The sequence below is a fragment of the Oncorhynchus gorbuscha genome, unplaced genomic scaffold, assembly GCF_021184085.1.
Source record: "Oncorhynchus gorbuscha isolate QuinsamMale2020 ecotype Even-year unplaced genomic scaffold, OgorEven_v1.0 Un_scaffold_3309, whole genome shotgun sequence".
In the NCBI taxonomy this organism is placed as follows: domain Eukaryota; kingdom Metazoa; phylum Chordata; class Actinopteri; order Salmoniformes; family Salmonidae; genus Oncorhynchus; species Oncorhynchus gorbuscha.
In genome coordinates this window covers 1-51,696 of record NW_025747584.1, presented here as the reverse complement: position 1 = coordinate 51,696, position 51,696 = coordinate 1, and the positions used below count along the sequence as shown (strand labels likewise).

Sequence of the window (51,696 nt, the reverse complement as noted above, 5' to 3'; positions counted from 1 at the left end):
ATCACTCACCTCGGATTAGACTAAGAGCTTCTAGATATCAGGACAGCGATCACTCACCTCGGATTAGACTAAGAGCTTCTAGATGTCAGGACAGCAATCACTCACCTTGGATTAGACTAATATCTTCTGGATGTCAGAACAGCGATCACTCACCTCAGATTAGACTAAGATCTTCTAGATATCAGGACAGTGATCACTCACCTCGGATTAGACAAAGAGCTTCTAGATATCAGGACAGCGATCACTCACCTCGGATTAGACTAAGAGCTTCTGGATATCAGAACAGCGATCACTCATCTCGGATTAGACTAAGAGCTTCTAGATGTCAGGACAGCGATCACTCACCTCGGATTAGACTAAGAGCTTCCTAGATGTCAGGACAGCGATCAATCACCTCGGATTAGACTAAGAGCTTCTAGATATCAGGACAGCGATCAATCACCTCGGATTCAGACTAAGAGCTTCTAGATATCAGGACAGCGATCACTCACCTCGGATTAGACTAAGAGCTTCTAGATATCAGGACAGCGATCACTCACCTCGGAATAGACTAAGAGCTTCTAGATATCAGGACAGCGATCACTCACCTCGGATTAGACTAAGAGCTTCTAGATATCAGGACAGCGATCACTCACCTCGGATTAGACAAAGAGCTTCTAGATATCAGGACAGCGATCACTCACCTCGGATTAGACTAAGAGCTTCTAGATATCAGGACAACGATCACTCACCTCGGATTAGACTAAGAGCTTCTAGATATCAGGACAGCGATCACTCACCTGGATTAGACTAAGAGCTTCTGGATATCCAGGACAGCGATCACTCACCTCGGATTAGACTAAGATCTTCTGGATATCAGGACAGCAATCACTCACCTCGGATTAGACAAATATCTTCTGGATGTCAGAACAGCGATCATTCACCTCGGATTAGACTAAGAGCTTCTAGATATCAGGACAGCGATCACTCACCTCGGATTAGACTAAGAGCTTCTAGATATCAGGACAGCGATCACTCCTTCGGATTAGACTAAGATCTTTTGGATGTCAGAACAGCGATCACTCACCTCGGATTAGACTAAGAGCTTCTCTAGATATCAGGAGAGCGATCACTCTGGACTAAGAGCTTCTAGATATCAGGACAGCGATCACTCACCTCAGATTAGACTAAGATCTTCTGGATATCAGGACAGCGATCACTCACCTCGGATTAGACAAATAGCTTCTGGATATCAGGACAGCGATCACTCACCTCGGATTAGACTAAAATTTCTGGATATCAGAAGCGATCACTCAATTAGACAAAGAGCTTCTGGATGTCAGGACAGCGATCACTCACCTCGGATTAGACTAAGAGCTTCTAGATATCAGGACAGCGATCACTCACCTCGGGATTAGACTAAGAGCTTCTAGATATCAGGACAGCGATCACTCCACCTCGGATTAGACTAAGATCTTCTGGATGTCAGGACAGCAATCACTCACCTCGGATTAGACAAATATCTTCTGGATGTCAGAACAGCGATCACTCACCTCAGATTAGACTAAGATCTTCTGGATATCAGGACAGCGATCACTCACTTCGGATTAGACAAAGAGCTTCTGGATATCAGGACAGCGATCACTCACCTCGGATTAGACTAAGAGCTTCTGGATGTCAGAACAGCGATCACTCATCTCGGATTAGACTAAGAGCTTCTAGATGTCAGGACAGCGATCACTCACCTCGGATTAGACTAAGAGCTTCTAGATATCAGGACAGCGTCACTCACCCTCGGATCACTCACCTCGGATTAGACTAAGAGCTTCTAGATATCAGGACAGCGATCACTCACCTCGGATTAGACTAAGAGCTTCTAGATATCAGGACAGCGATCACTCACCTCGGATTAGACTAAGAGCTTGGATGTCAGGACAGCGATCACTCACCTCAGTTAGACTAAGAGCTTCTAGATATCAGGACAGCGATCACTCACCTCGGATTAGACAAAGAGCTTCTGGATGTCAGAACAGTGATCACTCACCTCGGATTAGACTAAGAGCTTCTAGATATCAGATATCAGGACGATCACTCACCTCGGATTAGACTAAGATCTTTTTTTCTGGATGTCAGAGCAATCACTCACCTCGGATTAGACAATTCTTCTGGATGTCAGGACAAGCGATCACTCACCTCGGATTAGACTAAGAGCTTCTAGATATCAGGACAACGATCAAGACTCACTCACTTCGGATTAGACAAAGAGATGTGAACAACGATTCTGGATGACTAGAGCATATCAGGACAGCGATCACTCACCTCGGATTAGACTAAGAGTTTCTAGATATCAGGGATCACTCACCTCGGAGCAAATATCTTCTGGATCAGAACAGCACCTCACCTCGATTAGACTAAGAGCTTCTGGATGTCAGGACAGCGATCACTCACCTCGGATTAGACTAAGAGCTTCTATCAGATGATCAGGATTAGACTAGAGCTTCTAGATATCAGAACAGCGATCACTCACCTCGGATTAGACTAAGAGCTTCTAGATATCAGGACTCACTCTCGGATTAGACTAAGAGCTTCTAGATATCAGGACAGCGATCACTCACCTCGGATTAGACAAAGAGCTTCTAGATATCTTTGGAGCTTCTAGATCAGGACAGCGATCACTCACCTCGGATTAGACTAAGAGCTTCTGATATCAGGACAGCGATCACTCTGATTAGACTAAGAGCTTCTAGATGTCAGACAGCGATCACTCACCTCGGATTAGACTTTCTGGATTCAGACAAACTCACCTCGGATTAGACTAAGATCTTCTGGATATCAGGACAGCAATCACTCACCTCGGATTAGACAAAGATCTTCTGGATGTCAGAACAGCGATCACTCACCTCGATTCTTTTGGATGACTAAGAGCTTCTAGATGTCAGAAGCGATCACTCACTTCGGATTAGACAAAGAGCTTCTGGATATCAGGACAGCGATCACTCACCTCGGATTAGACAAAGAGCTTCTGGATATCAGGACAGCGATCACTCACCTCGGATTAGACAAAGAGCTTCTGGATATCAGGACAGAGATCAATCACCTCGGATTAGACAAAGATTTATTCTACAACTAGGAGGACGCACAAGACATTCTCCAAACACCCCTCAGGGCCGACATCCCCCTTATTTGCAAGAGGAAGCGATGTAGGTACAGAGGACAAAGAGCCGGATGCCTGGTGCATATTTGTAAACAACAGCTGGTGCACGAAATCTAGGGAAGTCTCTAGATTTTGCTCGCCCTGAAGTAGAGTATCCTGTAATAAATTTCAGGCCACACTACTTGCCTAGAGAGTTTTCAGGTATACTTTTCATGGCTGTTTATTTACCACCACAGAACTGATTTAAGTTTCCCTGTATTAAAGTCTCCGGCCACTAAGACCGCACTCAGTCAGCTGTATAAGGAAATAAGCAAACAGGAAACCGCTCACCCAGAGGTGGCGCTCCTAGTGGCCGGAGGCTTTAATGCAGGGAAACTTAAATCAGTTCTACCAAGTCTCTATCAACATGTTAAATGTGTCTAACCAGAGGAAAGAAATTCTAGATCACCTGTACTCCACACACAGAGACGCGTACAAAGCTCTTCCTCGCCCTCCACATCTCTATCCTCCTGATTCCTGCTTACAAGCAAAAATTAAAGCAGGAAGCACCAGTGACTCGGTCTATAAAAAAGTAATCAGATGAAGCAGATCCTAAGCTACAGGATTGTTTTGCTCCACAGTATGGAACATGTTCCGGGATTCTTACGATGGCATTGAGGAGTACACCACATCAGTCACTGGCTTTAACACTAAGTGCATTGAGGACGTCGTGCCCACAGTGAGTGTACGTACATACCCAAACCAGAAGCAGTCGTGGTTGAACAGAGTACAGGAGGGGACTGAGCACTCACCCTTGGGGAGCTCCAGTGTTGACGATCAGTGTGGCAGATGTTGCTATATACCCTCACCGCCTGAGGGGCGGCCCCGTCAGGAAGTCCAGGATCCTGGTGTTGAACGATGAGCTGTAGTCAATGAATAGCATTCTCACATAAGGGTTCCTTTTGTCCAGGTAGGAAAGGGCAGTGTGGAGTGCAATAGAGATGGCATCATCTGTGGATCTGTTTGGGCGGTATGCAAATTGGAGTGGGTCTTGGGTTTCTGGGATAATGGTGTTGATGTGAGCCATTACCAACCTTTCAAAGCACTTCATGGCTATGGACGTTAGTGATACGGGTCTGTAGTCATTTAGGCAGGTTGCCTTTGTGTAGGCCTGATCACCGACAACGATGAGACAGCCTATAGGGAGGAGGTCAGAGACTTGGCTGGCTGGTGCCAGAATAACAACCTATCCCTCATCCAAGACTAAGGAGATGATTGTGGACTAAGGAAAAGGAAGACCGAGCACACCTCCATTCTCATCGACGGGGCTGTAAGGAGTTCAAGTTCTATCAACATGGTGTCCACATCAAGAACAAACTAGAATGGTCCAAATCACACCAAGACAGTAGTGAAGGGGGTACGACAAATTCTATTCCCCCTCAGGAAACTAAAAGATTTGGCATGGGTCCGGAGACCTCAAAAGGTTCTACAGCTGCAACATCGAGAGCATCAGGTTGCATCACTGCCTGGTACGGCAATTTCTCGGCCTCTGACCGCAAGGCACTACTGCGTCACGGCCCAGTACATCACTGGGGCTAAGCTGCCGGCCATCCAGGACCTCTACACCAGGCGGTGTCAGAGGAAGGACCTAAAAATTGTTAAAGCCCCCAGTCATAAACTGTTCTCTCTACTACCGCATGGCGAGCGGTACCGGAGTGCCAAGTCTAGAACCAAAAGGCTTCTCAACAGTTTTTACCCCAAGCCATAAGACTCCTGAACAGGTAATCAAATGGCTACCCGGACTATTTGCATTGTGTGACACCCCCCCAACCCCTCTTTTACACTGCTGCTACTCTGTTTATCATATATGCATAGTCACTTTAACTATACATTCATGTACATACTACCTCAATTGGGCCGACCAACCAGCGCCTCCGAACATTTGCTAACCGGACTATCTGCATTGTGTCCCACCACCCGCCAACCCCAGAGCAGCATAGGGCTCTGAACAAAGGTCAAGGGTCAATAGATAAAAAAATCAGGAGATGGGCCGACAAATGGTTTGACACACCTGAGTTTCAGAATTACAACTGCACTCTCACTAGACTCTACCCACACACTCACTAGACTCTACAACCCACACACTCACTATACTCTACCCACACACTCTTCCACACACACTAGGCCTCTACCCACACTCACTAGACTCTACCCACACACTCACTAGGCTCACTACTAAACTCTTAAAGCCCCCACACACTCACTAGACTCTACCCACACACTCACACACTCACTAGACTCTACCCACACACTCATAAGACTCCTGAGACTCTACCCACACACTCATTAGACTCTACCCACACTCTTTTAGACTCTCTACCCACACACTCACTAGACTCTACCCACACACTCACTAGACTCTACCCACACACTCACTAGACTCTACCCACACACTCACTAGACTCTACCCACACACTCACTAGACTCTACCCACACTCTACCCACACACTCACTAGACTCTACCCACACACTCACTAGACTCTACTCAGACTCTACCCACACACTCACTAGACTCTACCCACACACTCACTAGACTCTACCCACACACTCACTAGACTCTACCCACACACTCACTAGACTCTACCCACACACTCACTAGACTCTACCCACACACTCACTAGACTCTACCCACACACTCACTAGACTCTACCCACACACTCACTAGACTCTACCACCACACTCACTAGACTCTACCCACACACTCACTAGACTCTACCCACACACGCACACACACTACATACACTCCAACACACACACACACATTACATACGCTCCCACACACACAAACACTGCTGCAACTCTGTTTATTATCTATCCTGATAGCCTAGTCACTTTTACCCCTACCTACATGTACATATTACCTCAACCAGCTACCTCGTAGCCCTGCACATTGACTCCGTTCTGGTCCTTGGATATCGCCTCACTATTGTTTTTATTGTTACTATTTCCTTTTATTTAGCAAATATTTGGTTGACTTTTTTAACTCTGCATTGTTGGGAACGAGTTCGTAAGTAAAACATTTCACTGTAAAGCCTTCACTTGTTGTATTCGGCGCGTGTGACCAATAAAATCAGATTTGAATTGATTTGACAAAAGAGACAGACAGATACAGGTCTCTACATAGCGTGTTTATCATTTGAACAGGTACTGCCACCTAGTGGATAGAATAGGTTGTAACAGCTAAACCGACTTGAATAGGCCTCGTACTCTAACCTCAAATCAAATCAAATTCTATTTTTAACATGTGCCGTATACAACTAGTGTAAACTTTACCGTGAAATACTTGCTTACAAGCGTTTCCCAACTATGCATATTAAAAACATAAAAAAATATATAGAACAAGACAAATAAAATACACATGAATGGAGGCTATACATGGAGCACCAATACCTCCCTCCCTGGCTCCTCCCTTCTCTCACGTGGTGGACCAATGAAAACACCTGATGTGTTTCATCTAAGCGGGTAAGGAAGTCAAAGTTTTATTTGATTTATTAAACTTGTATTAAAGAAGAGAGACACACTGAGGCTTAGGTCTCATTCACAAGCCCTGGGAACAACAGTCACATCAGCACACAAAATACACAATATACACAGTTACACAAAATATATACACATTATACACATACACATTATACACAATTATACACATACAATATACACAAAATACACATATACAATATACATACAATATACACATTATACACATACAATATACACATTTCACAATATACACATATATACAATTATACACATACAATATACATTATACACAATATACAATACAATATACACATTATACACATACAATATACATTATATTCACAATATACACATTATACAATATATACAATATACATTATACACATACAATATACACAAAATACAGATTATACACAATATACAATATATACAACATACACATTATACACATACAATATACACAAAATACACATTATACACAATATACACATACAATATACACATTATACAATATATACAATATACACATTATACAATATATACAATATACACATTATACAATATATACAATATACACATTATACAATATATACAATATACACATTAGCCATTATCAGATAAAACAAACACATTCATCACTGTTAAAATCCTTAACCAATTTCCTAAATTGCCCCAGAGACACCAAATGATCCAGACAATGTCCTGAAACCAACATATCAACAGAGATGTCAGGTATGTGGGCAGCTTGTGGAGTAGAGCTTAATAAACAACAAGACAGTAATGAGGTGATCTACGTGTCTTTAAAAGAGGTCCCAGACAACTTGGTAAAGGATGCAGTGATGAGTATTAAAGCTGTCAGATGTAATAAATGAAGGGCTCTGTGATAAACACAATCAAATCAGGGATTTTAGAGAAGAGTCAGTTGTACTTCAGGAGATGGTATCACCATAGTCAAGAACAGGTAGAAAAGTTGATTCTACAATTGGCTTCCTACTAGACAGAGAAAAACAAGCTCTGTGTCCATACAGGAAACCCACTTTACTGTTAAAATCACATCATGTTTAATCATGTAGTTTGCTAATAAAATAAAACTGTCCATAGCCTGCATGTGCTTTCTCACATGTTCACCAATTCCACTTGTTTTATTTGTTGTTGTTGTTTACATAGCACAGTCCCAGCCCACCTCAAACCAGATAGAGTGCATTCAAGATAAGTCTTACTTCAACAGAGTGCATTCAAGATAAGTCTGACTTCAACAGAGTGCATTCAAGATAAGTCTGACTTCAACAGAGTGCATTTAAGATAAGTCTGACTTCAACAGAGTGCATTCAAGATAAGTCTGACTTCAACAGAGTGCATTCAAGATAAGTCTGACTTCAACAGAGTGCATTTATAAGTCTGACTTCAGATTCAAGATAAGTCTGACAAGATATTTCAAGATCTGACTTCAACAGAGTGCATTCAAGATAAGTCTTACTTCAACAGAGTGCATTTAAGATAAGTCTGACTTCAACAGAGTGCATTTAAGATAAAGATCTGACTTCAACAGAGTGCATTTAAGATAAGTCTGACTTCAACAGAGTGCATTTAAGATAAGTCTGACTTCAACAGAGTGCATTTAAGATAAGTCTTACTTCAACAGATTGCATTCAAAATATCAACTGAAAAGTAGAATTCCTGTGACTAGAAGTCAAGTCGTAGAATGTGTCTGAGTCTGACCAGCTCCTTCATCAGTAATACCATCGATGCTTCCTCCGCTCTCAATACTTTCCAATCGGCTTCAACTCCTAGAGCCTCCCATCCTGGCGGTTTAATTGTCCTTGTTTACTTGTACAGGAGGTGTACTGTAATTCAGCTTTTTTAGCTGCCAAGTAGAGCCTACATGTACCAATAATAATGAACCAGGACTGTTACTACTAACTTGACCCACCTCATCCACTAGTTGGTGGTTTTGACTGAGCCAATAGCACAGAGGTAACGCTGAAGATACATTTAACTGTTTCCCCTTTTATCTGTGGTAATAGTGACTCGCTGTTATTGTAATGTTAATGAAGTCAGACTTATCTGTGGTAATAGTGACTCGCTGTTATTGTAATGTTAATGAAGTCAGACTTATCTGTGGTAATAGTGACTCGCTGTTATTGTAATGTTAATGAAGTCAGGCTTATCTGTGGTAATAGTGACTCGCTGTTATTGTAATGTTAATGAAGTCAGACTTATCTGTGGTAATAGTGACTCGTTGTTATTGTAATGTTAATACATCCACTCTCAAATCCCCATATATTACATGGTCATTGTGCTTCTAATGGTTTTCTAATTATTGCTAAATATTGTCAGATAAAAATGCATGTGAAGATTTTGGTTCCTTTTAGTCAGGTCAAGTCATTGAGAAAGTGAGGCCAGTTTCAAAACTTCATTTTTTAAAGCTTTTATTCGTAAACCCAGCACTCCCAAGTATTACAAAAAGTTATATGTATAAGCAGTGGTGGAAAAAGTACTTAATTGTCATATTTGAGTAAAAGTATCTTTATAGAAAATGATTCAAGTAAAAGTGAAAGTCACCCAGTAAATACTACTTGAGTAATAGTCTAAATGTGTTTGGTTTTATATATTCTTCAGTAAAAAAAAGTCAATGCAATTGATAAAATATACTTAAGTATCAAAAGTTAAAGTATAAATCAATTCAAATTCCTTCTATTAATCAAACCAGGCGACACCATTTTCTGGTAAACTCAGTCATTGTTTACAAACAAATCATGTGTGTTTAGTGAGTCTTCAGATCAGAAGGAGTAGGACGACCAGGGATGTTCTCTGTTTAGTGAGTCTTCAGATCAGAAGGAGTAGGACGACCAGGATGTTCTCTGTTTAGTGAGTCTTCAGATCAGAAGGAGTAGGACGACCAGGGATGTTCTCTGTTTAGTGAGTCTGATCAGAAGCAGTAGGGAGGACCAGGGATGTTCTCTGTTTAGGGAGTCAGATCAGAAGCTGTAGGACGACCAGGGATGTTCTCTGTTTAGTGAGTCAGATCAGAAGCAGTAGGACGACCAGGGATGTTCTCTGTTTAGTGAGTCTCCCAGATCAGAAGGATGACCAGGGATGTTCTCTGTTTAGTGAGTCTTCAGATCAGAAGCAGTAGGGAGGACCAGGGATGTTCTCTGTTTAGTGAGTCTTCAGATCAGAAGGACGACCAGGGATGTTCTCTGTTTAGTGAGTCAGATCAGAAGCAGTAGGGAGGACCAGGGATGTTCTCTGTTTAGTGAGTCTGATCAGAAGCAGTAGGACGACCAGGGATGTTCTCTGTTTAGTGAGTCAGATCAGAAGCAGTAGGACGACCAGGGATGTTCTCTGTTTAGTGAGTCCGCCAAATCAGAAGCAGTAGGACGACCAGGCATGTTCTCTGTTTAGTGAGTCCGCCAGATCAGAAGCAGTAGGGCGACCAGGGATGTTCTCTGTTTAGTGAGTCTTCAGATCAGAAGCAGTAGGACGACAAGGGATGTTCTGTTTAGTGAGTCTGCCAGATCAGAAGCAGTAGGGAGGACCAGGGATGTTCTCTGTTTAGTGAGTCTTCAGATCAGAAGGACGACCAGGGACGTTCTGTTTAGTGAGTCTTCAGATCAGAAGGACGACCATGGATGTTCTGTTTAGTGAGTCCTCAGATCAGAAGCAGTAGGACGACCAGGGATGTTCTGTTTAGTGAGTCCGATCAGAAGCAGTAGGACGACCAGGGATGTTCTCTGTTTAGTGAGTCTGATCAGAAGCAGTAGGGAGGACCAGGGATGTTCTCTGTTTAGGGAGTCAGATCAGAAGCTGTAGGACGACCAGGGATGTTCTCTGTTTAGTGAGTCTTCAGATCAGAAGCAGTAGGACGACCAGGGATGTTCTCTGTTTAGTGAGTCTCCCAGATCAGAAGCAGTAGGGCGACCAGGGATGTTCTCTGTTTAGTGAGTCCGATCAGATCAGAAGCAGTAGGACGACCAGGGATGTTCTCTGTTTAGTGAGTCCGCCAGATCAGAAGCAGTAGGACGACCAGGGATGTTCTCTGTTTAGTGAGTCCGCCAGATCAGAAGCAGTAGGACGACCAGGGATGTTCTCTGTTTAGTGAGTCAGATCAGAAGCAGTAGGACGTGGTACCGAGGTGGGAACCACAATCAGCGGAAATGTTAAAGAGCGCCACCTATAGAGGTTGATAAACCTCAAACTTTCATTAAAATTGACATACAATATACTGAATTAAAGCTACACTCGTTGTGAATCTATCCACCAAGTCAGATTTGTAAAATGCTTTTCGGCGAAAGCATGAGAAGCTATTATCTGATACCAGGCACCCTCAAAATACTGCAACGTCACCTAACACGACAGATTTCGCGTTAGCCGGCGCAAACCAAAAACGCTGAAATAAAATATAAAACATTCATTACCTTTGACGAGCTTCTTTCTTGGCACTCCTAGATGTCCCATAAACATCATTTAGGATCTTTTTTTCCATTTTCAGTGATCATATTTTCATGCACTTTTCGATGAAACGCACGTTCTGTTATAGTCACAGCCGTGATTTAACCAGTTTTAGAAACGTCTGAGTGTTTTCTATCCACACATACTAATCATATGCATATACTATATTCCTGGCATGAATAGCAGGGCGCTGAAATGTTGCGCGATTTTTAACGAAAAGCTGCGAAAAGCTGCTTAAATTCGCGACTTCCTTAACAGGTTAATTACCTAACTTATCAGAGCTCTTTGCTCCCGTATTTCAATCTTTCCTTATTTCCTTGTTTCCTTATTCCCTTCCCTAAACCATTCCAGTAACACTCAGTTTGTTCCCTGACTTCCTTGTCCCCTTACTTCCTTACCACAGTGGAGGATCTTTGGTTCAGTGAAGCTGGCATGCTCCACCATGCAGGAGATCTTCTCTCCAGGCGTGGGAGTGTACTCCAGGTAGGAGTGGATCTGATAGTGCCAGTCGCCATTGGCTAGCACCTCAGAGGAAGTCATGTTTGAGGGCACTTCCTGTCCATTCCTCAACCAGGTCACCCTGATCTGTTTTGGGTAGTACTTGTAGGCGCTGCACGTCAACATGGAGGGGTGTCTGTCACCGTGGGGCGTCATGGACAGATGAACGGAGGGCTCAACTGAGAGGGGAAAATAATATAATAAAACACTATTATTTTGTTTTCTACTGCTTGGTGTTTTTCAATGGACAGGTATGGACATGTCCACTATGGTCGTATATCTATATACGGATCAGTTCCCTTTCTAGCTTGGGTGTCAATGTGTTCCACCTATAAGCTTTAGTAAGTGTCATTTTAGATGGAGTCAATTGAGGTGGCTTGTGTTGTGTCAAGACTGATACCCGAGCTAGTTCTCTTTTATTCCCTCAAAACAAACTCTGCAAGATTCCACCCTGGGATGGTGCGAGTTAGATAAGAACTGCACAGACAGGTTTATTTCTGGAAATTCCATGACTTGTCAAACCCAAACATAACTCATGTAATAATCAACAAAATGGTGCTTAAAAAAAATATTGTAAAATTATGATGTGAAATCAATTTCTGAAATCTCTTTTTTTCCCACCACTGCTCTCCATAGAACTGCTCTCCGTAGAACTGCTCTCCGTTGTTGTTTACTCCAGCCTCGTAGGCGACGGCACCATAATGTTTGCAGAAGAAATGAAGTGGAGTTTGAAACGATGCTAGGACCACGGGATCGGCGTTTAATTGCTCAGCCTTATGTATCCCAATGGGTGTGTAACCAGTCAATCTATTGAGACTGCTGTTGTATTCCATGACCTTCACCAGGTCTGAAATAGCTCTCCAGATGTACTCCACATCGTGGGGATCTTCCCCTCTGGAATAACAAAGGTCGAGGATGGTGATAAAGTGTCCATCTGGTGAGAAAAAAACATGAATGAACCATAAAGGTTTTTGTGTTTTAAAAGTTTTAAAAAATAATTAAAACTGAGCACATATGACTTTATGAAATGAATGTAAAAAAAAACATTTCCAAATATATTGCAGAATTTCACAACAGCTACTGCAAAATCGAGCATTTTTGGCTGCAGAAATCACACACAAAAATTGTGCGAAACCCTGGAGGGACTGAATAATAGTGAAGACATCAAAACTATGAAATAACGCATATGGAGTCATGTAGTAACCCCCCAAAAAGTGTGAAATGAATCAAAATATATTTTATATTTGTGATTTTCAAAGTAGCCACCCTTTGGCCTCATGACAGCTTTGCACACTCTTGGCATTCTCTCAACCAGCTTCGTGAAGAATGCTTTTCCAACAGTCTTGAAGGAGTTCCCACATATGGAAACAAGCAGGCAAGTGTGACTCAAAATGGCTAGGGTAAGGGAATAAGGAAGTAAGGAAGCAAACTGAGTGACTGACTGGAATTTCTGTGGTAAGGGAGCAAGGAACTAAAGAAATAGTGAAGTAGGGAGTCAAAGAGCTCATATTAATGTGGTTCACCATTTCAGAGATACTTTTATTTCATCCCAGACACAACTCTGCATGATTTAAGTGTGGTTATATGTATGTTAGAGATGTGTGTTTGTTTTGTGACTGTAACTTGAGCCATTCTAACTCAGAGTCTGAGAGGAGAAAGATAGCCATCTGGGCTGGTGCTGGGGGTGATCTTTGGTGCAGTTGGTCTCATCTATTACAACAGGAGGAAGACCACTTGTGGTGAGACATACAAGAATTTATCAAAAATATTATAGTTCACTGGTGGAGAGACATACAATCCTCTATCTGAGATATTACATTCAGAGGCCTACCTTTTGACCCACAATTGCCTCACAATGACCATGGCACTAAGTTAACCTGTGATAAGTGTGTAACTTTTTACAATGCCTTCGTTAAGCCAAGCCCAGACCAAGTGGATAGGTTGACGCATGAAACACAGACGCAGAGCGCCTCCCAGCTGTGGCACAATGCAAGGACTCTGCGCATCACTGCCAGCACAGCACAAACAGTTCCCAGGCGCAGCACAACAAACCCAGGGAAATTCTTAAATGAACACTTGCTCCTAGCTTTTAGAGGGAATTCTGCCACTTGGTACCGCAACAAGGACAAAGGCACACAACTGATGGAAGGCAGAGGATTTGCTGTGGAGAGAAAAGGCATGGTGGTGCATCCTGGCCATCCCTGGTCGGCAGCTGGGATTCTGGATCCTGGAGGTCAAATGTGACCTGAGGCTCCAAATCTAATTTTATTGGTCACATACACGTGTTTAGCAGATGTTATTGCAGGTGTATCGAAATGCTTGTGCTTCTAGTTACGACAGTGCAGCAATATCTAACAAGTAATATCTAACAATTCTGTTAAATATACTACCAAGTAGTACATCATTTGTTCAGTCACTGTATTTCATGTTTTCAAATAAAAATGAATAAGTTACATTGAACAATACATTGCAGTTAATGAGGTTACTAGTACACCACCCCATTTGCTGGAAATAAGCTCCCTCTCAGATTCACAAGGCCAGCACAGATATGTAGTTTTTGATTGATTATGGAGATCAGTGTGATTGGCACATTCTTTCAAATGCCGTATTGCCTTTTCGACATGGATGCGGACGTTTGCAATACGCCGAGTGTTGGTCACCTCCTCACAGGTGAGCTGCCCTCCTTGGCACATAAACGCTGGAAAGACCAAGGTCACCCTACGTTCATCCGGTACGTCCCGGATGTAAAATCCACGACCCCCAGTCGCCTCATCCCCAGAGCGAAGGTAATTCACAAAAGGCTGAGTGCTGTATTGTGGCCACACAAAATATTGACACTTTGGGCCAAATTTGGACATTTTCAATTAGGGGTGTACTCGCTTTTGTTGTCAGCGGTTTAGACATTAATGGTTGATGTGTTGAGTTCTTTTGAGGGGACAGCAAATGTACACTGTTATACAAGCTGTACACTCACTCCTTTACATTGTAGCAAAGTGGTCATTTCTTCAGTGTTGTCACATGAAAAGATAAACTCAAATATTTACAAAAATGTGAGGGTGTACTCACTTTTGTGATATACTGTATAGTATCTGCAGGTTTGGCAACCAGACTGTCGGCAAAAGTTCTCGATCCCTCATTGGATACCTGGGTCATCTCCATGGCACTGCTGATCTGTATAGTTAGACTGCAATAGTTGTGGTCCTCCAGGATAGGATCCATCCATTGTGACTGAGCATCAGAGAAGCCCTGGGGTGCAGGAGGTGACTAACTCGCTCATGCTTGACAGTCACCTTCAAGGTTAAGCATCAAGTAATAGCTGTCATTGTAAACTTGGACAGGCAATGGCACTGGAACATCTGATCAATAACACTGACATTTTGGGAGTCAAGCTTGAACCAAGCAAAAAAACAACGTTAACAACGAAGGTAAAATGTACTATTCAACTAGCGATTAAGTTAGCTAGCTACTCCGGGAGAAAACATCTGCAATAAGAAGTCTACTTCAAACTGGAAACTTCAGAATATTGTGGATTGAGTTTCCTGCACATTCTGGCGCCTACATTATTTTTGACTGTGCATCCTCATGCCGCTAGATGGCACTTTTGTAATACTGAAGAATAACAATCGATGGGTTAGTTTACAACTGGCAGAAAGTCGTGTGTTGTGATTCTAGATGGCCAGATAGTTAGCAACAATGACAAGAAGCTGCCTTGTGGGGAATCGTATGTGGCTCTTTTCAGCTAGTTATCTAACTAGCAAGTGTAATGATGTATTTGAGAGACAGCAAGTGCTCATTGTGCAAATGTATTTATCTGTTCAATAAACATTGGAGATGAAATCTAGTTTCCATGTTGTTAACAATCTAAGCCAACCCTGTGTGTGTTTTGCCCCATAGTTGCGCAAGCATCAGTTTTGTTTGCTAAACAACCAACCTTATAATTTGAGGCGTAAAACAGAGAGGTATACTGGACCCCCTAAAACATACCACTTCGATACAGCTACGACTAGAAATGACTTTTCGTAACAGGTGCAGACATAGTTGGGGAAGTAGTTTGGGGCGTCATATTTCCGTCAGGGGACAGCTACTCTGTGAAGTGCACTTGTGCAATAACTCAGTTCGTCTTTGCACTCCTTCTAAACAAAGCTATTTTTGGAAACTTTGACACGGGTAAAGTCTTCAAAACTTAGTCGACTCTGTTCGTAACAGTTTATAGTATTGAGAATAGAAAACTGTATTGAGATCAAATGTTTAATCGATGATAAGATTTGCAGAATGTCTGCCAAAATCCATCTCGTTCAATCTCCTCCCATTGCCGGCCACTGGGCTTCCTCTCACTACCATATTTGGTAGTGAGTGGAAACACCAAGCGGATGCTTCACATTTATACATCCGGTGAAATATCTGTTCTATCTGTGCCTTAATGCTCAAATGTCAGATGTGTTCAGACTGACATGGCTACTCTAGTTGTCATGGTAATGGCGCGGGTGTACAGGGGCATAGAAGTTGTTTTGTAGCTTGCAAAGTCTACCCCAGTTGCTTTTAATGTTTGATATGAAAGTCTCCCACAGTTGCTTTGAATGTTTGAAATCTTAGTGTAAGAACACTTTTAAAGCCTCAAAGGATAAGATGTTCCAACTTTCAAAATGAGTCATTTTTGGCTAGCCACGGCATTTAACTAGCTAGCTAGGTAGTTGTTTAGCTTGCTAGCACATTCAAGCATTCAAACAATAAACAAACGTGTGAGCTACCAGATTGTTGTTGTCAAACTGTCGACATAGAGGCTAGCAAGCAACAATATATGCTAAATCACAGTCTGGAAACCACTTAAGGGCATTTCACCCTTTCAGACAAGTCACATGGCCAGGAATCAGATTTATGTGATTTCAAAATGTGGCTTGAAATATCTGATTCCATGTGCTTTTTGTCTGTGCAGACTCCAGGGGAAATATCAGATTTGACTCAGCTATATACACTTTTTGTATTTGAGTCAAACTTCATAAAACTAGAAAACAATTATTTGACAGGTATAAAATCCGTTCTTCGTTTCGGGCAATATGACATGCGTTGCCTTTGACATGATTAAGGTAACTACTGTGCAGGTGCATGACAGCAATAGCATTTGACATGTCAAAGATATTTAATTTGGGGCTTTCTGCAGAGACCAAAGCGAATCGGATGACGATCTGATTTCAGGTCAGTTTTGTTACTTGCAAAACAGTACTGGGTTATGATTTGAGTAAGACACATTGATCCCAGATCTGCGTTTACCGGCAACATCCGTGTGCTGGCGACCACGTGTCTGTGCGCTGACCAATGGCAACGCTCCTAGCTATAGCTGAACGAAGCCATGTGAGGATCTGTAAAATGGCGGCGCAGTGGCGTGGAAAAGATGCGCTTATAATCACCGGCAACACGGACTTTCTGACCGCAAACACATTCAATGAGGTACGGCTTTGATACATAAGCTTACTGCATACATGCGGCCAAATAAAAATTACTTGTACCACTTGTCTTTGGCCTTTTTCATACACGAAAAATGGCAAACCAGCACGCGGTGCCTACACGTGGATGTGAACGGCTAGTAGTAGCTATCATTAGCTGCGAATCGCATGGCGGCATGGGAAAATAACTGCTGGTGACACAAGTAACTAACTGTCTCCCTTATTGCACGATTTAGTTCGGCATAAAATAATCTTATTGGCTTTCTGCAAAGTAATACCTGTCTAAGTTGCCGTGATAGTAAGTTGAATGTGCTATAATTCAATAGGGAGTCAGCAAAGTTTCTTCTCTACTCGGAAAAAGCGATGTTCTGTCTGCTGCTGGACTCGCACACCTTCTAAAGACTGGTCGTGTTGGGTATCCGGAAGCTGGCAACAATGAATTGTCGGTTGGCGTCAATCAAAAGCAAATGATCAGATTAAATTGTTGAGTTTATTCTTCCGAATATTCTGCATTCACGTGGCTGCCGATATGGATATTTAGCAAAGTACTGGAACACACTCACTGTCCCATACATAGCAGACAGGGGGACACATTACTTTTGTAATGTTGGAACGGGTACGGTCCAAGTGTTGGCATGCTACCTATGTCAATCATGGGCTCATACAAAAGTACATCCAATTCCGCTGAAATGCACCGGTATTTTACTCATTGTTTTTATATCATTGCATTTCGATTGCCTTTGCGTACCACCCATTTCAGTTAACATCCTCCATATATCATTCACACCTGTCAACACTGGTCTCACACCCAGGGTCTTGTTTTGTTGAACTAATTATAGCCGCTTTACTCTTGTGGCAAACATGAATGATGAACAGCGTTGTAGCTAGTGTGATTGTATAGGCCTACCATTGACGTTAATAGGAGTGTCAGGCACCTAGTAGCCAACAATGGCCTATTATTTCAACGCTGTCCACCTCTTTGTACTACTGTACTATCCTGCTTAAATTAAAATAGATGATGTTTCCTGAGAGGTAATGAGGGATTAGTACAGAGGCCCTATGGGTTCTGGTCCAAAGTAGTGTACTATATAAGGAATAGGGTGCCATTTGGAATGGGCTCAATAATAATAAATAACAAATAACGTTAAGCCACGTTTTCTGTTTTCCACTTTCTGCACATTTTACAATGCTCCCATTGTTACTGTTCACTGTCTGCTCTCATCTCCCACACACACGTATTGGTTGGGTGACTCTGAGAAGAGAACACTGACTGGGAACTCTCCCAAATGGCACCCTACTCCCTATAGTGCACTACTTTTCACCAGAGACCTATGGGCCTTGGTCAAAAGTAGTGCACTGCACTTCATATGTAATAGGATGCCATATGGGATTCAGCTTGTGACTCACGTTTCTCAAGAAAGCTCCATTTGGATCTATAAGCCCTGGTCCTAAGTAGTGCACTGCATTTGGGAATAGGGTGTCTTTTGGGACGTTGCCCCATAATCATATTATAGACAGACAGTGTCCCAGCAACAACCACCACCACACCCAGGGAGGGGCCTGTTGTTGTCAAGGAGTGAGAGTGCAGAATAGTGTGCTATGGACTAACTGTCACTTTCTATGACAAGACAACGCATGGCCTTATGATGCGAGACACTTTGTGCTGCTGTTTTTACACCTCGTTGGATAAATCAAACTGAAGTGTGGGAAAGACTGTCTGAACATTTCCCTCCTCCGCCCCCGCGTCAGGGCTCTGCTCTTGAACAGTCTGAAAACATGGCATGCAGACACACTCATTCTGATGGGAGGAGGAAGCATACAAACGCAGCCTCAACAAACACTATTGACTAGCTGCTTGTTTTATTGTATTCAGACTGCCCTTTGAGTTATGTTCCTCAATTGTCTTTTAGGAGAAATGTGTTCACTTTCTCAATCTTTCCTTAATTCCCCCGTCCTTCCTCTTTGCCACTTTCTGTAAATACATTAAAGAAGAACGTCTGAAGGGACTTTGGACCTTCTCCTCCAATACGGTTGGGAAAGAGATGAGGAGATGGGATGCAGGGAATCACAAAAATACTTATGATCGAGCAACTGTTTCTGTAGGCTGGGTTTACACAGGAGGCCCAATTCAGATATTTTTGCTTTGCTCTTTTGACCAATCAAATCAGATCTTTTTCCCAAAAATTGGGCAGCCTATTTGCCTGACTCGTGATTGAACTTGTTCTCCCTTTCTGATCTTGTTGCTTGTTACAGGCTGTCCTGGGTAAAGGGGAAGTCAGTGATCTGGAAATGGACACTCACTCCTGCCTGGACCCTTCCATCCTGGCTATGTTTGAAGATTCCGCCGTAGCTGCAGAGGTCAGCATCAGGACACAATGTTGGCCAACATTCAGATATACTGGGGCGTATTCATTACGCTGATTCTGTTGTAAAACGTTTCTTAAAAGATGGCAAATGAAACAGGGAGGGAACTACCTGAATTTGTCCAATAGAAACTCTAATTTTGTTGTTTGCTACAGTTTGGGTCTTAAACGGTTTCTGTAATGAATACACTCCTGATGTAGACCCTGTTCCCATCTGAGACCGGTTCTACATCAGTGGTTCCCAAACTTCAGGTCGGGACCCAATCTGGGGTCCCCTGAGAAAATGTGTGATCTTATCAAACAAATTAAGATTTTTTAAAATCTTGAAATGGGCATAGAGTACAACCTTTTAGTGTCGACTAAGGGCCTTTTACACTATTAGAATGCTCTTTCATGTCATTATTATGGGTTGGGACAGCCTGCGGGACATAAAGTGGAGGAAATATCGACACACAGCGTTAACTAGGGAATATCATGTTTCCAAGTGGGGTCCCCTGCATTTTCTACTGTCAGTTTGGAGTCGTGTGCAGAAAAACTCCTGGTTTACATGAACTTGTACAATTAGAAACACTCTGCCTGTTCCTGTCCAATTAGAAACACTCTGCCTGTTCCTGTCCAATTAGAAACACTCTGCCTGTTCCTCTGCAACTATTGTTTCCCGTCACAGAAATGAGAGATGCCATTTGTGCTATTTTTAATTCATTCAATTTATTTCATTTGTTTTTTTTTAGACTAGGAGCAGACTAGATGAGGAGAGTGAGTCCACGTTGTTGACTGCTCTAACGGAGATCCTGGACAGTGTTGACGATGAGACCCTGTCTCCCTTTGACACCCTGCCTGACACTGGGCTCTTCTCTGACCAGAGGCTACGGGACAACTCCCCGGTGGGTAAAAACCAAGTGTGGGTCTGTGTGTGTGATTCAGAATTAATTGAGATTTAAGAGTAACCAGTGGTCCTGCTCTGAGACGCTGTGTGAAAACAGTCCCAGGTGTTCTTCATTTGATGAGAATCAGGGGTACCACTTTTATTTTGGTTTTATCTGTAAGTCATGCTGAAAATGGTGTGTCTGTGGGAGAACAATGTGATTGTTGTTTTGTAATTACTGTATTTCTCCTGTTTGGTGTGTTTCTCCAGTTGAGGCGGCTGCTGAGTTTAACAGGGTCTCCACCTGAAAAAGAAGCACTCTTTCGTTCCATAAAGACCCCCTCTTCATCTTCATCCCCCTCTTCCTCTGTTGGAAAGGTAGAAACCTCATCCCTTTCTGTTTTATGGAAGTGTGTGTGTCAGATTAAGATTAGCCGTACTACTACTGGTAATCCCACCTGTTAATCTAGGTTTACAGACGTAATTTCAATGATAAAAGAACCACTAGAAGAGTGCTCTCCAACCCTGTTCCTGGAGAGCTACCCTCCTGTAGGTTTTCACTCCATCCCTGTTCCTGGAGAGACACCCTCCTGTAGGTTTTCACTCCAACCCTATTCCTGGAGAGCTACCCTCCTGTAGGTTTTCACTCCAACCCTGTTCCTGGAGAGACACCCTCCTGTAGGTTTTCACTCCAACCCTATTCCTGGAGAGACACCCTCCTGTAGGTTTTCACTCCTACCCTATTTGTAACTATCCTGGGGTGTATTTATTACGTATTGCAACGGAAACCGTTTACTGTTTAAGAAGCAAACATAATGAAATGGGGAGGGTCCTACTTGAATTTGTCCAATAGAAACTCGATTTGATCCCAAAACGTTTTTCCGTTTGCAGTAAACTGTTTCTGTTGCAGAACAGTCATTTAGCTGTGGCGCTTCGCTTTTTTCCGTTGCAGGTCTGCTGACCGCAAACTGGAACATTCTGTGCAACTTCCGACGCGCGTTTATTGTGACCACTGAGGCTGTACCAGCTTTAAGTTAGTGAGTAGGCTACTGTGGCTATTTGATCATAATGTAGGCCTACCAGAGTAGCCTACCAGAGTAGCCTACCATTTAAAAACAAGGGAGACAAATGCATCCCATAACATTTTAACATGGAAATAGCTGTTCAATCATTCAGCCTACAGTAGCAGCCAATGTGTGGTGTTCAATATAGGCTACATTCTATGAGACTTGTAGGTCTTGACATGAACCTGTTTATCCACTTGTCCTTCATATAAGGAGGTGACTGAAAAATGTTGTTTGATGCAAGAAACCACTTTAAAAAATAAAATGCATAATTATTCCCATACCGTTATTACAGAGAATCAAGACATTATGCTTCCCTCTGTCTATTGGATAATTAGCTCATTCAAGGCCATCTCAAAATACAACACTGCCCCTTTAAGACATGCAAATGCTCTTTACTTGACTGGCTTTTCAAAGATGTTTAGAAATGCAAACATTTTGTGCTCTTGTAGGAAGCAACCACTGCCCCCATTGTTAACTACAACTGATCTATAACTGGGCTAATAACTCACTAACTAGCAAAGGATATGAACAAATGTGCACAGGTGGCTACATGCATCTCTCACTTTGATCTCAAAACAAGCGCATGCTGTCCAGTGGCCATATATGATCCTTATATGGCAATGGCTATTTGCATATAGGCCTTACTGCGGTTCTGATTGGTTATGGTGCACTGGTCTGTGTAAGGGTGCATGTCAATGCAATAGAATCCTATCCGATGTGTTCTGCCTACAACAACATCACTGGTCTGTGTAAGGGTGCATGTCATCCTACTCCGATGTGTTCTGCCTACAACAACATCACTGGTCTGTGTAAGGGTGCATGTCAATGCAATAGAATCCTACTGTGATGCGTTCTGCCTACAACAACATCTCTGGTCTGTGTGATGCGTTCTGCCTACAACAACATCACTGGGTGCATGTCAATGCAATAGAATCCTACTGTGATGCGTTCTGCCTACAACAACATCACTGGTCTGTGTAAGGGTGCATGTCAATGCAATAGAATCCTACTGTGATGCGTTCTGCCTACAACAACATCTCTGGTCTGTGTAAGGGTGCATGTCAATGCAATAGAATCCTACTGTGATGTGTTCTGCCTACAACAACATCACTGGTCTGTGTAAGGGTGCATGTCAATGCAATAGAATCCTACTGTGATGCGTTCTGCCTACAACAACATCACTGGTCTGTGTAAGGGTGCATGTCAATGCAATAGAATCCTACTGTGATGCGTTCTGCCTACAACAACATCACTGGTCTGTGTAAGGGTGCATGTCAATGCAATAGAATCCTACTCCTGATGCGTTCTGCCTACAACAACTGTGTAAGGGTGCATGTCAATGCAATAGAATCCTACTGTGATGCGTTCTGCCTACAACAACATCACTGGTCTGTGTAAGGGTGCATGTCAATGCAATAGAATCCTACTCCGATGCGTTCTGCCTACAACAACATCTCCTGCACAGTTAGTTTTGCATACTAAGTCCTGCGTAGTTCCTTTTGTTTCTGTATGTTGCATTGAAGGTGACTAACATTGAGTTGATTCGATCCCAATTCCCACAGTAAAGGGAAACGTTGATAGTGTTAACTAACGGGGGAAACTCTAGAAAGTCGAGCGAAGTTCAATCTCGTGCTTCTCTGCGCGGGATGATATTTCATCTGCGTGGCAGTCCGAGGCGAGCTGTGCAACCGCTCACCTTAGAGGGACCATTGGCAGTCACGTTTTTAAAAAACTATTTCTGTCGAGGCGCACTTTGAAGATGCTGGAACAGTCAACATTTACTTTTCCTCTGCAAACAAAGCGAGTTATGAATAGAAAAATCTGTCAACCCCATTGTAGAATTGTTTATCTATTTCTGTGCAAGATAAATATTCCTCTGGAGGTTATGAGTACCGTAGGACGAGCCCTGCACTGGAGTAACTTGTTTGATTTCAAATAAGAAAAACGGTTAAAGATTTACATTCATTTTAATGTACTAAATAAAATGCCTATCATAGTGAATTTGACATAAATGGGTATGGGATTGGGTTGTGTCATAGTTTGGAAATGATATACAAAAAATATTAGTGTACTACACTATGGGATTGAGTTTGTCATGAAAAATAATATAGAGAATGATATCTTTATTAAAAATAGAGCCATAGCAAGCGAGATTATGAGCATAGCTGGAGTAACAGTCTTGACGTCATTCTTCCTTCCAGGTTGAGACAGTCATTCCAGACAGACCCTGGAGGGCTGGGCTGACTCCGAGAGCCCAGGGCTCTTCCACATCCACACAGAGGAGCGATGGAGAGGAGGAGGAGGGCGGCAAGGTCCACATTCACAGCCCGCCTCACGGCTTCAATCAGGACTCTGCACTTTGAAGGAGAACTCTCCCTCGACCGATCACAAGTGAGAGCGCTGAACTCTGTAGAGAAGGACCATGGCTACTCCTGTACAGTGTCCCTGGTGGACCTGGTGAAACTCATGCACCCCTACTGCCTGAGGGTGTGCCTGGATGAGGAGGGGAAGGACTGGGTCAGCACATCCAGGCAGGAGGCCTCCTCCCTGGGGGAACGGAGCGCGGACCAGAGTGTACCCCTGGAGGGCGAGGTGTGGAGGTATACGAAGCCTGGTTCGGAAGAGAGCGACGAGGAAATTGATGTGGACGGATCAGATGACGAGTGTCCCTCGGTAGGAGGGATGAAGGATGAGAAAGAGGGGGATGGAGAACAGGGAAGTAAAGGTGAAGAAGTGAAGCAACTAAAAAGTCTACTTGTGAAGTGGGACGGGCCCACAGAAGGCCAGAAGACCAAGAACAAAAAAAGAGTGAGCTTCGGACCTGTCCTGGTGACATCCTACGAGCTACCAGCAGCAGACGAACCTGACTTAAACGTGCTCCCGGACTTGAGCGAGCTCACCAGCCAAATCCCCATTTTTGACACCAAAACAACGACCATTTCCCTCACCACATCCTCTCCGGAGTCTTCAGCAGCATCTTCAAAGGACAGCCAGCATCAGGTTGTAACTGACTTGTCTGAAAGGACCAGAGAAATGTCGTCGTCGGAGCCTCCACCACAGCGAGGCGAGTCCAAGCCCAGACCGGCACTCAGTCTCCAGCAGTACCGCCTGCTGCGTCAGCAAAGACTACCCCTGGTGGGGAAACCTGAGAATTACACCACCAAATGGCCCTCTCTACCTGAAACCCCCACGGAGTTGCCTCCTATACCCTATTTACAAGGACCTAAATATAACATGTGGGGACCAACGACACCACATCATTACATAGGAAGTAAAACAGGGGGTGATGTCAGTGAATTCAAGCCTATAGCTAAGACCAGGACGAAGATGGTCTCTCCTGCTTGTCCCAGTAAACCTGGTAAAGGTATTGGCATCAATGGATCAAAGCCTGTAAGAAGTGGGACTAAGACTCCTCCTACCAGCTCAGCTTTAAAGCCCAAACACAACTCAAAGGAAGCTAAATCTGCGAATGATGTTGGTGTATTAAAGCCTATTTGGACTGAGACCATCTCTCCTGCTAGTCCCTTACCAAGTCCCAACCTGAACTCCAACTCAGTGGCGGGTCTGGGCCAGAACAGGACGAGCCCAGAAAAGAGTGCTGTTGCGGTCAGTAGCGACCCCCCAAACCCTGTCCTGGTCCCACTACCAGGAACCCGTCCATCTTTGGATAGATTTGATAGGAGCCGTGGGACCAACCAGGAGAAGCAGGAACAATCTCTACCTCCGTCCACCACCCAGGAGTCTTCGGCGCCCAAGCCCAAAATGGTGTTCTACAACCGGGATCCAAGCCTGAAGAGCAACAGTCTCCTCCTTGAGATCCAGCGGAGGTTCTCCACCAAACAACCATCGCGGAAACCACTTCACACCCAAAACACTGCAGAGACCACGAAACAAGGGGATCAGCCTCGCTCTCTCAGCCCGAGGAAAGGAATCGAGACAGTACCAGAAGGGTCCAAGTTTTCCCCAAGTGCACCAGTAATGGCAAGTCCATCGTCCAGCCCCTCAGTCCATCCACCCACCCATGCTGTTGCTCCTTACCCAGAGATGGAGAGGGCAAAGCGGGTATCCATTGGTAACCTTCCCCATGTCCGACTGTCCACCTCTCCAGAGAGTAACACCTGCATACAGACCCCCACCTGCGGCACAGGTAAGCCAGATGAGCCATAACACACATATAAACAATATATTTTGTTGTAGGGTGAAGTTGACTGATTTTGGGTCAGTTTAGTATTTTACTTACTACAGGTTAAGGTTAGGTTTGGGGGAGTGGACTCTGATCCTAGATCTGTACCTAGGGGAAACTACACCCTGAGTATATATTTCTTCAGATAAAGCTAATTCAAATCAAATCAAATGTATTTATAAAGCCCTTCGTACTTCAGCTGATATCTCAAAGTGCTGTACAGAAACCCAGCCTAAAAACCCCAAACAGCAAGCAATGCAGGTGTAGAAGCACGGTGGCTAGGAAAAACTCCCTAGAAAGGCCAAAACCTAGGAAGAAACCTAGAGAGGAACCAGGCTATGTGGGGTGGCCAGTCCTCTTCTGGCTGTGCCAGGTGGAGATTATAACAGAACATGGCCAAGATGTTCAAATGTTCATAAATGACCAGCATGGTCGAATAATAATAAGGCAGAACAGTTGAAACTGGAGCAGCAGCACGGCCAGGTGGACTGGGGACAGCAAGGAGTCATCATGTCAGGTAGTCCTGGGGGATGGTCCTAGGGCTCAGGTCCTCCTAGAGAAAGAAAGAAGGAGAGAATTAGAGAACGCACACTTAGATTCACACAGGACACCGAATAGGACAGGAGAAGTAGTCCAGATAGCAGGGGTCTGGACTGGAACCCATGCTGCTGAAATAGCAGGGTTCTGGACTGGAACCCATGTTGCCGAAATAGCAGGGTTCTGGACTGGAACTCATGCTGCTGAAATAGCAGGGTTCTGGACTGGAACCCATGCTGCTGTGGTGTTCTGCAGGAAGCAGCTTAGAACACCAGACCAGCAGAAAGTTCACCTCGACGAACTGCTACTGTCCCTGCATTCAGAAACTGATCTCTTGGTCGCGTTGCAGGAATCCAAGCCACAGATCTGACCAGCCTTCTGGAGCGGTTTGAGGAAACACAAGGTGAGTGAGGGACCAGTGGGGTTTCGTTAACTCTCTCCCTTTCTTCTTCCAGCTATACTACGTCCCATCCATTCTGGGATTTGCATTAAGATGTATTGATTTGGTTGATGCATACATCCCAGCTACCCCTGTCCTTGTCATCTTACATACCTATAGTCCATCTGTAAATAGCCCATCCAATCTACCTACCTCATCCCCCATATTGTTTGTATTTACTTTTCTGCTCTTTTGCACACCAGTATCACTACTTACACACCAGTATCTCTACTTACACACCAGTATCACTACTTACACACCAGTATCTCTACTTACACACCAGTATCTCTACTTACACACCAGTATCTCTACTTACACACCAGTATCTCTACTTACACACCAGTATCACTACTTACACACCAGTATCTCTACTTACACACCAGTATCTCTACTTACACACCAGTATCTCTACTTACACACCAGTATCTCTACTTACACACCAGTATCTCTACTTACACACCAGTATCACTACTTACACACCAGTATCTCTACTTACACACCAGTATCTCTACTTACACACCAGTATCTCTACTTACACACCAGTATCACTACTTACACACCAGTATCTCTACTTACACACCAGTATCACTACTTACACACCAGTATCTCTACTTACACACCAGTATCACTACTTACACACCAGTATCTCTACTTACACACCAGTATCTCTACTTACACACCAGTATCTCTACTTACACACCAGTATCTCTACTTACACACCAGTATCACTACTTACACACCAGTATCTCTACTTACACACCAGTATCTCTACTTACACACCAGTATCTCTACTTACACACCAGTATCACTACTTACACACCAGTATCACTACTTACACACCAGTATCACTACTTACACACCAGTATCTCTACTTACACACCAGTATCTCTACTTACACACCAGTATCTCTACTTACACACCAGTATCTCTACTTACACACCAGTATCTCTACTTACACACCAGTATCTCTACTTACACACCAGTATCACTACTTACACACCAGTATCTCTACTTACACACCAGTATCTCTACTTACACACCAGTATCACTACTTACACACCAGTATCTCTACTTACACACCAGTATCTCTACTTACACACCAGTATCACTACTTACACACCAGTATCACTACTTACACACCAGTATCTCTACTTACACACCAGTATCTCTACTTACACACCCGTATCTCTACTTACACACCAGTATCTCTACTTACACACCAGTATCTCTACTTACACACCAGTATCACTACTTACACACCAGTATCTCTACTTACACACCAGTATCACTACTTACACACCAGTATCTCTACTTACACACCATCATCTGTACATCCATCACTCCAGTGTTAATCTGCTAGATGTTAATTACTTCGCTACTATGACCTATTTATTGCCTTACTTCCTCACGCCATTTGCACACACTGTATATAGACTTATTTTGTTTCTATTGTGTTGACTGTACGCTTGTTTATTCCATGTGTAACTCTGTGTTGTTTCTGTCGCACTGATTTACTTTATCTTGGCCAGGTCGCCGTTGTAAATGAGAACTTGTTCTCAACAAACTTACCTGGTTAAATAAAGGTGAAATGTAAAAAATCTTGAACATGGTGATGGAAAAAGGCACAACAGATCCTAAATCAGCACTTCTACTCTAAGATTGAACCCCTGATCTTGCCTCCCCATGTCTGTGTCTCTTCCCACAGCCAAAGAGGAGACTGAGAGTGAACCTGAAGCCAGTCCAGATAGGAGCCCTGTTAGAGATGAAGAGCCGAGCAACAACACTGAAGGTGAGTTAAAGGAAGGACTCAGCCTGGAGACTTGCACCCTATTACCTCCTTAGTGCACTACTTTTGACCAGAGCCATATATGGGCACTGGTCAAAAGTAGTGCACTATAAAGGGAATAGGGCACCATTTGGGATGAAACTGTTCTTCGACTTAATTTCTAGTTTAGTCCGCACAGTTGCTCAGAGGACTTTGCTGTGGTTATTCTCATGCTTTAGAACAGAACTTCAGTTCATCATCTGGTTTGTTGCTTTCTTTCCAGGGATGCTGACACTGCTGGGTGCCTATCTCCTCAGCACCCAAGATAAACTCTGTCTTCCAGCACCCACTGGCTTTCCAGAACTTGTCAACACACTTGAACCCCTCAGAACTCCGGAGCCCCTCAGAACTCCGGAGCCCCTCAGAACTCCGGAGCCCCTCAGAACTCTGGAACGTTGCGATACTCAGGAACCTCTCAGCACCCAGAATGTTCTCAGCACTCAGGAACAGGCCCCTGCACAGCCGCGCTGGAAACCTCTTACCCCTGTCGCACCTCAGAGGAAGCAACCGGCGACCCCCAAACCTCTCCCTCCCAAGGCCATCCAAATCATCGACCCCCATCCTCTACCACCCAAAAAGGCCCACCCCCTCCCCCCAAAGCCCCCTGTCACCCCCCCTGAGTTCCAGACACCAGTATCTGTCTCCTCGGACCACGGCTACTGTCTATCTCAGGATCAACCAGGGGGTAATACTACTATGTTATGCAGCAAAAGACAAACCATACTCCCCGACCACCAACCAATTCCCAACCCCCCCTCAGTGCCCGGCACACAGAACTCTGGGAAATATTTGCGGCAGCAGCAGCCAGTGGACTCCAGGACTGTTCCAGAGACACAACTTCCCTCAGACTCTGCCCCGCCATCTACAGAGAGCTCCCCCTCTAGGACGGATGCCATTACTGCAGGGGAGGCACAGGAAGAGAGAACCAGCCCCTGCATCCCCTCCCCTCCTTCACCCAGTCCCCCTGCCAGAGGTAGGAGGTCGTCCCGGCGCTATCGGACAAGGTCTTCATGCTCGGACTCTAGCTCTAGGTCCCCTTCTTCATCGTCATCTTCCTCATCCTCCTCCTCTCGATCCAGGTCTCGCTCTCCACCCCGAAAGAGGTAGGTTCAAATTCTGCGTGGTGACTGTTATCGCTCTTGAATTGAAGTTGGGGAGAGAGGAGGAGGGGGGGCATGTTAGTGGGTGTGGGCATGTTAGTGGGTGTGGCCATGGTAGTGGGTGTGGCCAATGGTAAGGTACTTTTTTGTTGTTGCTGTTTTAAACCTAATTTCTTCCAATTCTACATGTTTTGTCATGAGGCTGACAGAAAAAAAAGATCAGTTTTTAAAGATAATTTTTTTGCAGTTTTACACATTTCGCCAAAGCATAAAAACACGTTATGACATCAATGACATGAGAGGTTTTGAACTTCTCCCTGACTGTGTTCTTTTTATTTTGGTGATTGTTAGTTCTAAAAGAGGATCTTCAAGATAAATGGCTCCACTATATCTACAACATACTTTACATCTGGTTTTAGTCATTAAGTTTACACAACTTTTTACCCCCCCAAAATGTATTTTCTTTCTTTAACCTCTTGCTCCTTCCTGGCACGCAGGCGTCCCATCTAGAGCTCTGGAAATGCAAATGCGCTACGCTAAATGCTAATAGTATTAGTTAAAACTCAAACGTTCATTAAAATACACATGCAGGGTATTGAATTAAAGCTACACTCGTTGTGAATCCAGGCAACAAGTCAGATTTCTAAAATGTTTTACGGCGAAAACATAGCACATATTTATGTCAAACCACCACCGCATACATAGCTCATTTGCATAGCCAAGTAGGAAAAAATATGCAATCAACAAACGCAGGATTTAAAAAAAAAATCATTTCACTAACCTTTTGAAATCTTCATCAGATGACTGTAATATAACATGTTACACAGTACATTCATTTTTTTTTCAATAATCTGCCATATATATCCATAAATCTCTGTTTACAATGACGTTCAAAAAATGCTACTAAAATGTCAGGAGAAATTAAATAGCTCCGGCAGATAACGTCAGCTAACAAGGAATACACATCATAAACTTTGACTAAATATGCATGTTTTACATATGTATAGGAAGATACACTTCTTCTAAATGCAATCGCTGTGTTACATTTATTTTTAACGTTACAGGTTGCGTTTACTAGGCTATACTAGGAGTCGGCACTCCAAATGTATCATTATGCCTCCTCTATCTTGGAGTCGACAGAAACCCAAAATTAACACATAAATATTCCCTTACCTTTGCTGTTCTTCCATCAAAAGACCTGGAAGGGATTATACTTACCAAAACAGCGTTTAGTTTTCAAGTCTGCGTCTTTCGGTTCTCAAAATAGCCACATTTCGGTCAAAATGTAGGCAAAATTCAAGTGGATGCGCACCAAAACGTCGAAAATATATATTATATGTCAAGTAAACTTGTCAAACTATGTTAATAATTAAGCTTTAACATGTTATAAAGGTGTACAGCAATTGTGAGGACGAAGCGAAACACACACGTCTTTTAATCGATCCTGAAGAAAAGACCTCACCGGAGCAGAGCGCGCATAATCGTACACTTTTTTTCCGCGTGACCGAGACCTTTCGGCACGCTCAACGTCTCGTGAGCGCGCGGTTCTCACAATGAGAAGCCCCATTGAAAGCAGGCTTCGCGCTGAACACGTACAGACTGTTCCCAGAGCGGTAGTTGTTTGGGAAGGCGTATACGATGACGTCAAAGTTGGGCCAACTTTTTCCATGACGAGAGACTTTGGGAGAATGCATGCCCTGAGACATCTGCTTTACATAGAGACAAAATTTAAACGGTTTTAGAAGCTTTAGAGTGTTTTCTATTCGATAATATTTTTATATGCATATATTTGCAACTTTTGACAAAAATTTATCCTGTTTTATATGGGTACCCAATTCCTCCAGAAGGGGCAGTAAACAGGGGTAGACTTAACAGGTTAACCCACGTCCTCTTTCCTCTTTGTCCAACCCCTCTCCTCCTGCCTCCCCACCCCTCTCCCTCTCCTCCCTCCTCCCCATCCCTCTCCTGCTCTCCTCCCTCCTCCCCATCCCCCTCCCTCCTCCCCATCCCTCTCCTCCTCCCCATACTCTCCTCCCCATCCCTCTCCTCTCTCCTCCCTCCTCCCCATCGCTCTCCTCCTCCCCATACTCTCCTCCCCATCCCTCTCCTCTCTCCTCCCTCCTCCCCATCGCTCTCCTCCTCCCCATACTCTCCTCCCCATCCCTCTCCTCTCTCCTCCGTCCTCCCCATCGCTCTCCTCCTCCCCATACTCTCCTCCCCATCCCTCTCCTCTCTCCTCCCTCCTCCCCATCGCTCTCCTCCTCCCCATACTCTCCTCCCCATCCCTCTTCTCCTCCCCATACTCTCCTCCCCATCCCTCTCCCTCCTCCCCATCCCTCTCCCTCCTCCCCATCCCTCTCCCTCCTCCCCATACTCTCCTCCCCATCCCGCTCCCTCCTCCCCGCCCCATCCCGCTCCCTCCTCCCCGCCCCATCCCGCTCCCTCCTCCCCATCCCTCCTCCCCATCCCTCTCCCTCCTCCCCATCCCTCTCCCTCCTCCCCATCCCTCTCCCTCCTCCCCATCCCTCTCTCTCCTCCCCATCCCTCTCCCTCCTCCCCATCCCTCTCCCTCCTCCCCATCCCTCTCTCTCCTCCCCATCCCCTCCCCATCCCTCTCCCTCCTCCCCATCCCTCTATCTCCTCCCCATCCCTCTCTCTCCTCCCCATCCCTCTCTCTCCTCCCCATCCCTCTCTCTCCTCCCCATCCCTCTCCCTCCCCCACCAGGTTCTGTCCCAGGCGTTCTGAAAGCAGCTCTTCCTCCTCGTCCTCTTGCTCCAGCTCCGTCTCCCGTTCCCCGGTTCCCTGCCGGTACCGGCTCCCCTACCCACAGTCCTGGAACCGCTCTCGGTCCACATCAAAGTCCTGGACTCAGTCTGGTTCCAGATCTAGGTCCAGATCCCCCACCACACTGGCCTACAGCAGGACCCAGAGGTGCTACAGGTCAGTGATGGCTTAAAGTATTTTGTAAATGTTTTTAGGGGGGTGTATTATTAAAGGATTTCTAAATGATTGTATTAGACTCTGATTAAAGTATAGCCACACGGGTCTTCTGTAGTCCGTCTCACCTTGCTGCCTCCTCTCCCCTGCCCCAACCTTCAGCTCCAACAACATCAGGGACTCCAGGAAACGAAAGAGACAACAAGATATGAGGAATCAAAAACTAAAAGCCATAGTGAGTACTGTGTAGTACATTACAAATCGTGGTACACCTTGTGTTTTTGCTGTTAACATTTTCGAAATATATTTTTTTAAATACTTTTTAAGATGTTAAATGTAAATGTGACATTACTTCCTGATTTGATTTGGAGACCAAATTGCCACCAACTGTCCTCTTCGGTTCCCACCAGATGGCCAAGCTGCAAATTGAAGATTGGCTATATCATAAACATTTATGGAAACCAAAATGAGCTTTTTGGTCTTGGATTTAGGTCAGGAATAAGGTTAGCAGTGTGGTCAGGGTTAAGGTTAGCAGTGTGGTCAGGGTTAAGGTTAGCAGTGTGGTCAGGGTTAAGGTTAGCAGTGTGGTCAGGGTTAAGGTTAGCAGTGTGGTCAGGGTTAAGGTTAGCAGTGTGGTCAGGGTTAAGGTTAGCAGTGTGGTCAGGGTTAAGGTTAGCAGTGTGGTCAGGGTTAAGGTTAGCAGTGTGGTCAGGGTTAACGTTAGCAGTGTGGTCAGGGTTAACGTTAGCAGTGTGGTCAGGGTTAACGGTTAGGGTTAACAGTGTGGTCAGGGTTAACGTTGGCAGTGTGGTCAGGGTTAACAGTGTGGTCAGGGTTAACGTTGGCAGTGTGGTCAGGGTTAACAGTGTGGTCAGGGTTAACGTTGCAGTGTGGTCAGGGTTAACGTTGGCAGTGTGGTCAGGGTTAACGTTGGCAGTGTGGTCAGGGTTAACGTTGGCAGTGTGGTCAGGGTTAAGGTTGTGGTCAGGGTTAAAGGTTAGCAGTGTGGTCAGGGTTAAGGTTAGCAGTGTGGTCAGGGTTAAGGTTAGCAATGTGGTCAGGGTTAAGGTTAGCAGTGTGGTCAGGGTTAAGGTTAGCAGTGTGGTCAGGGTTAAGGTTAGCAGTGTGGTCAGGGTTAAGGTTAGCAATGTGGTCAGGGTTAAGGTTAGCAGTGTGGTCAGGGTTAACGTTAGCAGTGTGGTCAGGGTTAAGTTAGCAGTGGTCAGGGTTAAGGTTAGCAGTGTGGTCAGGTTAAGGTTAGTTAGGTTAAGGTTAGCAGTGTGGTCAGGGTTAAGGTTAGCAGTGTGGTCAGGGTTAAGGTTAGCAGTGTGGTCAGGGTTAAGGTTAGCAGTGTGGTCAGGGTTAAGGTTAGCAGTGTGGTCAGGGTTAAGGTTAGGTCAGGGTTAAGGTTAGCAGTGTGGTCAGGGTTAAGTTAGCAGTGTGGTCAGGGTTAAGGTTAGCAGTTGGCAGTGTGGTCAGGGTTAAGGTTAGCAGTTGGTCAGGGTTAAGGTGTGGTCAGGGTTAAGGTTAGCAGTGTGGTCAGGGTTAAGGTTAGCAGTGTGGTCAGGGTTAAGGTTAGCAGTGTGGTCAGGGTTAAGGTTAGCAGTGTGGTCAGGGTTAAGGTTAGCAGTGTGGTCAGGGTTAAGGTTAGCAGTGTGGTCAGGGTTAAGGTTAGCAGTGTGGTCAGGGTTAAGGTTAGCAGTGTGGTCAGGGTTAGCAGTGTGGTCAGGGTTAAGGTTAGCAGTGTGGTCAGGGTTAAGGTTAGCAGTGTGGTCAGGGTTAAGGTTAGCAGTGTGGTCAGGGTTAAGGTTAGCAGTGTGGTCAGGGTTAAGGTTAGCAGTGTGGTCAGGGTTAAGGTTGGCAGTGTGGTCAGGGTTAACGTTGGCAGTGTGGTCAGGGTTAACGTTAGCAGTGTGGTCAGGGTTAAGGTTAGCAGTGTGGTCAGGGTTAAGGTTAGCAGTGTGGTCAGGGTTAAGGTTAGCAGTGTGGTCAGGGTTAAGGTTAGTTCAGGGTTAGTGTGGTCAGGGTTAAGGTTAGCAGTGTGGTGTGGTCAGGGTTAACGTTAGCAGTGTGGTCAGGGTTAAGGTTAGCAGTGTGGTCAGGGTTAAGGTTAGCAGTGTGGTCAGGGTTAAGGTTAGCAGTGTGGTCAGGGTTAAGGTTAGCAGTGTGGTCAGGGTTGGTCAGGGTTAACGGTTAGCAGTGTGGTCAGGGTTAACGTTAGCAGTGTGGTCAGGGTTAAGGTTAGCAGTGTGGTCAGGGTTAAGGTTAGCAGTGTGGTCAGGGTTAACGTTGGCAGTGTGGTCAGGGTTAACGTTGGCAGTGTGGTCAGGGTTAAGGTTAGCAGTGTGGTCAGGGTTAAGGTTAGCAGTGTGGTCAGGTTAAGGTTAGCAGTGTGGTCAGGGTTAAGGTTAGCAGTGTGGTCAGGGTTAAGGTTAGCAGTGTGGTCAGGGTTAAGGTTAGCAGTGTGGTCAGGGTTAAGGTTAGCAGTGTGGTCAGGGTTAAGGTTAGCAGTGTGGTCAGGTTAAGGTTAAATGTGGTCAGTTAGGTTAGTGTGGTCAGGGTTAAGGTTAGCAATGTGGTCAGGGTTAAGGTTAGCAATGTGGTCAGGGTTAAGGTTAGCAATGTGGTCAGGGTTAAGGTTAGCAGTGTGGTCATGGTTAAGGTTAGCAATGTGGTCAGGGTTAAGGTTAGCAATGTGGTCAGGGTTAAGGTTAGCAGTGTGGTCATGGTTAAGGTTTCCTAGCAGTGTGGTCAGGGTTAAGGTTAGCAGTGTGGTCAGGGTTAAGGTTAGCAGTGTGGTCATGGTTAAGGTTAGCAGTGTGGTCAGGGTTAACGTTGGCAGTGTGGTCAGGGTTAAGGTTAGCAGTGTGGTCAGGGTTAAGGTTAGCAGTGTGGTCAGGGTTAAGGTTAGCAGTGTGGTCAGGGTTAAGGTTAGCAGTGTGGTCAGGGTTAAGGTTAGCAGTGTGGTCAGGGTTAAGGTTAGCAGTGTGGTCAGGGTTAAGGTTAGCAGTGTGGTGGTTAAGGTTAGCAGTGTGGTCAGGGTTAAGGTTAGCAGTGTGGTCAGGGTTAAGGTTAGCAGTGTGGTCAGGGTTAAGGTTAGCAGTGTGGTCAGGGTTAAGGTTAGCAGTGTGGTCAGGGTTAAGGTTAGCAGTGTGGTCAGGGTTAACGTTGGATGAGTTGCGGTGAAACTGCCGCGTCCGTTTGAGATTATTACAACAACAAAGATGTTTCAAACAACACACACTTTTATTCCCCAACATCATTGTATGTGTGATAAAACAGCATGTACTACAATGTATTTCAATGAAACTTCTCTAAAACCATAACAGATGCTCCTGGGAGAGACCTGTGACAGCGTTTCCCCTTTCACACATCTCAGCTTTAATGTTTGGGTTTAAAATCGGATTTTGAGAAGATAATTTGTATAAATCTGCAGGGCTTGTGATAGTGACACCCCTTGGTGCGTTGTTTTGTGTGGCCAGGACGAGCGCAGGGTGGTGTACGTGGGCCGCATCCAGAGGACCATGATGCACTCGGAGCTGAGAGAACGCTTCTCTCTGTTTGGAGAGGTGGAGGAATGCACCCTGCACTTTAGAGACAGGGGGTGAGTCTCTCTCTCTCTGCATCAAAAGAGATGGTCAAAAATTGTTAGCATGTCTTTAAACTCTTTTTTTCTCTAGACTTTCTCTGTCCTCTTTCCCCTTCTCGCCCCCTCACCTCTCCCCCTCTGTCCGCCTCACCTCTCCCTCTCTGTCCGCCTCACCTCTCTCTTTCTCTCTCTCTGTCCCCCTCACCTCTCTCTCTGTCCCCCTCACCTCTCTCTCTGTCCCCCTCACCTCTCTCTCTGTCCCCCTCACCTCTCTCTCTGTCCCCCTCACCTCTCTCTCTCTGTCCGCCTCACCTCTCCCTCTGTCCGCCCTCACCTCTCTCTGTCCCCCTCACCTCTCTCTTTCTCTCTGTCCCCCTCACCTCTCTCTTTCTCTCTGTCCCCCTTAGATATAATCATACTTCATTTTATTTATTGAAGACTTATTTCATCAGGTAACTTACTAGCTTACCTTTGTCCATATCAGGTGGTTAGAAAATAACTATTTCTTAACCTGTGTTCTGTTTCCATAGCGACCACTACGGCTTTGTGACGTTCTACAACATGAAAGATGCGTTCGCAGCCATCGAGAACGGTTACAAGCTGAGGAGACCTGACGAGCTGCCCTTTGACCTCTGCTTCGGGGGCAGGCGTCAGTTCTGCAAATCTACGTACGCCGACCTAGGTGAGAACCTTTAAGGGTGGTCTCAATGAGAAAGGGAGATACCTACTCAGTCGTTCAACTGAAATGTCTTCCACATTTAACCCAACCCCTCTGAATCAGAGAGGTACTGGGGCCTTAATCGACATCCACGTATTCGGGCGCCTGGAGAACAGTGGGGTAACTTCTCAGTGGCAGAACAACAGATTTGACCTTGTCAGCTCGGGGATTTGATCCAGCAACCTTTCGGTTACTGGCCCAACGTTCCTAACCACTAGGCCACCTGCGTCAGCCTCTCGAACAAAGGCTTTCCCCTTTTGGGAAATAGATGACGAGTTTACTAAGTCACATGCCCAGGGTCGCAGATGTAATTGCAGGGTAAACAGGTTGAAGTCATAGCATATTGGTAACTGAACTGGTTTGTTTCACCAGATTCTAATCGGGAAGAGGAGGACCCCACTCCAGTGAAAAATGAAGAGGAGGAGCTGGACTTTGACACTCTATTGAAGCAGGCACAGAAAGGCTTGACGCGGTAGCAGAGTCCTGGAGGAAGAGAGGGAGCCAAGAAAGGAATGATGGAGAGAAGGTCCCAAATGTCACCCTATTCCCTATAGAGGGTACTAACCTTAGGGTTCTGGTCCCAAAGCAGTGCCCTCTATAGAAGGGAACGGGGTGTTCTTTGGGACTGAGCCAACAAGTTAGCAAGACTTACCTCAGAGCTACACACATGCACATACTTTAACATTGTAGAAATGTTGTTTTAACTTGTATTGGTTCACTGTTATCAACTCATTTTATAACTTTGTTGATGCAGTAAAAAGATTTTTAAAGGAAAAAGAATCATAGGAAAATGATTAGAATATAACGTTGTTTTTTTGTATTATTTTTAATTTTTTAAGAAGGCTCTTTAAATATCTTTGTTGCACTAATATTGCACTTGCAAGCTTTGCTTTACTCTTGTCTGTTACAATGTTTAAAAAGTTGAGATTCCCTTAAGTCATTTTATTCCCAATTATGAACATGTTCTTTATGAATGAATAAAGACTATTATTGTGTCATCCTGAACTAGTGTCCATCCCATTGCCCCGACTGGATGGATCCATGGACTGACAGAGGAAGGAATATCTCTACACTGTCAGTCTTCTTAAAGTGGAAATGACTTGCTTTGTAAACAGCCAACCTTTTGGCTTTGAAGCTCACAATGTAGAAAATAATTAACCTGCAACACTATACATTTCCAAACTACATTGACTTTGAAAAGGATGGTACAAGGTAATCACAAGCAAGACTAGTTTAAGATGAAGACGAATTAAGTTAAAGTAGACTTGTGAACCAATGCCAGCTTTTTTTATTTGACACGTTGATAAAATGGGAGAGCGGACCCTTTAAAGGAAATTGTACACTGTCTCTTTAAGCACACACCAATCAGTAGCCCTACGTCGATCCACGCGCATGGTTAACTAAAACAATATTTTCTTCACTTTTAATTATGATTCTTCCTATGATTGGCATTACACTGTAATTGTGTAATACAACTTGTATCGCTTTATTTGGCGAGCTACTGAGTCTGCGCACTAGGGAGCAATAAGGAACTCAACTATCATTCTAATAAAATCCCATGCAGAGCTACGTGGTTGACACAAACACAACTAGGCCATTTTGCGTGATCGATTGTCATTGAGTAACTTTACTTAGCTCGATGTGCTACTAAAGGCTTCATCTAACGTCAGATCAAATCATCTCCGGGACAGGTACACAAATTGAAACTACCTAGAACTTGGAGAAAACCATGCCGAAGCCGAGCGCTTCCAAGGCGACAGGGAAAACCCGCAGGTTCATCAGTGGTGTGGTGGAAGGTGAGAGTTCTACTCGTCATCACGTAAAATGGTCTACCTACTGTAAGATGTCAATCAAATAGCGTGCTGTCGGAAAGGCCTACAAATAGTGTCTGTTTTGATTCAATGTAGTTACATTACGCCACATATTTCAGTGCATGTGTCAGATTATAATATGGTACATTTGGATATACACCATATTAAACTCAGCAAAAAAAATAAACGTCCTCTCACTGTCAACTGCGTTTATTTCTAATTCTAGGAGGGCATTTTAGTTCTATTAAGACATTCTAGTTCTATGAAGACTTGAATTATCTGAGTACATTTTAGTTCTATGAGTACATTTTAGTTCTATGAGTACATTTTAGTTCTATGAGTACATTTTAGTTCTATGAGTACATTCTAGTTCTATGAGTACATTCTAGTTCTATGAGTACATTCTAGTTCTATGAGTACATTCTAGTTCTATGAGTACATTTTAGTTCTATGAGTACATTTTAGTTCTATGAGTACATTCTAGTTCTATGAGTACATTCTAGTTCTATGAGTACATTCTAGTTCTATGAGTACATTTTAGTTCTATGAGTACATTTTAGTTCTATGAGTACATTTTAGTTCTATGAGTACATTTTAGTTCTATGAGTACATTCTAGTTCTATGAGTACATTTTAGTTCTAGTTCTATTACATTCTAGTTCTATGAGTACATTTTAGTTCTATGAGTACATTTTAGTTCTATGAGTACATTCTAGTTCTATGAGTACATTCTAGTTCTATGGGGAAATTGTAGTTCTATGAAGACATTGTAAACGCAGCAAAAAAGGAAACGTCCTCTCACTGTCAACTGCGTTTATTTTCAGCAAACTAAACATGTGTAAATATTTGTATGAACATAAGGTTCAACAACTGAGACATAAACTGAACAAGTTCCACAGACATGCGACTAACATAAATTGTTTAATGTGTCTCTGAACAAAGAGGGGGTCAAAATCAAAAGTAACAGTCAGTATCTGGTGTGGCCACCAGCTGCATTAAATACTGCAGTGCATTTCCTCCTCATGGACTGCACCAGATTTTCCGGTTCTTGCTGTGAGATGTTACCCCACTCTTCCACCAAGGCACCTGCAAATACCCGGACATTTCTGGGGAGAATGACCCTGGCCCTCACTCTCTGATCAAACAGGTCCCAGACATGCTGAATGGGATTGAGATCCGGGCTCTTCGCTGGCCATGGCAGAACACTGACATTCCTGTCTTTCAGTAAATCACGCACAGAACGAGCAGTATGGCTGGTGGCATTGTCATGCTGGAAGGTCATGTCAGGATGAGCCTGCAGGAAGGGGGAGGATGTCTTCCCTATCATGCACAGCGTTGAGATTGCCTGCAATGACAACAAGCTCAGTTTGATGATGCTGTGACACACCGCCCCAGACCATGACGGACCCTCCATCCAAAAATTGATCCCGCTCCAGAGTACAGGCCTCGGTGTAACGCTCATTCCTTCAACAATAAACGCAAATCCGACCATCACACCTGGTGAGACAAAACCGCAACTCGTCAGTGAAGAGCACTTTGAGCCAGTCCTGTCTGGTCCAGCGACGGTGGGTTTGTGCTCATAGGCGACGTTGTTGCCGGTGATGTCTGGTGAGGACCTGCCTTTACAACAGGCCTACAAGCCCTCAGTCCAGCCTCTCTCTGCGTATTGTGGACAGTCTGAGCACTGATGGAGGGATTGTGCATGCCTGGTGTAACTCGGGCTGTTGTTGTTGCCATCCTTTACCTGTCCTGCAGGTGTGATGTTCGGATGTACCGATCCTGTGCAGGTGTTGTTACACGTGGTCTGCCTCTGCGGACGATTATCAGCTGCCCGTTCTGTCTCACTGGCCACATCTGCAGTCCTTATGCCTCCTTGGCAGCATGCCTAAGGCACGTTCACGCAGATGAGCAGGGACCCTAGGCATCTTTCTTTTGGTGTTTTTCAGAGTCAGTAGAAAGGACTCTTTAGTGTCCTAAGTTTTCATAACTGTGACCATAATTGCCTACCATCTGTAAGCTGTTAGTGTCTTAACAACCATTCCACAGGTGCATGTTCATGAATTGATTATGGGTCATTGAACAAGCATGGGAAACAATGTTAGAACCCTTTACAATGAAGATCTGTGAAGTTATTTGGATTTTTAGGAATTATCTTTGAAAGACAGGGTCCTGAAAAAGGGACGTTTCTTTTTTTTGCTGAGTTTATATCAGGGATGGTAAACTCCAGTCCTGAGGGGTGGAGGGGTGTCACTTTCCCTCTATCTCTAGCAAACACAGCTGATTTAAACTAATTGCATTCTAAACTGAAGACGACTATTAGTTGATCATTGGAGTCAGGTGTGTTAGCTGGGTCAAAAAGAGTGACACCAATCAGGCTCTGGAGGACCGGAGTTACGCATCCCTGATATTTACAGTACCAGTCAAAAGTTTGGACACACCTACTCATTCCAGGGTTTTTCTTTATTTTTTAAACTATTTTCTACATTGTAGAATAATAGTGAAAACATCAAAACTATGAAATAACACATATGGAATCATGTATTAAGCAAAAAAGTGTTCAACAAATGAAAATATATTTGATATTCTTCAAAGCAGCCACCCGTTGCCTTGATGACAGCTTTGCTCTGTGCGCCACATTATGCCTGACAACTGTAAACGTTTATATGACCTTTGCTTCACTCAGGCTTTTACGGGCGACCATGGACTATGGAACAGAGGACTGAGCTTTTCCAAAGGTAGTAAACCATTTCTAAACACACTCACCCATACTCTTTCTCTCCCTCTTCATCATCCTCTTTCTCTCCCTCTTCATCATACTCTTTCTCTCCCTCTTCAGCATACTCTTTCTCTCCCTCTTCAGCATCCTCTTTCTCTCCCTCTTCATCATCCTCTTTCTCTCCCTCTTCATCATCCTCTTTCTCTCCCTCTTCAGCATACTCTTTCTCTCCCTCTTCAGCATCCTACTCTTTCTCTCCCTCTTCATCATACTCTTTCTCTCCCTCTTCAGCATACTCTTTCTCTCCCTCTTCAGCATACTCTTTCTCTCCCTCTTCAGCATACTCTTTCTCTCCCTCTTCAGCATACTCTTTCTCTCCCTCTTCAGCATACTCTTTCTCTCTCTCTTCAGCATACTCTTTCTCTCCCTCTTCAGCATACTCTTTCTCTCCCTCTTCAGCATACTCTTTCTCTCCCTCTTCAGCATACTCTTTCTCTCCCTCTTCAGCATACTCTTTCTCTCCCTCTTCAGCATACTCTTTCTCTCCCTCTTCATTACTCTTTCTCTCCCTCTTCAGCATACTCTTTCTCTCCCTCTTCAGCATCTCTTTCTCTCCCTCTTCAGCATACTCTTTCTCTCCCTCTTCAGCATACTCTTTCTCTCCCTCTTCAGCATACTCTTTCTCTCCCTCTTCAGCATACTCTTTCTCTCCCTCTTCAGCATACTCTTTCTCTCCCTCTTCTTCACAGGGAACTTATTATCCACCTTGTTGCTTTCACCGATCCAGTCCTTACAGGAAGTTGTTCTTTTCACCGATCCAGTCCTTACAGGAAGTTGTTCCTTTGACCGATCCAGTCCTTACAGGAAGTTGTTCCTTTGACCGATCCAGTCCTTATAGGAAGTTGTTCCTTTCACCGATCCAGTCCTTACAGGAAGTTGTTCCTTTCACCGATCCAGTCCTTACAGGAAGTTGTTCCTTTCACCGATCCAGTCCTTACAGGAAGTTGTTGCTTTTCCAGAAGTGTCTCATACAGTGTGTTTGTGTAGAGAGCAGAAGTGTCTCAGTGTGTTTGTGTAGAGAGCAGAAGTGTCTCAGTGTGTTTGTGTAGAGAGCAGAAGTGTCTCAGTGTGTTTGTGTAGAGAGCAGAAGTGTCTCAGTGTGTTTGTGTAGAGAGCAGAAGTGTCTCAGTGTGTTTGTTTGTGTAGGGAGAAGAAGTGGGGTCTGAACACGTACCTCTACGCCCCTAAAGATGACTACAAACACAGAATGTACTGGAGGGACCTGTACTCACCTGAGGAGGCAGGTTAGGAGGACACAGCGTCACACACACACACACACACACACACACACACACACACACACACACACACACACACACACACACACACACACACACACACACACACACACACACACACACACACACACACACACACACACACACACACACACACACACACACACACACACACACACACACACACACACACACACACACACACAGCGTTGCAAACCCCTGACCCCTGTGGCCTCTCAGTACCACCTAGTTACACCCCACCCTTAGTTCAGATAAGAGACATAGTGATTGTGATGTGTGTTGTTGTGGCGTTGCCTAGGAGATGCAGCTCCATACTGTTGATATGTTGTCATGTCAGATCATCGGTGATGCCCTCACTTTGACCTGAAGATTCACTCCCATTTACCTTTGATCTACTTTGATTTAATTGATCTACTTCGCAACTATCGCATTGTTGTGAAAGCCTCTGTCTCGAATGATACCATTTCCCTCAGATAGTAGAAGTAGATGGTGCACGTCTTTAGGTCGTCATTTTGAGACATGGACAAATACAATGTGTTCTTGTCAATCCATTTACCTGGTTAAGTGAAGTTACAATGGTCTTTTTATTTTACTTTGACGTGGCACCCTCTTCCCTAATCTATACAAGATATATAATGCACAACCTTTGACCTGGTCAAAAGGGAATAGGGGGACATTTGGGGTGAATCTTAATCTTCTGTTCCAGAGAAACTGGTTGCTCTGGTAACTGCAGCGAAGAAGAACGGGGTGGACTTCATCTACGCCATTTCCCCTGGACTGGACATCACATTCTCCAACCCCAAAGAGGTTGCCACCCTGAAGAGGAAATTGGACCAGGTGATGTTCTAGAACCATGGTAACCTAGAACTGGACTAGGTCATGTTCTAGAACCATGGTAACCTAGAACTGGACCAGGTGATGTTCTAGAACCATGGTAACCTGGAACTGGACCAGGTGATGTTCTAGAACCATGGTAACCTAGAACTGGACCAGGTGATGTTCCAGAACCATGGTAACATGGACCTGGACCAGGTGATGTTCTAGAACCATGGTAACCTAGAACTGGACCAGGTGATGTTCTAGAACCATGGTAACCTAGAACTGGACCAGGTGATGTTCTAGAACCATGGTAACCTAGAACTGGACCAGGTGATGTTCCAGAACCATGGTAACATGGACCTGGACCAGGTGATGTTCTAGAACCATGGTAACCTAGAACTGGACCAGGTGATGTTCTAGAACCATGGTAACCTAGAAGTGGACCAGGTGATGTTCTAGAACCATGGTAACCTAGAAGTGGACCAAGTGAGGGTATTAGACCTATGTTTAGAGAGAGAAGCTGATTTCTCCTCCCCTCCTCTTCCAGGTGAGTGGGTTTGGCTGCAGTTCCTTCTCCCTCCTCTTCGACGACATCGAGACAGAGATGTGTCCGGCGGACAAGCAGGCATTCAGCTCGTTCGCCCACGCCCAGGTAGCTGTCACCAACGAGGTGTTCACACACCTGGGACAGCCTGACACCTTCCTCTTCTGCCCCACAGGTGAGGTCAGAGGTCACCTCAGAATCAGAATGATCTAGAATGGACAAACGGTCAGTCAGACCCATAGAAATAGAATCAGAAGGATCTAGAATGGACATTCTAATTCCATATCAACATTCCAATGTCAGACAACCGCACAGTGAGAAGGTCATTGTAATTAAAAGCAGTGTTCCATTACATGTTGGTTGTTGGCAGCCATATTGGACACATCCTGTTTTAAGATTCAATATAAATGATTTATTTTCTCACAATTTGCTGCTTTTTGCAAGAGTCGTCAAGGACTAGAATGTCTGTGTGTGTTGTGGTTTGTTTCAGATTACTGTGCAGCATTCTGCACTCCTAACGTCTCCCAGTCGGCCTACCTTCACACTGTGGGAGAGAACCTCCTACCTGGGATTGATGTTCTCTGGACAGGTGAGAGCAGACAGGAAGTCACTTTCCTTCCTTTTGTTGTCCACCAACTATGGTCTGTTTGCTCATTTCGTTCCTGGAATGTTTCCTCGGATGAGTGAGTTTTAAGGACAAAGCACAGTGTTAGGACAAAGCACAAGGACAAAGCACAGTGTTAGGACTATCAGGCATCCAATCTAACCCACTCTATGCTATCCTGTCCTGCAGGACCTAAAGTGGTGTCGCACCACATCACGGTAGAGTCCATTGTAGAGGTGTCCTCCGTCCTGAAGAGGGCGCCGGTTATCTGGGACAACATCCACGCCAATGACTACGACCCCCAGAGAATCTTCATGGGACCATACAAGGTGTCTATTATTATTATGACCCCAGAGGATGAGACCATACAAGGTGTCTATTAATATTATGACCCCAGAGGATGAGACCATACAAGGTGTCTATTAATATTATGACCCCAGAGGATGAGACCATACAAGGTGTCTATTAATATTATGACCCCAGAGGATGAGACCATACAAGGTGTCTATTAATATTATGACCCCAGGGGAGACCATACAAGGTGTCTATTAATATTATGACCCCAGGGGATGAGACCATACAAGGTGTCTATTAATATTATGACCCCAGAGGATGAGACCATACAAGGTGTCTATTAATATTATGACCCCAGAGGATGAGACCATACAAGGTGTCTATTAATATTATGACCCCAGAGGATGAGACCATACAAGGTGTCTATTAATATTATGACCCCAGAGGATGAGACCATACAAGGTGTCTATTAATATTATGACCCCAGGGGATGAGACCATACAAGGTGTCTATTAATATTATGACCCCAGAGGATGAGACCATACAAGGTGTCTATTAATATTATGACCCCAGAGGATGAGACCATACAAGGTGTCTATTAATATTATGACCCCAGAGGATGAGACCATACAAGGTGTCTATTAATAATAGACTTTTCTATTCACCTTCTATTGTGGAAGGTTTATGATAATTATTAATTGTCTATTCAACCACTATTGCCTATATAATGCACTACTATTGCACTATAAGCAGTGTTCTATAAGCAGTGTTCTGTAAGCAGTGTTCTAGAAGCAGTGTTCTAGAAGCTGTGTTCTAGAAGCAGTGTTCTAGAAGCAGTGTTCTGTAAGCAGTGTTCTAGAAGCAGTGTTCTAGAAGCAGTGTTCTGTAAGCAGTGTTCCAGAAGCAGTGTTCTGTAAGCAGTGTTCCAGAAGCAGTGTTCTGTAAGCAGTGTTCTAGAAGCAGTGTTCTAGAAGCAGTGTTCTAGAAGCAGTGGTAGACAGGGAGTATGTTAATAGTAGATGTAGAATAATAGAGAAGCCCCCCCCAATCCCTACATGTCCTCCTCTTCTTAGGATCGTCCCACAGACCTGATCCCCAAGCTGAGAGGGGTGCTGACCAACCCTAACTGTGAGTACCACCCTAACTTCGTGGCGATCCACACCCTGGCGACGTGGTGCCGGTCTGAAGGAGGAAGAGTAGGAGGACAGAGAGACGTGGAGATGAGTGAGTATCTATGAGGTGTTACTGTTTTACACTCCTTTTAATGTCTTATGTGAGGCAGCTTGATGTACAAGTAACCCCTGGACAGGACGCTAGTCTATCGCAGGGCCTCGGCCCCCAGTCCATCCACTGAGAGCCATGCAGAGAGGCCTCGGCCCCCAATCCATCCACTGAGAGCCATGCAGAGAGGCCTCGGCCCCCAGTCCATCCACTGAGAGCCATGCAGAGAGGCCTCGGCCCCCAATCCATCCACTGAGAGCCATGCAGAGAGGCCTCGGCCCCCAATCCATCCACTGAGAGCCATGCAGAGAGGCCTCGCCCCCAGTCCATCCCCTGAGTGCCATGCAGAGAGGCCTCGCCCCCAGTCCATCCCCTGAGTGCCATGCAGAGAGGCCTCGCCCCCAGTCCATCCCCTGAGTGCCATGCAGAGAGGCCTCGCCCCCAGTCCATCCCCTGAGTGCCATGCAGAGAGGCCTCGCCCCCAGTCCATCCCCTGAGTGACATGCAGAGAGGCCTCGCCCCCAGTCCATCCCCTGAGTGCCATGCAGAGAGGCCTCGCCCCCAGTCCATCCCGAGTGCCATGCAGAGAGGCCTCGCCCCCAGTCCATCCCCTGAGTGCCATGCAGAGAGGCCTCGCCCCCAGTCCATCCCCTGAGTGCCATGCAGAGAGGCCTCGCCCCCAGTCCATCCCTTGAGTGCCATGCAGAGAGGCCTCGCCCCCAGTCCATCCCGAGTGCCATGCAGAGAGGCCTCGCCCCCAGTCCATCCCCTGAGTGCCATGCAGAGAGGCCTCGCCCCCAGTCCATCCCGAGTGCCATGCAGAGAGGCCTCGCCCCCAGTCCATCCCGAGTGCCATGCAGAGAGGCCTCGCCCCCAGTCCATCCCGAGTGCCATGCAGAGAGGCCTCGCCCCCAGTCCATCCCGAGTGCCATGCAGAGAGCCTCGCCCCAGTCCATCCCGAGTGCCATGCAGAGAGGCCTCGCCCCAGTCCATCCCCTGAGTGCCATGCAGAGAGGCCTCCCCCAGTCCATCCCCTGAGTGCCATGCAAAGAGGCCTCACCCCCAGTCCATCCCCTGAGTGCCATGCAGAGAGGCCTCGCCCCAGTCCATCCCCTGAGTGCCATGCAGAGAGGCCTCGCCCCCAGTCCATCCCCTGAGTGCCATGCAGAGAGGCCTCGCCCCCAGTCCATCCCCTGAGTGCCATGCAGAGAGGCCTCGCCCCCAGTCCATCCCCTGAGTGCCATGCAGAGAGGCCTCGCCCCAGTCCATCCCCTGAGTGCCATGCAGAGAGGCCTCGCCCCCAGTCCATCCCCTGAGTGCCATGCAGAGAGGCCTCGCCCCCAGTCCATCCCCTGAGTGCCATGCAGAGAGGCCTCGCCCCCAGTCCATCCCCTGAGTGCCATGCAGAGAGGCCTCGCCCCAGTCCATCCCCTGAGTGCCATGCAGAGAGGCCTCGCCCCCAGTCCATCCCCTGAGTGCCATGCAGAGAGGCCTCGCCCCAGTCCATCCCCTGAGTGCCATGCAGAGAGGCCTCGCCCCCAGTCCATCCCCTGAGTGCCATGCAGAGAGGCCTCGCCCCCAGTCCATCCCCTGAGTGCCATGCAGAGAGGCCTCGCCCCCAGTCCATCCCCTGAGTGCCATGCAGAGAGGCCTCGCCCCAGTCCATCCCCTGAGTGCCATGCAGAGAGGCCTCGCCCCAGTCCATCCCCTGAGTGCCATGCAGAGAGGCCTCGCCCCCAGTCCATCCCCTGAGTGCCATGCAGAGAGGCCTCGCCCCCAGTCCATCCCCTGAGTGCCATGCAGAGAGGCCTCGCCCCCAGTCCATCCCCTGAGTGCCATGCAGAGAGGCCTCGCCCCCAGTCCATCCCCTGAGTGCCATGCAGAGAGGCCTCGCCCCCAGTCCATCCCCTGAGTGCCATGCAGAGAGGCATCGGCACCCTGTTTTAGTTTTTGCTATGACTCAACCTGGGGGATCGAACCTCCAACCTTCCAATCTTAGGATGAACCACAATGCCAATGAGTTAAATGAACCCTAAACTATGTCATCGCCCCAGCAGGTGGTGGTGATGATGATGATGATGAGGCAGGCTCAGACCCCTGCTTCAGCCCCAAGAGAGCCCTCACCCTGGCCCTGACTGACTGGCTACAGGAGTTCCTCAGCACAGACCAGCCTGGAGGTACAGAGGGAAAGATGACCAACCAAGAGGGCAGCTTCAACATTCAATTCAATACAACTTTATTTATCCCCTCGTGGGCAAACACATGAAAACGACACAAAAACAACACATCCTCGTCTCCATGAGGACCGTGATTCCAGATCCACTTTTTAATGACATCTACTCATTGTGAAGAGATAAAACGGATGAATTAACTCTCTGGCTGTCGTCTTCACCTCAGGCCCTCGACCTCTGAACCCCACCCACCTGAAGAAAGAGTCCTCTGACGAGGAGCCCATGCAGACTGATGTGGGAGACCCCGTGTACGTGCCAGGTTCTGGGGACAACCCCCTGTTCACTGCAGAACCCCTGACCCTGGACGATCTCCAGCTTCTCTCAGAACTGTTCTACCTGCCGTATGAACACGGTTCTACTGCTAGAACCATGCTGACGGAACTGGACTGGCTGAAAGCACACAGAGAAGCAGTGGGAGATGCAGAGACTGAGCTGGTGAGGAGTGTGTGTGTGTGTGTTGGGACTGAGATGGTGAGGATGTGTGTGTGTGTTGGGACTGAGATGGCGAGGAGTGTGTGTGTGTGTTGGGACTGAGATGGTGAGGAGTGTGTGTGTTGGGACTGAGATGGTGAGGAGTGTGTGTGTGTGTTGGGACTGAGATGGTGAGGAGTGTGTGTGTGTGGGGACTGAGATGGTGAGGAGTGTGTGTGTGTGTGTGTTTGGGACTGAGATGGTGAGGACTGAGATGGTGAGGAGTGTGTGTGTGTGTGGGACTGAGATGGTGAGGAGTGTGTGTGTGTGTGTGTGAGGAGTGGGACTGAGATGGTGAGGAGTGTGTGTGTGTGTTGGGACTGAGATGGTGAGGAGTGTGTGTGTGTGTGTTGGGACTGAGATGGTGAGGAGTGTGTGTGTGTGTTGGGACTGAGATGGTGAGGAGTGTGTGTGTGTGTTGGGACTGAGATGGTGAGGAGTGTGTGTGTGTGTTGGGACTGAGATGGTGAGGAGTGTATGTGTGTGTTGGGACTGAGATGGTGAGGAGTGTGTGTGTGTGTTGGGACTGAGATGGTGAGGAGTGTATGTGTGTGTTGGGACTGAGATGGTGAGGAGTGTGTGTGTTGGGACTGAACTGGCTGAAGGGACTCAGAGGCAGTGTGGGATATAGAGATAAATACTGAGTGGGACTCAATCAATGTAATAATTTAAGTATCTTTATTGATGTGAAAACTGTAAGAACTTACATGGACAACTCTCTAACACACATACACACTTTCTCACTAACTCCCTCTGTCTCTATTTATCTCTCTGTTGTATCTCTCTCTCTGTCTGTATCTCTCTCTGTCTCTGTGTCTCTATGTATCTCTCTCTGTCTCTGTGTCTCTTTCTCTGTCTCTATGTATCTTTCTCTGTCTCTATGTATCTCTCTCTCTGTCTGTGTCTCTTTCTCTGTCTCTATGTGTCTCTATGTATCTCTCTCTCTGTCTCTGTGTCTCTTTCTCTGTCTCTATGTATCTCTCTCTCTGTCTCTGTGTCTCTTTCTCTGTCTCTGTGTCTCTATGTATCTGTCTCTGTGTCTCCATGTATCTCTCTCTCTGTCTCTATGTATCTCTCTCTCTGTCTCTGTGTCTCTTTCTCTGTCTCTGTGTCTCTATGTATCTGTCTCTGTGTCTCCATGTATCTCTCTGTCTCTGTGTCTCTTTCTCTGTCTCTGTGTCTCTATGTATCTGTCTCTGTGTCTCCATGTATCTCTCTCTCTGTCTCTATGTATCTCTCTCTATGTGTCTCTATTTATCTCTCTCTCTGTCTCTGTATCACTCTCTATATGTCTCTATGTATCTCTCTCTCTGTCTCTATGTATCTCTCTCTCTGTCTCTATGTATCTCTCTCTCTGTCTCTATGTATCTCTCTCTCTGTCTCTATGTATCTCTCTCTCTGTCTCTATGTATCTCTCTCTCTGTCTCTATGTATCTCTCTCTCTGTCTCTATGTATCTCTCTCTCTGTCTCTATGTATCTCTTTCTCTGTCTCTATGTATCTGTCTCTGTGTCTCTATGTATCTCTCTCTGTGTCTCTATGTATCTCTCTCTCTGTCTCTATGTATCTCTCTCTCTGTCTCTATGTATCTGTCTCTGTGTCTCCATGTATCTCTCTCTCTGTCTCTATGTATCTCTCTCTATGTGTCTCTATTTATCTCTCTCTCTGTCTCTATGTATCTCTTTCTCTGTCTCTATGTATCTCTTTCTCTGTCTCTATGTATCTCTTTCTCTGTCTCTATGTATCTGTCTCTGTGTCTCCATGTATCTCTCTCTCTGTCTCTATGTATCTCTCTCTATGTGTCTCTATTTATCTCTCTCTCTGTCTCTATGTATCTCTTTCTGTCTCTCGATGTATCTCTCTCTCTCGATGTATCTCTCTCTGTGTGTCTCTATTTATCTCTCTCTCTGTGTCTATGTATCTCTCTCTGTGTCTCTATTTATCTCTCTCTCTGTCTCTATGTATCACTCTCTATGTGTCTCTATGTATCTCTCTCTCTGTCTCTATGTATCTCTTTCTCTCTCTCGATGTATCTCTCTCTGTGTCTATGTATCACTCTCTCTGTCTGTCTCTGTATCTCTCTCTCTCTATGTATCTCTCTCTCTCGATGTATCTCTCTCTGTGTCTATGTATCACTCTCTCTGTCTGTCTCTGTATCACTCTCTCTCTGTCTCTGTGTATCACTCTCTCTCTGTCTCTGTGTATCACTCTCTCTCTATGTATCTCTCTCTCTCTCTATGTATCTCTCTCTCTCTCTCTCTCTGTCTCTGTGTATCACTCTCTCTCTATGTATCTCTCTCTCTCTATGTATCTCTCTCTCTCTATGTATCTCTCTCTCTCTCTGTCTCTGTGTATCACTCTCTCTCTATGTATCTCTCTCTCTCTATGTATCTCTCTCTCTCTATGTATCTCTCTCTCTCTCTGTCTCTGTATCACTCTCTCTCTCTGTCTCTGTGTATCACTCTCTCTCTCTCTGTCTCTGTGTATCACTCTCTCTCTATGTATCTCTCTCTCTCTGTCTCTATGTATCACTCTCTCTCTATGTATCACTCTCTCTCTATGTATCACTCTCTCGATGTATCACTCTCTCTGTCTGTCTCTGTATCACTCTCTCTCTGTCTCTGTGTATCACTCTCTCTCTATGTATCTCTCTCTCTCTATGTATCTCTCACTCTCTATGTATCTCTCTCTCTCTCTGTCTCTGTGTATCACTCTCTCTCTATGTATCTCTCTCTCTCTATGTATCTCTCTCTCTCTATGTATCTCTCTCTCTCTCTGTCTCTGTGTATCACTCTCTCTCTCTGTCTCTGTATCACTCTCTCTCTCTGTCTCTGTGTATCTCTCTCTCTCTCTCTCTCTATGTATCACTCTCTCTATGTATCACTCTCTCTGTCTGTCTCTGTATCACTCTCTCTCTGTGTCTCTGTGTATCACTCTCTCTCTCTGTCTCTGTGTATCACTCTCTCTCTATGTATCACTCTCTCTCTATGTATCACTCTCT

General features: G+C 45.3%; 3 protein-coding genes across 3 annotated transcripts; 2 read left to right on the top strand and 1 right to left on the bottom strand.

The window, feature by feature from the left end:
* Positions 1–6,699: 6,699 nt before the first annotated feature.
* On the bottom strand, positions 6,700–14,825 carry LOC124027506 (H-2 class II histocompatibility antigen, A beta chain-like). Its single transcript, XM_046339919.1, has 4 exons — positions 14,747–14,825; positions 12,267–12,536; positions 11,503–11,784; positions 6,700–6,719 (listed from the first exon to the last, which is right to left on the bottom strand). Exons 1-4 carry the CDS (start codon positions 14,823–14,825, stop codon positions 6,700–6,702), a joined length of 651 nt encoding a protein of 216 aa, XP_046195875.1.
* Positions 14,826–16,925: 2,100 nt separating this feature from the next.
* On the top strand, positions 16,926–37,672 carry LOC124027508 (peroxisome proliferator-activated receptor gamma coactivator-related protein 1-like). The gene is given in 14 exon segments (XM_046339921.1): positions 16,926–17,047; positions 19,297–19,401; positions 20,138–20,290; positions 20,542–20,649; positions 23,540–23,695; positions 23,697–25,485; positions 26,408–26,461; positions 28,203–28,286; positions 28,546–29,425; positions 32,148–32,363; positions 32,523–32,595; positions 35,843–35,964; positions 36,480–36,631; positions 37,040–37,672. Coding segments are annotated over 14 exon segments (4,077 nt in total). The 5' UTR covers positions 16,926–16,966; the 3' UTR covers positions 37,144–37,672.
* A 370-nt stretch (positions 37,673–38,042) lies between these two features.
* LOC124027507 (protein O-GlcNAcase-like) lies at positions 38,043–48,660 on the top strand (the record flags this gene model as incomplete). Its single annotated transcript, XM_046339920.1, is given in 10 exon segments — positions 38,043–38,463; positions 41,161–41,212; positions 42,400–42,497; positions 43,219–43,349; positions 43,879–44,050; positions 44,366–44,464; positions 44,669–44,808; positions 45,847–45,997; positions 48,052–48,171; positions 48,392–48,660. Coding segments are annotated over 10 exon segments (1,299 nt in total), but the record flags the coding sequence as incomplete, so codon positions are not given.
* Between the last annotated feature and the right edge of the window lie 3,036 nt (positions 48,661–51,696).

Bases quoted from the DNA above. Each gene is read 5' to 3' on its own strand.
- LOC124027506 (XM_046339919.1), bottom strand. From the start codon at position 14,825: ATGGATGGATCCTATCCTGGAGGACCACAACTATTGCAGTCTAACTAT. The intron at 12,537-14,746 runs GTATCCAATGAG...TTTTCTCACCAG, and splicing joins GTGCCATGGAGATGACCCAG to ATGGACACTTTATCACCATC. The intron at 11,785-12,266 runs ACGGAGAGCAGT...ATTTTCCCCTCT, and splicing joins CGAGGCTGGAGTAAACAACA to CAGTTGAGCCCTCCGTTCAT.